The sequence below is a fragment of the Coptis chinensis genome, chromosome 9, assembly GCF_015680905.1.
Source record: "Coptis chinensis isolate HL-2020 chromosome 9, ASM1568090v1, whole genome shotgun sequence".
NCBI classification, from domain to species: Eukaryota; Viridiplantae; Streptophyta; class Magnoliopsida; order Ranunculales; family Ranunculaceae; genus Coptis; species Coptis chinensis.
In genome coordinates this window covers 68690231-68751178 of record NC_141464.1, presented here as the reverse complement: position 1 = coordinate 68751178, position 60948 = coordinate 68690231, and the positions used below count along the sequence as shown (strand labels likewise).

The window sequence follows — 60948 nt, the reverse complement described above, 5'->3', positions numbered from 1 at the left end:
AATTTGAATTCAAAACAACTCTAGAGGACTGGGGTTTTTGATAATGACTCTCAAAAACATTTACATCGTTCGAACCAAATTACGAACCTAGTTTTTTTTTTTATTTTAATAATTTTCAAGGACAAAATAACTTGGCCCAGTATATTTTCTATTTTTTAAATACCACTTTCAACTTTCAATTTGTTTTATAAGTAATCAAAAGTTTTTAAAATTAACCTTCGTCTTCTTTTCTCTAGAGTGAGTGAGAGAGAGGGAATGGGCGACTAATGGAGTAGTAGTTACTCAGATGGAATCATGGTGATGTTGGTAATAGACCAGCATCAACATCTTGCTCTTTGGAATACCATTTTGGCTTTGAAGCTTGTGATCTATCATTTTTTTTTCCTAACATATCTAACATCTACTTTTCTTTTGAGTTGATTGACTGTTCGGAATATGGTGTGATGAACTAGTGCTAGTTGCAGAGATTTCATATTTGAAGAGAGTTTTTTAAGATTTCAGCCGTGAGATGAAGTTGATCATCTTTTCGTAAAGTAAGTTTTCGATCTTTTACTCCTTTTTTTATTAGATCTTACTGCCTCTTTATATGTTGGTGATATGGATATGTTGTGACCAAAATTGAGCTCATTTCTGTAAATGGACCAAATTTTTTATCATATTAATTAGTTATCCAAAGTTGCAAATTGAATGTGAATTAGGAAATTTGTATTTTTTTCATAGTTCTTGATGAACTGAATTTTATCTTGTTGAGTTGATAAATTGTTGATTGCATTATCAATTTCCATCAGTCATTAATTGTCATTTGGTTTACTTTGATAAGAGAGATGTGAGCAGGTCCAAGTTGATTTCTAGTTTGTTGAACCTACTTGTACATGCAGGTCAAGGATGCATGGGTGAATATGGATTGTAGCATCAAGGAAGCTGCATATCACGCTTGGCTTGGATACTATAATTCAATTAAGGAGATAGGACGTGATAAAACTACACTAGTAGAACTGGCGAGTCGTTCCTGTCTCAATTGGCCTGCATAAGCCTCCTGCACTTTTCAGGAAAATGGCAGTCAAGATGGGTTTGAGAGACATCCCTGGCATCCGAATAAGAAAGTAGAATGTGTACAATCAACCATTCAGACCTCACTGACAGGAGTCCGGCACTATTTATATTTTCAAGATGCAGTCCGGCGCTATTTTTTTTTCTCTCTCTTTTCAATACATCTTGTTCTAGAGAAATGTCAAATATGTTGTAATTTAGTTGCTTTTGGAGCTTAAAGCACGTTTCTCATGTCAGTTCACTTCTGTACACATTACATTATATATTAGAAAGTTATACCAGTTTATTTTCTGTTCTTCATTTAATAGTAATCTTCCTTTTGTTCTCTGTGTAACTTGCTTTGTTGAATGTGGATCGAGGATGCCCATACCTGCATCTGGATAGCAAATGGCAGTTCGAATCCGCCAAGATCCTTTGATAAGATAGACTTGAAGCAACACATTGTAAATTCTTTACGTTCTAACAAAAGTACAAAAACACATACCCCATTTCGAATTACTGGGTATGAACAATGATTGTTCATATTCTAATAGTGTTCTCACTGATCATTCCTCATGTTGTTGAGGTATGAACAATGATTGTTCATACTCAATATGGGTATTGTTCCGGCCTCCACAAATGTGGCCCAATAAAAGCTCAATTCAATACAAACCCATGCTCAAAGCTAATCTATAAAAAAGTCTACGCTCAGAGCTTATCTATAAAAAAGCCCATGCTCAGAGCCCACGCTCAGAGTTTATCTATAAAAAAGCCCACGCTCAGAGCCCATGCTAAGAGCTTAGCTATAAAAAAGCTCACGCTCAGAGCCCATGCTCAGAGCTTATCTACAAAAAAAGCCCATGCTCAGAGCCCAGGCTCAGAGCTTATCTACAAAAAAGCCTACGCTCAGAGCCCATGCTCAGAGCTTATCTACTATAAAGCTCACGCTCAGATCCCATGCTTAAAGCCTACATACCTACACGTAAAATCAATATCAATTGCGCACATATTTTGCAAGTCAAACAACTTCCACCAACTTCATCCCACGACAGTTCTCCCGCCAGTTCTCCAACTTCATCCCACGATTTGACAGATCTCCCGCCAGTCCTCCAACTTCATCCCACGAGCTGATAGCTCTCCCGCCAGTTCTCCAACTTCATCCCACGAGCTGACAGTTGTCGCGTCAGTTCTCCAACTTCATCCCACGAGCTAACAGTTGTCCCGCCAGTTCTCTAACTTCATCCCAAAGAGCCGGTTGTCCCATGACTCTCCAACTTCATCCCATGATTGGGCAGGTTTCTCCCCAGTTCTCAACTTCATCCCATGATTGGAATATTGGAGAACAAGGAAGTAACTATCACCAATCCTACCTATAAAATCCAACCTTCGTCATTTTTCCGAACTACGCTGACGAGACTTGATCCCAAGCAATACATTTGGGTACGTAGGCAACTTCAAAACCGAAGTCCAGTCTCATCTTTTCCCAACCACCATCTCCTTCACCATCTCCAAAAAAAACATTACTTCCGACCCTCAACTAGTGTGTTTTAGCAAATCTTGCTGAAACATATTTGACGCCGTCTGTGGGGATACCCTCAACCACAAAAAAAGTTGTGTCAATAGCTTCACAAAGAACAAACAACGGTGAAGGCTCTCCTCTTGCCGCTCAAGTTCAACACTTAACTTCTGCGAATGAGAATTTCATTTCCAAGTCCGATGGTTCTCAGTCATCTGCGATTGAGAGAGTGAGTATTCATATTGCAGATCCAACAACTCAAGTCGACCGTCGTCTCCGAAAATTGAAGAAACATATACATATATAGTTGTCGAGCAAAGTAACTACAGAATCAAAGCACTTCCTTACGAACTAAAAAAAATCGTGCGATTAAGGGAAGCAAACAAAACTACAATATGAAGACACATAGTTTCAAGTGTGATCGTGAGTGAGTTCAAAAACTCTTCTGCTAACTTTACTGTCGACCACTCATGGAGGGGTAGACAACTCATTAAAGATATGAAGAAAAATAATATTGGTGTAGTCGGCTCTTTCCTAGAAGAAATTATCTGGACTCATCGAAGATATGAAGAAAAATAATGTTGGTGTAGCCGATCATATCCAAAAGGCTATAAGAGGTCGGCTCTCTCTTAGAAGAAATTTTCTGGACTCATCGAAGATATGAAGAAAAGTAATGTTGGTGTAGCCGATCATAGCCGAAAGGCTATAAGAGGTCGGCTCTCTCCTATAAAAAATTATCTGGACTCATCGAAGATATGAAGAAAAATAATGTTGGTGTAGCCGATCATATCCGAAAGGCTATAAGAGGTCGGCTCTCTCCTAGAAGAAATTTTTTGGACTCATCGAAGATATGAAGAAAAGTAATGTTGGTGTAGCCGATCATAGCCGAAAGGCTATAAGAGGTCGGCTCTCTCCTAGAAAAAATTATCTGGACTCATCGAAGATATGAAGAAAAATAATGTTGGTGTAGCCGATCATAGCCGAAAGGCTATAAGAGGTCGGCTCTCTTCTAGAAAAAATTATTTGGACTTATCGAAGATATGAAGAAAAATAATGTTAGTGTAGCCGATCATAGCCGAAAGGCTATAAGAGGTCGGCTCTCTTCTAGAAAAAATTATCTGGACTTCCGGACCACTATAGCATGTAGGCATGATAGACCACAAATGGAGGGTCGACATGCAGTCTATTGCCAGGATGCCGATTTCAGTTACCACACATTAGTAGTTCAACGTCTCTGGAGGGTCTCTTTGCAAATAGTAGTTCCAACCTTTAAGCTCTCTAGTTGACTAAGGCATGCTCCACATAACATGTCAATTGACGGTAGTAGCTTTGTATAAGGTGACTCAGTTACATAGGACCATGAAAAGAGTGATGGGATTCTAACCTTCCGTCTATATTCTCTAGATGTTCGCCCTATATACGGAAGAACAGATCTCTATAGTTGGCTCTCCTATTCATTGACAATTTGTAGTATCTGATTTTGCCTACCTTGACACAAAAAAAAAAAAAAAATGCCGATCTAAAATTGGTTTTCACTTTGCCCGATCCAAATAGTCGGCAAGAAGATTTTTGTCTTAATTTATTTTTCAATTTTGACACTCCAACCAATTTTACTTCGAAAAAGTTTATTCAACTTAATTGGCCGGCAAGCAAAAAGAATATTGATTAGATCTCATTTTTATTCTGATTATCTTATATTGAGTAGATCAGAATCTAATATTGATCATATCAATCATTTTGAGTAGCTTGATGATAGAGATGAAACTTCAGTAACTACGAGAAATTGGCATATAACAAGGAGTGTTTGACCTCATAATGGAACTCGCACAGTCGATAGTAGCCCAAACCTTAGGGCTCATCGACATGCTGATATGTCCATATGATGATGTCGATAACTCTCTATTTGTTGCCTCACTAAAGAAGGGATCGACATATAACAAGGAGTGTTTGACCTCATAATGGAACTCGCACAGCCGATAGTAGCCCAAACCTTAGGGCTGATCGACATGCTGATATGTCCATATGATGATGTCGATAACTTTCTATTTATTGCCTCATTAAAGAAGGGATCGACATATAACAAGGAGTGTTTGACCTCATAATGGACCTCACAAAGTCGATAGTAGCCCAAACCTTAGGACTCATCGACATGCTGATATGTCCATATGATGATGTCGATAACTTTCTATTTGTTGCCTTACTGAAGAATGGATCAGCCATACGACAAGAAGCGCTTTACCAACTGCTGATACTTACAATCATTCTGCCTCAAAGTCATATTGATTCACTACAAAAAAAAAAAAAAAAAAAAAAAAAAATCTTGCAATCGACTATCACTTTGTCATCAAATAAAAGACATTCCATTCATACATGGGGCGTCTCAAATATCTTTTACATTAATAATTCATTTGTTATTCATACATACATGCATACATTTAAATTAGCATTCATAACATTTCATTATATTCATACATATTAATCATTAAATCATTATGTTATCATTACACTTTGGGGGCAGCGACATCCCAAATTTCATTACGTTATCATTACACTATGGGAGCGGCGACACCCCAAATTTCATTACGTTATCACTACGCTATGGGGGCAGCAACACCCCAAATTTCATTACGTTATCACTACGCTATGGGGGCGGAGATACCCCAAATTTCATTACGTTATCATTACACTATGGGGGCGGCGACACCCCAAATTTTATTACGTTATCATTACACTTTGGGGGCGGCAACACCCCAAATTTCATTACGTTATCATTACACTGTGGGAGCAGTGACACCCCAAATTTCATTACGTTATCATTACATTATGGGGCAGCGACACCCCAAATTTCATTACGTTATCATTGTATTATGGGGGCGGCGACACCCTAGATTTAATTACATTATCAATACATCAATACATCATACTAGCCGGCCTATCAATACAATTACATGCCCAATCAAATTACTTGCCGATCAAATAATTTGCCAACTATTCACTATTGACCGATGAATTCAATTTTGGTAACTCAACTTCCTATTCCAATTGATAGCCATAAAATTTTAGCCGATCAATAATACACAACTGATCAATTTGATTACTTGCCAATCAAATTCAAATCCAACAAATCAAATTCATCTTGCCTATCAAATCAAATAACTTATCAAGTTACCGATCTGTGCGAAGTTCGAACTTATAATTGAACTTGACGATCAATTTGAATAATTCTGCTCACCCAAACCGATCAGCTATATCGATCAAACCAATTTTTTTTTTCAAGTAGTCAATCAATGCACCCAAAACCGTTTTTAGAAAATAATTGTCTATCAAACAATCAAATTGTCGATATAAAACCCAAGTTATGTTTTTTTTTATAACTGATCTCCACCGAATGTGAACAGTCTAGCCTTTTGCCGATCCTATTTGCCTAGTTTGCCAATCCTCCATTCAACTTACCGATCAATACAAATTCTTGATCAATCGCCAATATGCTTATCTACTTTAAATAACCGATCAATGAATACAATTCAAAACCAATCAGTTTTTCTAAATTGAACTAAAACAAAAATTTAATCATTTCGATTTACCGACCCGACCGAAATTAGTAGGCCGATCTAAATTGAAACAATTTCCAAAGTAAATCAAGCCTATCAAGTTTGTCCCAAAAGACTCGTCTTCGAATATCCATTTCTTAGAAGGCTAATCTTCATGTATAACTATCTTAAGCCAATACCCATGCTGGGAATTCTCAAACCGACCTATTGAAATCTTTAGAATGGTAGCTCAATTAATATTTGGATGGCCGCCATCTCCTGTTCTTTCCTTTTTCGCTCCATTACCAAATCCCAAATACAAATACCAACTTCAAATGCCGACCCATCCCATCTTTTAAAACCTTTCACTTTAGTTACCATTTCACTTTAGTCACCAACCCTTTCTGATATATTATTTATCATGCTGCCAATTTGCCACACGCTAAAACTAATTGCTAAAGCTGCTGATCCTTTTGTTTTAAATTACATTATCCACAAATTACGAAACTGCTGACCTATTTAAGCTGGTTTGAATTGCAAAAAGCTATTTTTTTGAATCTGCCTCTGTTTTTGAATCTGCTATTTTTTCGAACTCCGGTTTGAATTATGGGATCGAATTGTCATTGGTACTACCGATCCTTTCGAATTAAATTGTCGCTATTACGGCTGATTAGTTTAAGGATCGAATTGCCGCTGGTACTGCCGATCCTTTTGAATTTAATTGTCGCTGTTACGGTTGATTAGTTTAAATTGCCGCTACCGATCCCTTCGAATTGAATTGCCACTGGTACTGCCAATCCTTTCGAATTGAATTGTCGTTGGTACTGCCGATCACTTTAAATTGCCGCTGCCGATCCCTTCGATTGAATTTCCGCTGTTACGGCCGATTCCTTCGAATTGAATTGAAATGCCGCTGGATGTGTGATTTCTGGAATGCCCCTGATCCAAAGGATATTTAGGAAGAATTGAATTGCCGCTGATCAATATTTAGGAAGAAAGTTTGAATTCGAATCGAATTAAAATGCCGATGATCAATATTTAGGAAGAAAATTTGCTGCTGGCTGTAGTAAAATTGAATTGCCGCTACTTGATTTGTCGCTGGCTGATAAATGCTCAAAAAGTGCTATTTAACTCTCGATTATGCCTCTTGTTTAGCCATCTTAGTGGACTAATAGTGTTTATAAGTTGTGTTTTAAGATTCTACAGGTAAAAAAGAGAGTTTTGTAGAATATTAAAGAAAATGGGGTAAAACGGAGCAATTCGGAGCATTAAGGATCACATGGGAAGCCCGTGGACAATCATGGAGAAGGTCAATGAATTAGAGCTATTAAATATGTGACTTGGACCTATTTTAAAGCCTATTTGGAAGCCCAAGGCCAAAAGGATTCGTTGCTTGGACCAAAGCCCGCAAAAGAGGATAGAAGGATGGAGCAAAAGAGGGAAAATAGACTTCTGAGTCTGAGACTCATGGATCGTGAGTCTGGACTCAATGCTTGCGTCTGGGACGCATAGATCGTGAGTCTAGACGCATTTCTTGAGTCTGAGACGCATGGATAATGAGTCAGACGTATGAATCGACACTGTAGCCAATTCCTTCTCGGTTTGGAGGCGAAGTTGGACTCTGAAGAAGTCTATTTGTATTAGGAAACAAATGACGGTTTGGAATGCTTCTAGAGCTCATTGTAACCCCTATAAATAGAGGACCTAAGTGCCTCATGTAATGGGCCAATTCACTTATATTCTTGTCTCCAGAACTTGAGGCAGAGAGTTAATAAATTAGTCTTTCTAGTCTTATGTTATTCAATTCTTCTTCTTCTCGTTCTTCGTGTTCTTCCTTCTATATGGAAGGCTAATCTTCTCCTTCAAGGGAGGAGATGAAGCCAGTGCTTAAGGTTTAATGATTCTTCTGGTTTATGGTGTTCTTCAATCGGGTTAGTTCTTTATGCTTTTAGTTATTAGTTACATTGCCCACGAGGGGGATGGAAGTATAAATTAAGATTTTTATTTATTACAATTGAATATCATGCTAGTTTAGGGTTTTATTTATTGCAATTGAATATTTGCTAGTAGTAATATGCTTTTATTTATTGCAATTGAATATAATGCTAGAATAGAGTTTTATTTATCAGAATTGAATATTATCTATTATTATTCTACTTTTCTCATAGTTGTGTAGTGTTTTAGAGTAAGGAAAGTATTCCTTGTGTTTGCCTTAGATGGTGATTCATTGAATAGGCTGCCAAGAAGCTCACATAAAAGGAAAGAAGATACTAGTAACATGAACATAAGAACAACCTTAAGTAGAGTTAATTGTTTAACGATGTTTCACCCAAAAAGGCATCGGTACTCGCTCGATTGCCCGATTGTAGTCTACTTGGAGAACAACATGAAGCAAAAGGTCATTGAATCAAAAGTGTTTCGGCAGTAAACTGCTTCAACACAACGAGAGCAATGGTAAAGAACGCACTAAGAAACAGAGGAATTTGATGTTGGGGAGATGGCCCGAACCAAATAATGGCTGCGCCCACGCATTACCCAAGATCTATTCTCTAGGGATCAAGTTTCAACGTAGTTCCTTATGAAAAATAGTTTGATATTTATAGAGATAGAGTAGAGAGTCTTTGTAGCTCAAGTAATCTTGTATCTTGAGTAATTGTGATAGAGTATAACTGTCAACTGATAACTATCTCTTTGATAAGAAATGAATCTGGACATAAATCAACGTATATTAGTGGCAAGCCATGTGGCTAAGGTTCAGCCTTAAACACATGAGTTAATGGGCCTGTACATTGATCCATAATATTGCGAATTGAGCTTTAGCCCTGTTGATTAAATGAATAAAATAGAGACCCCTACTAATGGACGTTTGCCACGTAGATGGGGGTCGAAACAGTATTATCAAAACAATTGTTCTCAACATGTCTATAAGTTGTTGGAAAGTGAGAAGAAATAATTCTTTAGTTGATTGTGTCGTTCATTCTCTTCTTGGCACTATGATTTTCCTTTTGTAATTTGTTAGTTGATTTTGTCTCTTGATTTTGTAATATGTTTGTTAAATACATAGCGTCTTCCCACTGTCCAATGTCCAATTGCCTTTTCTTTCCGTTTTTTCAGTCTTTTGAAAAGCTCTGTATGCATAATTATTCAACACACATATTCTGCAAGGAATTCAATAATTCACCACAAAGGCAAGAAGTCTGATAATCAAGTTGGGCACTGTGACACTGTGTTGACTGTTGAATGTGTACACTAAAATCAAGTTGGGCAGTTTGTGATGTTAATATCTACACCATCGTTTACTTGATGCATTTGTTTGATAGTAAACTATAATTTCCTCAAAACTTTTGGAATTTTCGCTCAGCTTAATGTTTTCAGCCTACTGGATATTCGGCTCAGTTGGCATCTTGAACATTTTGACTATAAAAAATGAGATGAAGTACCACTCTTTGGATTTCCCATTCTCGATTTTGGCTCTTCCTCCCTATGAAGTGTAAACGAATTCAGGTACGCAAGTGAAGCTAAGTAATGTCTTTTTTATTATTATCTCCCACCTATGCTCTGCTTTAAAATCAGTCAGATTAAAATTCACGTGCACTTACATGTTTGCTAGGCAATGGAAATGACGAAAAGAATTAGTTCGAATAGTTCGGGTAGTTGGAGCCAACTTCCTGATGAACTCTTAAGTCTAATAAATGAACGTCTTTCTCTTCTTGATTTGATCCGGTTTAGTTGCGTTTGCCCTACATGGAGATCCGTTTCAGCATCTGAAATCTCCCACAGAAGATATCAATTACCATGGCTGATACTTCCCAATGAAGTTGAAAACATTTCCAACGAAGAAGGCAGCTCTTCTCATGATCGTTTCCGTGGTATGTACACACGAATTTCTTGTAGCAAAGAGGACTCCATTTATCGCGACGGACTCCTAAGTTTTTACAGTATTTTGGAGAGAAAAATATACAAAGTAGAGATACCAAATAAACATCGAATCTGCGGTACTTATTATGGATGGCTACTTACCATTGGCGAGAACTCTGATATGAGATTATTTCATCCCTTTACTGGGAAAGTCTTGGACCTCCCTCCACTCAAGTTCCGCCAGTGTCTTCGCTACAAATATAGATTGGAAACAGGTTTCCTCTATAATGCCACCATAAATACCAATACCAAGGAATGCGGCATTTGTAATATTCAAGTGGATGAGGTGATCCCCTCTAATGATCCTGATTGCAAAAGTTCTGTTTCTCATCCTTGTGTTGTCCTCAGTGTCCCTTCGCGTCGTGGGAGGATGCTTCACAAGCAATTGTTCTTTACTAGGCCTGGAACGGATGACTCCTGGATTGCGTTAGGAATTGAACGTGAGCACCACTACAATGGTCTTTTATATTACAAAGGAGAATACTATGCTCTCCGGTTTGGTGGAGATCTTGTTTTAGTGAAGGGCCTTGATGGCGCTCCCCTGCCTACTGCCTCGTTAGTTACATCATCTCGCAATTTTAATTTCTCGAGGGATGGCATTTATCTGGTGGCAACTTCTTCAGATCTATTGAAGGTCACAAGGTTTTGTGATAATTCTCGGGCTACTCAACGTTTCCTGGTGCATAAACTTGATTTTGCTGAAACTAAGTGGCTGGAAGTCGAAAGTCTCAGTAATTGTGCATTGTTTGTGGGCGTCAATGACTCATTCTCAGTTGTGGCGTCTGACTTTCCAGGATGTCATGAGAATTGCATTTACTTCTTCACAGGTGACGATAAAGGAATCTTCAATCTGCAAGACGGTACAATTCAGACTATTTGTCCAAGTGATTCCAAATTTATTTCTCTGCAGCCTATTCGATTTTCAGCAAATCCGATATAGGCTGTTACAGTTTAAATCTAAATGTAAACAACCTTATAAACTCAGAGTTTGACTCCCATGAAGTTATCTTTTTTAAATTAATGGCACTACCTTTTGAGCTCAGGCTACCCACTGGTTCTTATATGTTCCTAACAATGTCTTGTTTCTATTGTTATTATGTTTAGTTGCTAACTTGGTACAGACTTCGACATTTGAATCCAAAGGACAACTTGGAAAATTTCAAAATTGTTGCATCTCACAGTCAGGTAGGTTTAATATTGGTACAATGTAACCTCTAATTGTAAACAACCTTACAAAGTACAAACTGAAAGAGTTCGACTCGTCTCAAGTTATTTATTAGTTTCTTTTTTCATGGCATGGCACGGCGGCACGCTACTAACTGGTTCGGTGGTTCCTATATTTTCTTCCAAGTGTTTTGTTTCCATTCTCATTACGTTTAGTTTGCTACAGACTTTGATATATTGAATCCACAGGACAACTTGGGAAAAAGTGATTCAGGGTTCTCAAACTAGATTTTTGGTGGCTTAAGAATCGGAAAATATTGCAAATTTATGGGGGAACTAAGAGCATCTCTAGGTGGTGGTAGCATACTCTTCAAATTTGAAGAATGTGACCACAGAATCTGGTAGCAAATTTCGACCAACTCTAGGTGGTCGCAAATTCGTGGTCGCAAAATTCATTGTAGGCCCACCATGCGCGACATTAATCTTGGCGCCCAACTAATAATGTCGTGCTATGTTTTTTATATAATGTTGCGCGACGGTACCGGACTTTGTCATCTTACAAATTTTTTTCAACTCGGTCACTCTAGTTAATAGGAAAAAATGAGTTCGATGACGAATCCGTCTATAATAACCAAACACGATGGAGTGGTGGTGGTGAGGAAGAAGAAAACAGTGCATACGTTTGGGATAATCCCAGGTGATCTAGATGATGAACCAACCACTTCCGGAGCTGGAAATCAAGAAGTTGAGGCTGACGATCCATTGCTACTTCAATATCAGCAAGTCGATTTTGAATTTCCTGCGGTGGCTATTGATTTCAGCCATCTTAGGCCGGTGTCTAAGAGATTTCATGATAGACATGTCTCAAGAGTTGTTCTTGAACAACAGGTATGTATTTTAATTTCATAAATTAGTAGTAGTAGTAGTTAATTTTAGTAGTTCAATACGTATATTTTTATTTTTATTTTTTTAATTTTAGTTTCATTTTGCGTACATCAGAGATGTGTTATGTATCGGGTTCAGTGCACTCCACGTTCGCTTAAGACGTGGTGGGATGATATTAAGAAAGTCGGTGCACTTGACCATGTTAGAGATGCAATTTTAGCGACTCCCTTTGCTCATCTAGTTGACATCCTTTACAATAAGACTGACATTCAGGGAGTTATTAATGGTTTAGTTGAGAGATGGTGGGATAGTACACATACTTTTCACTTCCCTCAAGGAGAGTTGGGCTTCACTCCATTAGATTTTTACATGATATCTGGTTTGAGTATAGGATTAGGTAATCCGTTGAGATGTAGCACTGAATTCCAGAGTTGTGCCCAAATGATGACTTTCTTCCCTTGTCTGACCGAGGAGTCATATGGCTTGATCTTTGGTGTTAGGATTTCTGGTATCAAGGCTGCATACATTACACCGTTGACTACTGATTCAGGATTGCAGTTTTTGATAGATTATTTGTCACTTGATTCCGATGATGGTCAAGCACATGTTGATGAGTATGTAAGAGCTTTCTGTATGTATTTGATGGGTGTCTTCTTTTTTCCTTCTGGCCATTCCACGATTAACTTGGGATATCTAGCTAACTTTGAGCACTTGCATGAGTTGGGCAGTATTGATTTTGGTGGAGCCATATACTATCATTTGTTGCGTTGTTTAGATAGGGCTTCTCGACAGACTGGTGTTGTCAGTAGTCCCCAGATGGGAGGGTTTGTCATTCTCTTAGAGGTATGGTTTTATGAGTATTTCCGTGCTGCAAATCCTATCCTCACAGAGTATACCGATGAGAGGCCTAGGCTTAGGGCTTGGCACGGACCTTGTCGAGCTCGTCTGACCAGTGAGATCAGTCATAACATAACTTCTGTCCTAACCCACATCGAGCTTAGCACACATGCTTCTATTGTTTGGAGGCCTTGGAGGACATCTGTGCACATCGGCGCGAATGACTGTAGATATGCATTGTTCATTTCTCATAGGAGGATGGTATTCACTTGTGGGAGTGATATGGAATGGTATTTAGGGGATAGATGTTACAGACAGCTCACACCATGCTTTGGTATCCCTCCTGATCTGCCTGCCCATGTATCAGAGGCTAAGGACATGACCTTAGAGCAAGTCATCGAGAGTAACGTGCATTGGACTTGGCTACAGGCTTCTGACCTAGTTACATTGCAGACTTATGAGCAGTACTACCGTTACTGGTTTAGGGTGTCTATTGGTCATTTGCTCCCAGCTGTAGGTCGTACAGGCAACATTCATACGGTTAGCAATTTGGGTGTCAGACGTGAATTCCAGATTGGCCACCGTCCACGCCTAACGTTCAGCCGGACACGGCACATATTTGTTCCAAGCGAGATCCCCTCGGTCGAGTGGCCTTGGGTTTTCAATTTGAGCGATCCGAAAGTGGCGGGCGATTTACCGCCCATTTCTTCTATTGATGCCACTTTCGCATAGTTAGAGCCCGACCTTGGACATCTATCTCACGGTAATTATTTTTATTGGTTTTGTTTTATTATTTTGGTTTATTATGAAAATGTCATAAATTATTAATGAATAATTATTTCGGGATGACCTACGCATGAGATATGAGACAAGCATTCGTGTAAATGATGGCTTTGCGGCTCCTCGGTATTCGCTACAAAGGTGTTGAGAGAGAGAGACTTCTTTCCGTGCTCATGTGGATTATGATGATTTGCAACGCCAGATTGATGAGTTCTGTGCCTCGGATTGATCGCGACAAGGGTGAGTTCATCAAAGATGGAATGGACGGAGAGTTCAGACAAGGACAGTCGAGGAGGAGTTCACGGCAGAGGAGGCGTATGTAGGATAGTCTAGGAGGTTGTTGTATGACAATTATTATTATGTTGTGTGATTTAGAATTGTTCATTTGATCATTTTGATATGTTGTGTGATTATTATTATGTTGTGTGATTTAGAATTTACTTCTTTTGATTTAGCAAATGAATTACAATTTTTATTAATAGAATGACAACTAATACATGATTGCAAAAACATAAAATAAAAATAAATAAATAAAAGATAACTATTACATATCACCCTTATTACATACTACTAGAGTTACTCTAATTATCAAGCCAGTCATCATTTTCTTCATCATTGGCTTCTTCGTTGTTGGAAGCTTCATTTGTACTACTTGCTCCAGCATTTTTTTTCATATTTAGCTACAATTGCATCTTGTTTTAGCTCTAAAACTCTTCGCAAACGAGGATTGACATTGTCGAGTGACATTGCCAACAACCTAGTCTCATTTTCCTCCTCTCTAACACGGAGTTTTTTCTTGCTTCAAAAATAACTTTTTTGTCTTCTCTTCCTTCAATTTCATCATACTTTGAAATTGCTCATTTTGAATCTCTTCTTTATTTCTTCGACTTTCTTTAAAAGCTTCAAGAAAATCATCCATATTTTTAGCAGTGGATGCAACATTACCCTCAACAGTAGAAGCAACTTTCTTGTTCTTCTCAATTTCTTTGCTCTGCTTTCTACCGACTGGCCTCTCCAAAACCTTCGGTATCGCTAGGGATCGTACTCGAAAGTCTGATGAAGGTGAAGGGGTAGAGTAAGGCGTTGAAGGGGTTGGGGTTGAGGGTGAAGAATCGAAACCTTCAACATCTCCGGATCTTGCTTTCTTCTTTGGTCTTGGAGCAAGCGTTTCGTTGCGTAACTGAGTTCTTTGCCACTTTGGCGTATTTTTTACTAGATTATAACAATCTTGCCATATCCATGGTTTTCCAGTAGTAGCCACATAAGTTGTTGCTGCGTCTGAAAGCTACGTTTATTAAAAAAAAATCAATATCAAGTAGTATATAAAAACGAAGTATAAATGAATCTTACAATGTCTTCACGTCCCCACCCGCTTGGAGGTTGGAGGTTGTTCTTCAAGCTTTCTTAGTATAACATGATATTTGTTGAAGAACGGTAAAATAATTGACCAACATTGTGAGACTCCCTTCCACTTACGGTTGCAGTCAAAACCTTGAATTTGATTCATTCTAGCCATAATTCGTTCCCAATAAACTTGACCCGATTGATCATTCCCTACTATAGGATCTTCTTCAATCTCAATCCACGCTCTAGTAAGAGCAATATTTTCTTCATTTGTCCAACTTGGATCCCTTCCTTGTTTTGGTTGTGACATTGAGAGTGTTATGTGTGAAATGGTTGAGAGTGTTGTGTGTGAAAATGAAGAAAGAGATGAGTGAGATATAGGAGGTAGAAATCCGGCCGTTTTTTGCCCGTTGGAGCACGCGACAGTAGGAGTGGCGCGCGACAGTGGTAATGGTGCGGCTTTGTTGTGGTCAAAGTCAAAAAAGTGGCGCGACATTAGTACTGGTGCGCGACATTACTATTGTCGCTCCGCATCCGCATCCAAATTGCCAAATTTGCGAACAAGAATGCGAACAAGCAGGTGATGCGACCACCTAGAGTTGGAATTCCGGGAAATTCCGACGCATTTCTTCAAATTTGAAGAATGCGACCACGAATGCGTCCACCTAGAGATGCTCTAAAACTTTGAAATTTTTCCAAAAATGTCGGCTTAAAAATTCAGATTTTCGGCATCTCGGAATTTCGGTTAGATATATAATCTTGGACAGTTGAACGTTGATAACCACAACTTGGCATTTACCACTTTCTTTCTCGGCTCTTCAGGTAATCTCTTTTTCACTGCAAAATTATATGTGTCTGTGTGCTGATCAAGTTAATAGAGAATAGAAGAGACATACAGAAAGCATAAAACTAAGATGATCAAATTTTTGTACATATTTTGAAGTGGTTTTGATATGTTGACAGTGGCAGGTTTCCTGAATTTTGATGTTTTTATTGTTGTTGTAAAAAGAATCACTGTTGAAATCCAATTAATTTAAACAAAAAATGTTTCGTGAAGCTGCAACATATTGGATGTGGTATGCCAAAGAGTTCAATATGTTGTAGAATCTGTGGTGGATTGCTACTGTAATTTGACTTACAATAGGCAAAGGTCTTTTGGTTGCCTTCCATCTGTGATTAGAAACTTAGAACAGTAATTTTATATTATTACATCCTATATACGTCTTATCGGATTATTTGATCTGCTCTTAGTTAAGTCAGATTAACGATCACGCTAGGAAATGGAGAAGACGAAAGAAGTTAGTTTGGATAGTTCTCGTAGTTGGAGCTAACTTCCTGGAGAACTCTTAAGTCTAATAAATGAACGTCTTTCTCTTCTTGATTTGATCCGATTCAGTTGTGTTTGTCCTACATGGAGATCTGTTTCCGCATCTAAAATCTCCCACAGAAGATATCAATTACCATGGTTGATACTTCCAAATGAAGTTGAGCTCAACTCCCACAAAGAAGACGGCTCTTCTGATGATCTTTTCCTTCCATTTGGTGGTATTTATGCACTAATGTCTCGTAGGCATCACAAACAAGATGCATATTATCATGATGGATTGCTGAGTTTTTGCAGTATATTCGAGAGAAAAGTTTACAAAGTTGAGGTACCGGATAGACATCGAATCTGCGGTACTTCTTTTGGATGGCTACTTACCACTGGCGAAAACTCTGATATGAAATTATTTCATCCCTTCACTGGGAAAGTCTTGGACCTCCCTCCACTCCAGGTCAGCAACAACTCACTTCGCTACAAATATAGTTTGGAAACAGGTATACTCTATAATGCTACCATAAATGCCGAGGAATGCTTTGCAGACTACATTCGTAATATTTACACGGATGAGGCGGTTGCATCTTGTGGATCTGATTCTTCAAATTCTATATCTCACCCTCCTATAGTCCTCAATATCCCTTTGCTTTTTGGGAAGATAGTTCACAAACAATTGTACTTTACTAGGCCTGGAAAGGATGACTCTTGGATTGCGATAGAAAGTGAACATGGAAATAACTACGATGATCTTACATATTTCAATGGAGAATATTATGCTCTCAAGTTTAGTGGAGATGTTCTTGTTGTCAAGGGCCTTGATGGCTATTCGATGCCTACAACCTCTTTAGTTGCATCATCTAACAAATTTGTTTCTTCAAGGGATAGCTTTTATCTGGTGGCAACTTCTTCAGATCTATTGAAAGTCACAAGGACTTTATTAGATGATTTTCATGCTACTCAACATTTCCTGGTGCAAAAACTTGATTTTGCTGGAGCTAAGTGGCTGGAAGTTGAAAGTCTCAGTAATTGTGCATTGTTTGTGGGCGTGAATGTCTCATTCTCAGTTGTGGCATCTGACTTTCCAGGATGTAAAGAGAACTGCATTTACTTCTTCACAGGTGAGGATAAAGGTGTCTTCAATCTGCAAGACGGTACTATTCAGACTATTTGTCCAAGTGATTCCTAATATGTTTCTCTAGCTGCAACCCATACAGTTTTTAGTAGATTTCTAATAAATTGTTCCATTGTAAGTTTAAATTTTAAATTCGCTCCATTAACTCAAAGATTGCAAGTATACACTTCTGGTAAGCTAGTTGTGAGTTTTCCATTTCATTATATAAAATCTTTTGGAAACTTATGCTATGCAAAATAAGCTATTGGAGGTTGGACTGTATTAGTTTTTTTTTTTTTATGCAAATCATACTATATTATATATATTTAGCAAAAAGTTACACAATGAGGGGTAAGCAGCCAGATTCTAAAATATACCCTGGGAGATCAGATTGTCCTAACTGTTGATATGACCACGCGGCTAGTGAGTCTGCATCACCATTCGAGCTCCTACTGATCCATCTAAAAGCAAAAGAGCTGAGCTCAGATCCTAAACTGAAAATATGGTTTTTTATACATTCCCATTGCCATCTACATGAGCTGCCTTGTAAAGCTCCAATCACTTCAGCATTATCCCCTTGTACAACATAATGGTGTCCTCCAAGATGTCTTACAACAATATCGCAGAACTTCAAGTGACTTCGGCTCCGCCTGCTTCTGCCGCCTCGAGGCCTTGAATCTCCTAACAAAGAAAGCCCCAACAATAGCACCCTCACTGTTAACTGCAATAGCCCCAGCTCCAGCCCACCCATTTTGCCTGTGGAAGGATGCATCAAATCTAATGAGTATACTATCATTAGGTATGTAGGGAAAGGCAGTATCCAAATTTATTCATCATAAACTGAAACAGGGTTAGAGTGAGGATATTCTTCACTATATGCCAGATAACACTTCTCTGCCAGCATGCAACTTTCTCTGACCAGCCTTTCACAGTTAGCCTTTCTATTTTCAAATTTCAAGTAATTCCTGGCTTGCCAAATCTTTTGAATCAGGATAACACTGTGGGTTCCAGCCAGCCTAAGCTCTTCATCAGGACTACAACACCAAGCCAAGAAAAGGTCTAGCCTCTCTCTTATGGAAGTCTGTTGCTCCTTGTGCACTCTCAACCCAATCTGAGATCCAAACCATACTGTCCTTATCCATTCACAGGTGAAGAACAAATGTTCTGCAGATTCCATCTCTTTGAAGCAGAAGGGGCAGGAGAAATCCCCCTTTATTTTTCTCACTGCTAGGACATCACCTGTAGGTAGGATCTGCATATAAAGCTTCCAGAGGAACATTTGTATGTAGTGGGAGAGGAGCCTTCCATATATGTTTAAGAGTGAGGTGGTTACAGCTAGAACTTTGTCCCATCTCTTGTTTAGGCTTAAGAAAATTATAGAGGCGGACTTAAGCGTGATGTTACCACCTCCGTCCCCGTCCCCATTTCATCTTTATGCGTACTATTGCCTTCAGGTCTTATTTTAATATCCAGAACCTTTCTGCAGATGAAGTGATTAAGATGAAGACTAAGTTTAGTCTCATCCCATCCACTTTTATCTGGCAGAAACAGGTCTGAGACCACACCAGAATCCAAGGTGGGTGCTACCACCCCCAATTCCTCCAAAGATGTTGGGTTTGCCATTCATAGTGATGACCAAAGGGTCCTTTTAATTTTGAGATAGAGTTCCCATTGCCAATAGCCCAAATCGGACCCCACTTATTTCATTAAAAGTTCTATGGATCCCTTTCCGTAGTAGGATGCTTTGTCCGGGGTTTTTAACATCACCAATCCAGTGTTTACCATATATCTTTTGAGCGAGTCCTAGTCCATAGGGATTTGTAGGTCTCAGAGTGACTTTCCATGGCAATTTAGCCAACATGGCTACATTCATGTCCCTAGCCTTTCTCGGGGCCTAAACCCCCAACATCTTTGGGTGATATATGTGTTCCCACCTAATGGTGTGGACACTTTGAGATTGTTCCTTTCCTACCCACTGAGGAAGTCTCTACATGCCTTGTCAATCTTAGTGCAAGTAGAGGTGTAGCACATAGGTTGACATGGCATATAGGGGGTAGATTGAACCACGGCTTGGATGAGAGTAGTCCTTTTGCTTGGGGACGGGACCTTTGCTCTCCATCCCTTGATCTTATTTTGGATCTTGTCTACCAAGTAATCAAAGTCCTCCGACTTCTTTCTTGATAGCATGATTGGCACACCAAGATACAGTTCCTTAGGGGCAAAGTTCCTAACTTTCCGGAATCTTTTAAGTCCGAACTTTTGCCTATAAGTTACATTCCCTCTTGAAGAAAATCTTTGGATTTTTCAAAGTTAACTTTTTGGCCGAAGCCTCTCACAATACCCATCAAGAATTCTCTTGAGGTTTCCTGACTCTACCACATTTGCCTTAGTAAAGAGGATGAGGTCATCTGCATATAGCAGGTGAGATAAGGCAGGGGAGTTCCTTTTGATCTTAATGCCATGCAGCTCCTCTTCCTGTTCAGCCTTTGCAATCATTCTAGACAGAGCCTCAGAGGCAATGATGAACAAATATGGAGATAAAGGGTCTCCTTGCCTCACTCCTCTTTCAGGAACAAACCTCTCCAGAGGGGACCCATTTAGCATAACTTGGAAAAAGCGGTGGAGACACATCTTTGAATCATGTGTCTCCATTTCATGTTAAACCCCAGCTTCTCAAAAATGCTATCAATGAAGGTCCACTCAACCCTATCATAGGCCTTTGCCATATCCACCTTAAGGGCAATCCAACCCTCATTTTTTGATTTCATGTTCTTCATATTGTGGAAAACCTCACAAGCTAGCCCCACATTATCCCCAATACTTCTGCCTTTAATGAAAGCCCCTTGGAATGGGGAGACAATTTTATTAATCAAACCTTTAAGTCTGTTGGCAAGAATCTTGGAGATAATCTTGTATCCAAAGTTACACAAGCTAATGGGTCTAAACTTGGAAGCATGGTCAGGATTAGCAATTTTAGGAATCAGGGCTATGTGAGTCTCATTCAACCTAGGATTCAGACTCCCTTGGTGGAAAAAGTCCTTTACAAGGCCAATCACAGCAGGCCCTATGATGTCCCAGCATTTTTGGTAAAAGATGCCTTGAAAACCATCGGGCCACGGGATTTATACCCCATCTTTTTAACCACTGCCCATATCTCCTCACTAGTTGGGATGGCAATAATGATCTCATTTTCTCTGGCAGCGATGCAAGGATGAAATAAGTTCAAAATCTCATCATTTCTGTGAGGGTGGTCAGAGGTGAAGATCCCCTGGAAATATTTATTCAGGGAAGCCCCCACCTCAGTCCTACCCTCCTGCCAATCCCTTTCATTGTTTCTAATATTCTCTATAGTGTTTTTTCTCCTCCTGAAAATGGTGGAGAGGTGGAAGAACTTAGTGTTTCTAGCCCCATCCTTAAGCCATGATTGAGATGACTTCTGTTTCCAGAAGTCCTCTTCTTTGTCATACCATTCCAGCAACTCATCCTTAAGCCCTTTGGCCTTGTTGTAGTTACTAATGCTAAAGGGTTTACTTAACACAGCATCAAGTTTAGCTTGTGTGGCCTTGATATTTGTAAAAATATTGCCAAAAACATGCTTATTCCACAGAGCCAGATCCTTTGTTGTTTTCTCCATCTTTTTTATGAAGTTACTATCAGGTAACTCATGAGAGATCGAGTTCCAGGCCTTTTCAATGGTTTCCATACAAGTTTCATGTTTCAACCACATATCAAAGAATTTAAAAGGTCTGGGAAGTTTCTCCTCTTTTTTTTCCAGGTTGATGAACAAAGAGACATGGTCAGAGGTGGCATTAGCCCATGTTCTAATCTGAGCATTAGGAAAGGAGGCCAGCCACTCCGGTGTAGCCAGAGCTCTGTCCAGCCTTTCCAGAATATGATCATTTGGTTTTCTATTGTTGCTCCAGGTGTATTTGGGGCCTTTAAACCCCAAATCCACAAGACCAAGCTCATTTATGAAACTATTAAACTCCTGCATACTCTTAGTAAGTCTACTTCTCCCACCTATCTTTTCATCTAAACTTGATATGGCATTGAAATCCCCAAAAAGGCACCAAGGGCCAGGAATTAAGGGAGCAACATCCTTCAGCTCAGACCACACTTTATTTCTATTATGGGCTATAGGATCCCCATACACAAAAGTGAAAAACCAAGGATCATTGTGAAAATAATTTGAGAGCTTACGTCACTTGTCATTTGAGAGGACCCTAGAATTTCCAGTTCCACATCTTCCTTCCACAAAATGGCGAGCCCACCACTAAGTCCTTGAGCTATAACCGCAAAAAAATTACTAAACTTGAGTTTCTTACTTAACTTACCTATCCCTTCCTGACTTGCCTTTGTTTCAGCCAAACAAACAATATCCACACTAAACTTCCCAATTAGGTCCTTTATTTGTTGAACTGCCGTGGTGGTACCAATACCTCGGCAATTCCAGGCGTGGATCGTCATGGATACCAAAGGCATTTGTGAGGGGACGACTACCCTTGAACCTGGAGGAGTTGGTGTGCACCCCACTGTTGTCTTCCCCATTTTTGACCTCATCTTTCTGGACTTGTTCAGAGCTCTCTTCCTGACCATTTTCCTTACTTGTTTCCCCTGGATCTTTCCCATTGCTTCCTTCATACTTGATTAATTTAACAACTGTGGAATCATCCATAGCAAAAGGGACTGGCTGGCCATCAGAGACTTCACTTTCATATTCAAGATCCACCATGTCCTGAGCTGCAGTATTGATGACATCTTGTTCTGGATGTTCATCATCTATCTCAATGTCTGCCTCCCAATCCTCAGATTCTTCTGTTTCCTCATCCTCCTCCGATACATTTTCCGAACTTTCTGAGTCATTTGAGGATGGTTCTGATGATGTAGCCATACTATCACCCCCTTCTCCTCCTCCCATACCTTGCGATTCGTCAGACCCACTTGAAACAGGAATGATGTTTGCCTCAGTTGGGATCAGTAGATGTCCTTCTCCCCTTCTTCTTATCTCATCAGCATCCCTTTTAGCCTTCTTTGAATGTTAAGCCACCCCTCTTATACTTCTTCTTAGCCACCCCCTTTCGCTTTCATCTGCCATGTTCCCACTACCAAATTTGAATCAAAGCGCTCTTCCTTTTATCACTGGTAGTGACCCTCTCCGCTATGTGTCCCTCACCAGCCTCAGTTCCTGATCCCTTTATGTTATCATGATATGAACCTTTTTCCTTCTTTTTAGGACCTCGAGATACCATAGTTTTAAACCTTCTGCCATGCATGGCCTTGCTTTGAAACTGAAACCCAGTTGATTGATTCGGTATATTTGGCAGCGCCGCATTATCTGTCTGGATTTTCTCGAGGCTAGAGACATTTGCCTTGGAACCAACTAAGATTAGGTTTGTGGAGCCTATAATCCTATTTTCTTCACTCCTCGTGATAAGACCCTTACATGGATCTTCTCTGTTCATCTGCGCCCCAGCCAAATCCTTTTCTTGTCGGTCCGTCCAAGATGCCAACCAGGTGTTTTGTGGGCTCCCTATTTCCTCTCTCTGGCCCATATATTGATCCCTATCTTGGTCCAGTTCGGTTGGGCTTACCTCTACTACTGGATCTCGAGTTTTTCTTAAAAGTTTCTCAGAGTCCAAGTTACAACCCGACTCTCTGTCCAGCCCATCTCTGGCTTTATACCCTTGCTTGGGTCCGTACCCATAGTTCCTTGCTGGGTCTCCATAATCAGTTTCCACATAGGTTTGAAATCTTGCCACTCTGTTTATAGCCGTTGGAGTAGCCGTTACCTGATGCTCAGACCTGTTGTCTTCCTCTGACTCACGACCCTTGCTCCTGCTGCCATCTGACTCTCTGACCAAATTTTGTCGCCACCTCTCCTGCCTCGCTCGGATATGGTACCCCTTTCCTCCTTGAGCTGGTGGAACCGGCGTCTCCTCGTATCGGAGTTTGTTGGGGACTCCTGCTATGGTGATGGTCTGCTTGCCGGTGTATGCAATGCCATTGAAGAACTTGTTTGCTTTTATTTGACTTGAGAAGAAAGGCTTGTTGTCTTTTGGCGAACCCCCAAGTCTAGATAGCTCATATCTATGCTGGGCTCTAATCCGGCAGCTATATTGATCATGGCCTATGACCCCACAAAAATAGCAGAAAATCTCCAGCTTTTCATATTTGAACCTTATCTCCATCGTCTCACCTGTTTCCAGCTTTATCGTTAAATCCTTTAGGAGTCTTTCCCTTATATCCATTTCCACCACGACGACCCTCTAGCGGGTTGGCTAAACTTGAGGGGCATGATATAATACGCTTCCCCATTGTTCCAATATTTTCCCCTATCTTCCCTACATTTGCTTTATTGATTCTCATCTTTGGTAGATCCCAGATTTGGACCTAGAATTTTACATAATCGAAGTTATATTCCTCCAATTTCTGTGTTCCTGCCCATTCCTTTATAGAGAGTATGTGCCCATGAACAAACCATGGACCCTGTTCCATCACATGTGCCCTTTCCTTTGCTTCCTCAAAGGTAAATCGGACATGTTCTCGCCCATCGACTCGGACCTGCTTTGCTTTCTCCGTTTGCCACATCCGGTGTACTTCCTCACTTAGCTCCTCCAAGTCAATCGTCTGACCTCCATATAATTTCCCAATCAGAGTTAGATTCCCATTTATTTGTTCCTCTAAGTTTAGACACTCCAGTTCTACCACCCTCTGTTTCTTGCTAAAGAACAAGTTATACATTTCTTTCTGGAGCTCGTCTATAGATCCTTGTGTGCCTGTTATCGCTTCCATATCTAAACCGACCACCTCCTTCCGGAGCTACCTCAAGAAAACCACCCTGCGTTCTAGAGAAAAAGGCTATGCACAGGCCCTAGATTCTAGGTTAAGGTTTATGTAGCATATTAGAGATTTGAAAAGATAGTTTGATAGGAAATTTGTTTGGAGAGAGAGAGTTTTGTTTGGAGAGAGAGAGTTTTAATGGAGTCTCTGTTTTCGCCCACAGGATAGGCTTCTTTTTTATCCATAACTTGTTTTTTATCCCCACTACTGTTGACAACACCCAGATTGTATTAGTTCAGTTCTGAATGTGGTGTTCTAGCTCTCTGCCAGCTGTCGCTCACCGTGATCAATTGTCAGTCTAGGCACAACAATTACTGTCGATTTGAACATCCATTAACTATTTGTTATGGATCGAAATAGAAGATTGTTCTACGAATGAGAATTTATGCTGTCAGGTGTGATGGAAAGTGAAACGTAGTAAGGTTTCCCCTGTTGAAACTTCTTCTGAATTAGTGAAGGTCATAAGAATCTCTAGCTGTGTTGGTGAACATTATAGGGGGTGGAAGTTGGAAATCTCTGTAATCTTGCCTTGTTTATGGGCATTTACTTCTTTACAAGCCAGAAAAAAGGTGTCTTCAATTTGGAAGATGGCACTAGCAAGACGATTCGTCAAAGTGATCTCCATTCATTCTTATTACTTAGAATGTAGGAACAGATTTTTTTTTTTGCAGACCAAAGTCTTTCAAGTTTTTCGAGGTTGGGCTTGGTGACGTGAACTATAAGAGTTCAATATTTACCAATCAAATGATAAGAGTTCTGACCGGAAACTCACAATCATTTGTCGTGAATCCCCCAGATAGAGTTGCTTTCTGTTCATTTTTGACCTCAACTATCAAATTCAATAATTCACAAAGAAACCTTGTAATCAGTTGGAAACACCTCAGAAGTTGTAGCTTCAACGTAGAATTCAACACCATCGTTTCCTTGATGCATTTGTTTGACAGTAAACTAAATTTTCCTCATAACTTTTGGAATTTTCCTAATATCTCTTAGGGGGTGTTTGGATCCTATTTATTTATTGCCAAAAAGTGTTTATTAGTGAAAAAATATTTTTTGAAAAAATAAATGTGTTTGGTTTCTATTTAAAAAAAAAATAGTTTTTCATCCAAAAAACACTTTTTGATCCCAAAAACTTGTTTTATGATAATTAGATAAAACTTGTTTTTCAAGTTAAAAAACTATTTTTCTTTGAATGAAACACTTTGGGTCTTAAAAGGCAAATGAACTCCCTGGGATGTTTTAGACTTTTAGTGATTTATCTTGCGATATATGCCAAAAAATATATCGAGAAACTTAGTACGGAATCTGTTTTGATAAAATAGCTTTTAAAAAAAATCACAACCAAACATGTTTATTGAAAAACTGTTTTTAGAATAAATACTTTTCCATAGAAATGTTTTTTTAAGAAAAAATGATTTTTTGAAAAAATGAGAACCAAACACCCACTTAGCCTAATGTTTCCAGTCCGGGATTCCGCCCTGTTGGCATCTTGAACATTTTGACTATAAAAGAGATAGAGAATTATAGAAATACCAAACTTTGGATTTCCCAAACTATATTTTGGCTCTTTCTCCGAGCCCTCTGCAGTGGAAACGAATTCAGGTGCGCAAGTGAAGCCATGTTATTGTGTTTTTTCGTTTCTTCATTTTCATGCCCAAGTTTGTATTGTTGCTTGTCTTTAGTCAAGTTGAATTCATGTTTTTTTTCTTGGTTGATACTTGTTCCTGTTATTTGTGTTTTTATTAAGCTGATCAAGTTAACAGTCAAAAGACGACTATGACTGAAAACATAAAGCTAAGTTGATCAAATATTACAGAATCGAGTATCACCACAAAAAAACCAAACAAAATCTACTAACTAAAATCAAAGAGCATATATGGAATTAAGAAATCTACAACCATTCACTTTACTTGTACAAATGAAGTTACTAGAGTTCAGATTTTACAATCAACTTTCCAAACATTAAATATTCTAACATAGCATAATTTCATCTCTCAAAACTCAGAACAGACAACGAGTTCAACATATAGTATAATCTGTGGTTGATACTGTTGTGTTTTGACTTATAACATAGGTATTAGTGTTGTCTTCCATTGGTTGGAACAAGTAATGTCTTATTAATAACTCCTACCTCTGATCTGATTCTATGTTCTGCTTTAAAATCCGTCAGATTAAAATTTACGTGCACTTACATCTTTGCCAGGCAATGGAGATGACGAAAGGAGTTAGTCCGGGTAGTTGGAGCCAACTTCCTGATGAACTCTTAAGCCTAATCAATGAACGTCTTTCTCTTCTTGATTTGATCCGGTTTAGTTGCGTTTGCCCTACATGGAGATCAGTTTCCGCATCTGAAATCTCCCACAGAAGATATCAATTACCATGGCTGATACTTCCCAATGAAGTTGAGCCCAACGAAGAAGACAGCTCTTCTCATGATCCTTTCATTCGTTCTGGTGGTATTTACACACTAATTTCTCGTATGCATCGCAAGCAAGACACCATTTATCGGGATGGACTCCTTAGTTTTTAGTATTTTGGAGAGTAAAATATACAAAGTAGAGATGCCAGATAAACATCGAATCTGCGGTACTTCTTATGGATGGCTAATTACCATTGGCGAGAACTCTGATATGAGATTATTTCATCCCTTTACTGGAAAAGTCTTGGACCTCCCTCCACTCAAGTTCCGCCAGTGTCTTCGCTACAAATATAGATTGGGAACCGGTTTCCTCTATAATGCCACCATAAATACCAATACCAAGGAATGCGACACAGACTACATTTGTAATATTCGTGTGGATGAGGTGATCCCCTCTAGTGATCCTGATTGCAATAGTTCTGTTTCTCATCCTCGTGTTGTCCTCAGTGTCCCTTCACTTCATGGGAAGATACTTTGCAAGCGATTGTTGTTTACTAGGCCTGGAAAGGATGACCCTGGATTGCAGTAGGAATTGAATGTGAGAACCACTACAATGATCTTTTATATTACAAAGGAGAATACTACGGTCTCCTGTTTGATGGAGAAGTTGTTGTAGTGAAGGGGCTTGCTGCTGGCGCTCCCCTGCGTACTACCTCAAGGGTTACATCATCCGACAATTTTGATTTTTCAAGCGTTTATCTGGTGGCAACTTCTTCAGATCTTTTGAAGGTCACAAGGTTTTGTGATAATTCTGAGGGTACTCTGCGGTTTGTGGTTCAAAAACTAGATATTGGTAAATCTGAGTGGATAGAAGTCGAAAGTCTATGTAATTGTGCATTGTTTGTGGGCGTGAATGACTCATTCTCCGTAGTGGCATCTGACTTTCCTGGATGTGAAGAGAATTGCATATACTTCTTCACGAGTGAGGACAAAGGTATCTTCAATCTGGAAGATGGTACAATTCAGATTATTTGTCCAAGTGATTCCTAATTTATTTCTCTGCAGCCCATACGGTTTTTAGTAGATTTCTAATAAATTGTTCCAACCCCGTAAGTTTAAATTTTAAAAACCCTCGATAAACTCAAAGATTGCAAGTATAGATTTATGTTAAGCTAATTGTGAGTTTCCCGGCCTTTTCATTATGTAGAATCTTTTGGAAACTTATGCTATGCAAATTTCAAAGTAAGTTGGACAGTATTAGCTCTTTACTGAATGTGGTGTTCTTGCTCTCTGCTGGCTGTCGCTGACAATTTATATTGCAAAAATTAACTGAGTATTGACGGGTGATCAATTGTCAGTCTAGGCACAACAATTAATGTCGATCAAAATAGAGATAGTTCGGGTGTGAAGGAAAGTGTGATGTAGTAACGGGTATTGACACAATAATAGCAACGGTAAGGTTTCCCTTGTTGAAACATCTTCTGACATACTGAAGCACCGCAGAAGAATAGCTTCAACATAGAATTTTATCTTGGGTTAACTAGTATTACCCCCTAGATGGGAAATTAGGGTCTCCCCCCTAAATACACACAAAAAAAAGTCAAAGTGGGTTGACCGAAATTTTTTTGTGTGTATTTAGGGAGGAGACCCTAATTTTCCATCAAGTTGGGGGGGGGGGGGTAATACTAGTTCACCCTTATATCTTTAGTAGGAAACTCCTTGGCAACCATCGTTGTTGTGTTACGTTTCTCATCAAAGACCATGAATACTAAGTAGTTGAGAATGCTCCCAGTGAAACACGTCAGCCCCTTTTTTACTCTAATAGAGACATGTCACCCTCCGCAAAAAAGAAGAAGCAAATCCACGCCCTTTTGAATTGTTCAGAAAAAACCAAAAAAACAGAAAGTCTATAAGAAAAACCTCTCTCTTCCTCTTATCTCCATTCTTAAACAAAAAGAAACCTTAAAATTGAGAGCTCTCTAAAGTAGTAACTCAGGAAACCTAACTTACTGCAAGGATAGAATATGCAAAGTTTTTACAGTATACGGTCAAAGAAATGGCAAAAGAAGTTCAAAATTCGCGTTCCATAAACCAATCTCTCTCTCTAAAAAAAATCTGAATGTCGTCATTTTTGTTTTGGGTAATATTAAAGATGTTATTAATGAGGAGGGTGTTACAAAAGAAGATGTCTGAGAAAGCAACCATGGCGTTTTCTATGGCGAAGCTAGACTTCAATTAGCGGTAGAGTCTTTAGAATCTGCGGAAAGAAAACAGGTATCTCTGTTGATGATTCAAGAGAGGGTGATCTGAGAGAATGGTGAAAAAAAATGGGGCCGGTTTTGATGGAAGAAGAGGTACTTTTGGTTGCTTAGGATGAGATAGTCAAACTGTAGAAATAATTTGGAAAAATGTCACCGGAGTTAAGTCGGTTACAAAGTAAAAAAAGAGGAGATCTGTAGGAAGTAGACAGACTTAGTGAGGTCGCAGAGCTCACAAATGAATGCTTTGAAAGCAGAGGAGGATGTGGCAAATATAATGCACCTAGCGAGTAAGTGCAATCACATTTGAAGTTGAGGCTACTAAACATGTCAATGACGCAAAGATTGCTTTGGAGAGCAGAGAAACTTCACGAGTTGGAAGGATTTATGTGTTTATGATTTAAAGGGGAAATTGCTCGTTCAACCAAAAAAAACGGAAAGAGTTGAATCCTCTTTCCTCTTCTATTATTACTACGGTCGGTGGACTCTTTTTCTCTCTCACATCAAGCCCTCAAAACCAACCAAGTATACTTCTCTCTCCCACTATAAGATCTATTTCATCATTTCATCACTTCAATTTCTAATAAAATTATTGTTTTTTGTAGTGAGTAGAATAATTGGTGGTGATGGGGGCTTCAAATTTTGTTGAGAAAGAGAATGGTTAGTTTAAAATCATGCCTGAACTGATACATTTTTGGCCTTTTACTCTTTATTGCCGTTGATTATCTAAGAAAAAAACCTTTATTGGTGTAACAGACCGAATATAATGAAAGGTTCTTTTCAGAGATCCGTTAGAATCTTAGATAATGTTTTTTGTAGAGGAATTCTAGATAATTATGGCTGCAGTTTGCAACAATTTTTTTCACACTATGCAACAGGTTTGTAATAAAACAAGCGAAGCGTGAAATGCTTGTTCAAATAATTTTTTAATAGCTATCTAACTAATTATAAGCTATGAATCCTATGATCCCGAAGAAAAAAACTTAATTTAAGTGATATAGAGTGTATGTGATAGTTATCTAACGAATTAAAAGTGGTATGAAGTGAGCATCAGGACTTCAGTTCAACACATAAGGCAAAATTTGCTTGCACGATAGAAACATTTCCAACTAAATGATTTAGTTAGTGCAATCCGAAAAATTAGATATATACTCTAATGTCCCTGTGTCCACATCGGTGGGAACAATTGTCCCTAACTCCATATTGTTAGGATTTAGGAGCAAGGATTTAGGAGCAGTGAGTGTAAATGGGTGATAGCTTTTGGAAAAGAGTCTACATCTTCATTATTGGCGTACTTTTATTTTACAACCTAAGAGGCTACGAGAAGTGCGTTAGTTGGTCTGTGTTCTTTTTACTGTGTTTGCATTGGACAAGGATTATGTATGAACCAATTGCTGTCGCTTGAATATTTGAGAATGTCGACCAGTCAATTCGTTGTGCGGGTACTTTTTAACTTTTGTAAGTGAACCCTATATAATGTTCTTTTCACATAGGTGATATGGGGTGGCCTTTTGTTAAAGCTTTCAAGTCTAATGATCTTGAATCCTTCATCAATGGCGTTGTCAAGAGGTTAGTCTGTTTCTCTCTCCTTCTATTTCTGTCTGGAATTCATGAAAATACAGGTTAATGATTTCAAATGTTGTTGGCGTTTGATTGAAGATAAATGGCAACTAAAAGTGATGCTGGTATGCACTCACAGCTTTGCTTTAGCATTGCCCTGTACAAATAATAGAAATAGTTTATATAATTATTCAAAGCTGAATTTTTATCCTATTGAACATTGCTGTTAGTAGAAAAAAGGTGAGTCATATATTGCCAACATTTTCTTTAGTCTAATAGGAAGCTACATGAAGGTTCTTTTGATTTCGATTAAGTAAAAGAGTAGATTAGTTATGTTTAGGAAATATGAAAATAGAGTAAGACTTGGTTTGGCACTCATTTGCAAATTTGAGCCGCTAGAATCTCATTTGAGATTGTCTTTTCCTGCAAAGAGTAATATCTTTAGCCTGATTACTTCTCAAATTTCTGCCACAAAAGCGGAGTGGAAGACATCATTATGGCGACATTGACCACTGTGATTTTGGTGACCCCTACCGACATTGAAGATTTTGGTGAAACTCAAGCAGGTGGATCGTTTGAAAGATTTGAAGTATGGAGAAACAGGTACGTCCGAAACAACACATATGTGCGCATATTTTACATATTTTTCATTTTTGGTTTGTATCCCAGAAGTATTACTAATTTAAGTTTTGAAATGTAGAGTATACAAATGCTTATAGTGTTTTTTTTACACACATGATAAACATTCTAACAAAATAATATATTGAATGGTATAAACTTATGCGTCATAGAAGAATTATGATGTCTGCAAGTACAAACAACAGCCACAGAGAAGAAGTGCTAAAAGAGTATAGAAGAAGACATCCACAGCTAATGGAATATCAAAGTCCCAGTGGTATGTTCCTAATCAAAATACACAATTTTTTATTCTCATTTGATTTTAAGATACCACATCAATTGACAAAATACTAGTTCACCCTTATATCTTTAGTAGGAAACTCCTTGGCAACCATCGTTGTTGTGTTACGTTTCTCATCAAAGACCATGAATACTAAGTAGTTGAGAATGCTCCCAGTGAAACACGTCAGCCCCTTTTTTACTCTAATAGAGACATGTCACCCTCCGCAAAAAAGAAGAAGCAAATCCACGCCCTTTTGAATTGTTCAGAAAAAACCAAAAAAACAGAAAGTCTATAAGAAAAACCTCTCTCTTCCTCTTATCTCCATTCTTAAACAAAAAGAAACCTTAAAATTGAGAGCTCTCTAAAGTAGTAACTCAGGAAACCTAACTTACTGCAAGGATAGAATATGCAAAGTTTTTACAGTATACGGTCAAAGAAATGGCAAAAGAAGTTCAAAATTCGCGTTCCATAAACCAAATCTCTCTCTCTAAAAAAATCTGAATGTCGTCATTTTTTGTTTTGGGTAATATTAAAGATGTTATTAATGAGGAGGGTGTTACAAAAGAAGATGTGCAGAAAGCAACCATGGCGTTTTCTATGGCAGAAGCTAGACTTCAATTCGCGGTAGAGTCTTTAGAATCTGTGAAAGAAACAGGTATCTCTGTTGATGATTCAGTAGAGGGTGATACAGAGAATGGTGAAAAAAATGGGGCGTCGGTTTCAGTGGAAGAAGAGGTACTTTTGGTTGCTTAGGATGAGATAGTCAACTGTAGAAATAATTTGGAAAAATGTCACTCGGAGTTAAGTCGGTTACAAAGTAAAAAAGAGGAGATGCAGAAGGAAGTAGACAGACTTAGTGAGGTCGCAGAGAGCTCACAAATGAATGCTTTGAAAGCAGAGGAGGATGTGGCAAATATAATGCACCTAGCAGAACAGGCAGTCACATTTGAAGTTGAGGCTACTAAACATGTCAATGACGCAAAGATTGCTTTGGAGAGAGCAGAGAAACTTCACGAGTTGGAAGGATTTATGTGTTTATGATTTAAAGGGGGGAAATTGCTCTGTTCAACCAAAAAAAAAACGGAAAGAGTTGAATCCTCTTTCCTCTTCTATTATTACTACAGTCGGTGGACTCTTTTCTCTCTCACACATCAAGCCCTCAAAACCAACCAAGTATACTTCTCTCTCCCACTATAAGATCTATTTCATCATTTCATCACTTCAATTTCTAATAAAATTATTGTTTTTTGTAGTGAGTAGAATAATTGGTGGTGATGGGGGCTTCAAATTTTGTTGAGAAAGAGAATGGTTAGTTTAAAATCATGCCTGAACTGATACATTTTTGGCCTTTTACTCTTTATTGCCGTTGATTATCTAAGAAAAAAACCTTTATTGGTGTAACAGGACCGAATATAATGAAAGGTTCTTTTCAGAGATCCGTTAGAATCTTAGATAATGTTTTTTTGTAGAGGAATTCTAGATAATTATGGCTGCAGTTTGCAACAATTTTTTCACACTATGCAACAGTTTGTAATAAAACAAGCAGTAACGTAGTACTGTTCAAATAATTTTTTTTAATAGCTATCTAACTAATTATAAGCGCTATGAATCCTATGATCCCGAAGAAAAAAACTTAATTTAAGTGATATAGAGTGTATGTGATAGTTATCTAACGAATTAAAAGTGGTATGAAGTGAGCATCAGTACTTCAGTTCAACACATAAGGCAAAATTTGCTTGCACGATAGAAACATTTCCAACTAAATGATTTAGTTAGTGCAATCCGAAAATTAGATATATACTCTAATGTCCTGTGTCCACATCGGTGGGAACAATTGTCCCTAACTCCATATTGTTAGGATTTAGGAGCAAGGATTTAGGAGCAGTGAGTGTAAATGGGTGATAGCTTTTGGAAAAGAGTCTACATCTTCATTATTGGCGTACTTTTATTTTACAACCTAAGAGGCTACGAGAAGTGCGTTAGTTGGTCTGTGTTCTTTTTACTGTGTTTGCATTGGACAAGGATTATGTATGAACCAATTGCTGTCGCTTGAATATTTGAGAATGTCGACCAGTCAATTCGTTGTGCGGGTACTTTTTAACTTTTGTAAGTGAACCCTATATAATGTTCTTTTCACATAGGTGATATGGGGTGGCCTTTTGTTAAAGCTTTCAAGTCTAATGATCTTGAATCCTTCATCAATGGCGTTGTCAAGAGGTTAGTCTGTTTCTCTCTCCTTCTATTTCTGTCTGGAATTCATGAAAATCTGGGTTAATGATTTCAAATGTTGTTGGCGTTTGATTGAAGATAAATGGCAACTAAAAGTGATGCTGGTATGCACTCACAGCTTTGCTTTAGCATTGCCCTGTACAAATAATAGAAATAGTTTATATAATTATTCAAAGCTGAATTTTTATCCTATTGAACATTGCTGTTAGTAGAAAAAAGGTGAGTCATATATTGCCAACATTTTCTTTAGTCTAATAGGAAGCTACATGAAGGTTCTTTTGATTTCCGGTCGTAAAAGAGTAGATTAGTTATGTTTAGGAAATATGAAAATAGAGTAAGACTTGGTTTGGCACTCATTTGCAAATTTGAGCCGCTAGAATCTCATTTGAGATTGTCTTTTCCTGCAAAGAGTAATATCTTTAGCTTTGATTACTTCTCAAATTTCTGCCACAAAACGGGAGTGGAAGACATCATTATCACTGACATTGACCCTGTGATTTTGGTGACCCTCTGACATTGAAGATTTTGGTGAAACTCAAGGTGTGGATCGTTTGAAAGATTTGAAGTATGGAGAAACAGTGCGTCGAAACAACACATAAAGCATATTTTACATATTTTTCATTTTTGGTTTGTATCCCAGAAGTATTACTAATTTAAGTTTTGAAATGTAGAGTATACAAATGCTTATAGTGTTTTTTTTACACACATGATAAACATTCTAACAAAATAATATATTGAATGGTATAAACTTATGCGTCATAGAAGAATTATGATGTCTGCAAGTACAAACAACAGCCACAGAGAAGAAGTGCTAAAAGAGTATAGAAGAAGACATCCACAGCTAATGGAATATCAAAGTCCCAAAGTGGTATGTTCCTAATCAAAATACACAATTTTTTATTCTCATTTGATTTTAAGATACCACATCAATTGACAAAATACTAGTTCACCCTTATATCTTTAGTAGGAAACTCCTTGGCAACCATCGTTGTTGTGTTACGTTTCTCATCAAAGACCATGAATACTAAGTAGTTGAGAATGCTCCCAGTGAAACACGTCAGCCCCTTTTTTACTCTAATAGAGACATGTCACCCTCCAAAAAAAGAAGCAAATCAAATCCCCCTTTTGAATTGTTGAGGAAAAACCAAAAACAGAAAGTCTATAAGAAAAACCTCTCTCTTCCTCTTATCTCCATTCTTAAACAAAAGAAACCTTAAAATTGAGAGCTCTCTAAAGTAGTAACTCGGGAAACCTAACTACTGCAAAAGGATAGAATATGCAAAGTTTTTACGAAGATAATGGTCAAAGAAATGGCAAAAGAAGTTCAAAATTAAGCGTTCCATAAACCAAATCTCTCTCTCTAAAAAATCTGAATGTCGTCATTTTTGTTTTGGGTAATATTAAAGATGTTATTAATGAGGAGGGTGTTACAAAAGAAGATGTGCGAAAGCAACCATGGCGTTTTCTATGGCGAAGCTAGACTTCAATTCAGCGGTAGAGTCTTTAGAATCTGTGAAAGAAAAGTATCTGTTGATGATTCAAAGAGAGGGTGATACAGAGAATGGTGAAAAAAATGGGGCGTCGGTTTCAGTGGAAGAAGAGGTACTTTTGGTTGCTTAGGATGAGATAGTCAACTGTAGAAATAATTTGGAAAAATGTCACTCGGAGTTAAGTCGGTTACAAAGTAAAAAAGAGGAGATGCAGAAGGAAGTAGACAGACTTAGTGAGGTCGCAGAGAGCTCACAAATGAATGCTTTGAAAGCAGAGGAGGATGTGGCAAATATAATGCACCTAGCAGAACAGGCAGTCACATTTGAAGTTGAGGCTACTAAACATGTCAATGACGCAAAGATTGCTTTGGAGAGAGCAGAGAAACTTCACGAGTTGGAAGGATTTATGTGTTTATGATTTAAAGGGGGGAAATTGCTCTGTTCAACCAAAAAAAAAACGGAAAGAGTTGAATCCTCTTTCCTCTTCTATTATTACTACAGTCGGTGGACTCTTTTCTCTCTCACACATCAAGCCCTCAAAACCAACCAAGTATACTTCTCTCTCCCACTATAAGATCTATTTCATCATTTCATCACTTCAATTTCTAATAAAATTATTGTTTTTTGTAGTGAGTAGAATAATTGGTGGTGATGGGGGCTTCAAATTTTGTTGAGAAAGAGAATGGTTAGTTTAAAATCATGCCTGAACTGATACATTTTTGGCCTTTTACTCTTTATTGCCGTTGATTATCTAAGAAAAAAACCTTTATTGGTGTAACAGACCGAATATAATGAAAGGTTCTTTTCAGAGATCCGTTAGAATCTTAGATAATGTTTTTTTGTAGAGGAATTCTAGATAATTATGGCTGCAGTTTGCAACAATTTTTTCACACTATGCAACAGTTTGTAATAAAACAAGCAGTAACGTAGTACTGTTCAAATAATTTTTTTTAATAGCTATCTAACTAATTATAAGCGCTATGAATCCTATGATCCCGAAGAAAAAAACTTAATTTAAGTGATATAGAGTGTATGTGATAGTTATCTAACGAATTAAAAGTGGTATGAAGTGAGCATCAGTACTTCAGTTCAACACATAAGGCAAAATTTGCTTGCACGATAGAAACATTTCCAACTAAATGATTTAGTTAGTGCAATCCGAAAATTAGATATATACTCTAATGTCCTGTGTCCACATCGGTGGGAACAATTGTCCCTAACTCCATATTGTTAGGATTTAGGAGCAAGGATTTAGGAGCAGTGAGTGTAAATGGGTGATAGCTTTTGGAAAAGAGTCTACATCTTCATTATTGGCGTACTTTTTATTTTTACAACCTAAGAGGCTACGAGAAGCGCGTTAGTTGGTGCGTGTTCTTTTCTTGTGTTTGCATTGGACAAGGATTATGTATGAACCAATTCTTTGCCGCTTGAATATTTGAGAATGTCGACCCGGTCAATTCGTTGCGGGTACTTTTAACTTTTGTAAGTGAACCCTATATAATGTTCTTTTCACATAGGTGATATGGGGTGGCCTTTTGTTAAAGCTTTCAAGTCTAATGATCTTGAATCCTTCATCAATGGCGTTGTCAAGAGGTTAGTCTGTTTCTCTCTCCTTCTATTTCTGTCTGGAATTCATGAAAATACAGGTTAATGATTTCAAATGTTGTTGGCGTTTGATTGAAGATAAATGGCAACTAAAAGTGATGCTGGTATGCACTCACAGCTTTGCTTTAGCATTGCCCTGTACAAATAATAGAAATAGTTTATATAATTATTCAAAGCTGAATTTTTATCCTATTGAACATTGCTGTTAGTAGAAAAAAGGTGAGTCATATATTGCCAACATTTTCTTTAGTCTAATAGGAAGCTACATGAAGGTTCTTTTGATTTCCGGTCGTAAAAGAGTAGATTAGTTATGTTTAGGAAATATGAAAATAGAGTAAGACTTGGTTTGGCACTCATTTGCAAATTTGAGCCGCTAGAATCTCATTTGAGATTGTCTTTTCCTGCAAAGAGTAATATCTTTAGCCTGATTACTTCTCAAATTTCTGCCACAAAAACGGGAGTGGAAGACATCATTACTGCTGACATTGACCTTGTGATTTTGGTGACCCTACTGACATTGAAGATTTTGGTGAAACTCAAGCAGGTGGATCGTTTGAAAGATTTGAAGTATGGAGAAACAGGTACGTCCGAAACAACACATATGTGCGCATATTTTACATATTTTTCATTTTTGGTTTGTATCCCAGAAGTATTACTAATTTAAGTTTTGAAATGTAGAGTATACAAATGCTTATAGTGTTTTTTTTACACACATGATAAACATTCTAACAAAATAATATATTGAATGGTATAAACTTATGCGTCATAGAAGAATTATGATGTCTGCAAGTACAAACAACAGCCACAGAGAAGAAGTGCTAAAAGAGTATAGAAGAAGACATCCACAGCTAATGGAATATCAAAGTCCCAGTGGTATGTTCCTAATCAAAATACACAATTTTTTATTCTCATTTGATTTTAAGATACCACATCAATTGACAAGGCATAAGAAATTTGTGGTTTGAGATAAATCAAGACCTGAGTCTGAAAATTGAAACGCACAAGCGCCAGATTGGGTCATCATTAACACACTGAGTCTCCTATCTAGAGTGCAAGACCCATATGCTAACATTGTTCTACATGGAACTAATCAAAGTTGCAATGTTAAGACTTTTAGTTCTATTAATGACCCTTCTAGATATACCGTAGTGAATAAAAGGCCCAATTTTTCTAAATGAAGTCACACATTCTGTCATTACTAGACGGAAACCATGTGATCAATTCTAAGAAGTTAGGTTATTGACAGAGAAGTCTTTCTAGGCTTACGAGCTGCAATGATTCCGGCAGTTTCGAGCTTTAGATTGAACCTGTCATAAAAGTATTGTGCAATTATGTTGTCCACCGTCAATTCCACTCCAAAACAATACCCATAAGTCAAGGCCAAAATCCACCCTCTGTAATTGGTGACCCCGTGGTAGAACATCTGCGACAATTTATCTTTTGCTCTCTCTCCTGACTTCTGGAGCGGCTTGAAGTTACTTTCTGGTAGGTCTTGGACAAAGATCAAGATGGCAAATGCTGTCAAAGTTTGGAACAGGGCAGGAATGAAGAATGTTATGTGCCAGGCGGTGAAAGTGGTTTCTCCAAGGTGATTGATGAGCGAGTAAACTAGTGGCATGAGGAGCTGGGTGGCGCCACCACCAAGGTTGCCCCAGCCACCCGCAACACCGTTGGCAAACCCTACAACGGGAGCAGAGAACATGCTGCTCATCCAGAACTGAGTGGAGACAAAGGTCGAGAGTGAGAATCCTGTGAAGAAACGAACAAGGAGGAAAAAGATTGGAGAGTTGGTAGTGCAGTGAAGTACACTGCAGGTGAAGTAAGGAGGATGACTGAGGGGTGGCATTGAGATCGAGGTCGTCACGAATGATGGGAAGAATAGGTGGGGCTGCAAAAGTGGAGACGAAGCAGGCCAAAAACGATATCCACGACAAGTGAAAAGCTCACATATGGGGTGGAGCAGCTGAGAACAGTCGGAATTCAGTTGCCTTATTCTCAGAATCCATTGGAATGGCAAATTTGAGACGTTCAGATTCTGCTTTAGGACCTGATGTTTTCTAAGAATTTGATTTCACTTTGACAAGTCTGTGAAGATTGAGCTTTGGTCACATAACATGTATAATTGGTTGAACGTGCTCTTTTGATTTTACACAGGACGTGAGTTATTCTACCACCTATATGCTATTTTTGTTCATTGGTTGTACTGTTTTCTTTTGTAAGTCTTTTTCCTTGAATACTTTGACTTCAAATTCAACCAATGTCTGCATGACTAAATGCATAATATGACACTATCATGTGATATGAATGAAGACTTATAGCTTAAACCATTATCATGCATGTATTCATGCTGATCTTATTTTGGTTGTAGAAATTCATTTCTTTGGATTTTACCTGGAAGTCCGTTATTCAGAGTCATTCTTTTTTGCCATTGTTTGGGTTGTATTGTTGGAGTGGAGCTCGCTATTTCTGAAATTTATTTGACTTGAAATGAAAGGATATTATGATGAATACTTTCAAGCATTTATAGTGTGTGTGGTTTGTGTCATAGTTCGTTTCAGTAGCTCCTTGTTGGCAATATGATCCTTAATTAACTGCCCTGTAGAATCCTTGAGTAGGTACCAGCTGGCCGAATTCGAGGTAATGTTTAGTATGTATTGTTTGATTAAAAGAAAAGCTTATTTGAGGATATTGATTTTAGTATTAGAACCTACCTAAGAACAAATTTCGATAATTACTTGAGATACTCTTCATGGCCTTAACACAACGCAAACATCTTTTTCTGCATCAAGAAGACTTCAGAAGACAAAAGCTAGCTTAGGTAAATTGGATAGTCAATAAAGTGACATATTACCCATTGTTATCCAGCTCAGCAGTTATTAGTTATAAAAAAACTCCTAACATACTTAAACAACTTAACCTTTAATTAGCAATGACTAAAGCATTAAAGCAACAACAAGATATTTTCTTCCATCGTAAATGAGTAAGAGTATTTGAACAGTAATAAGACAAATAGATTAATAAGAAAATCCATTAGAAAATTTTAAACTTAAGTACACTGACGTAGATTCTATCCTGCTAATAGACGATAGTCGGCCCAACCCCTAAGTTGCCTGACAACCGATCCCTGAGTTGCCTAATAGATGACCTGCAATACTTTCTATTTTGGGTGGTTGCAGTGCAGACCCTTCAGTTTGTCTTTAGTTTTTGCAGTCCTACTCTGGATATATATAGAACTTCCAAGTCTCAAACTACATAAGATCTGTTACAAGAAATATTCTCTGTTTGTTTCAAAATTCACTCCACATCTTCATAGATGAAGACATGCAGTCTCTTTCTCTTACAAGTCTTCCTTTCATTGTCCATAGATATGAAACTGATAGACTTTCAATCACCTTTCTTTGATTATTTTTTTAAAAGAAGTTAATACCATTTTCATCTAACAGGTTAAAATTTGAAATATCATGAAGCAGCTGAATGGAAGAGCTTTTAAAAATAACTCCAGAAATGTACGTGTTGTCATTGGATTTACTCTGTATTAAGTTGTTTCAATTATTGTTCAATCCATCATATGCTTATAAGTGAACTTTTTGTGGTAGCAAATTTATCCACACACTATAACGACTTTGTTTCTTTATAACACTTAATTGTTTTTACTCCATATTCCTTCCCTACTGCTCTTGGTATTATTAAGGTCGTTGTACTTTCTGTGGTATTGAAAACACCATTATTAACAATATTGGCCATGTCCATGATAATACCATGTAAAGAGGTCCTATTGGGTGACTACATATAGTAAGGAGACTGATTATTCAATAGTTCTTTGGGAAATGTTTGTTGAGTTTGAATCTTTTCTCTCGAAGTGATTCACTCTGTGTTACTGTTGACACTTTCGTTTATGAATTATATGTTTGCTATTTTTTGGACCCTTTTAGAGTGTATGTGCCATTATTGAGAGCATAGATTTTGTATCACGCTGAAAAACATTGTAGCTGTAGATTGATGATATGCTTGAACAACATTACCAATTGTGGGGGTTGATCTGTTCTCTATACGAAGTTTTGAACACTCTCATGCACTAATCTCTTATACTATTTTTGTGTATGTGCATGAGGGAGAGGGAAACAGAGATCTGTTTTCATGAATGTGATCGAGATATGCTTTGATGAAATGTGAACATGGTCATGTAATCATGTTGAAAAGCTTCCGGGTACGTTTCCTTTTCACCATTGGCTGTAGGCATTAGCTCACAAACACATGGATGTTTGCTTTTGTACCGAGAAGAAAGGGACTGAGAAGCAGTATGATTGTAATCGATTTAAAATCAGTTGAACTTTAATCATTTCTATTACTGATACATAAATTATATACTTGGATTCAGTGCTTGCAACTCAAACAAATTGAACAACAACAGATTGTCCAATTCATAAGTTGTTAGTCCGATTATCCATGAGATCATCGTTAACATCTATTACCATGTTGCGTTCCAATGCAACAACTCTTGCCTTAGCATATTATGGACCCGTATATTATTGACATACCATAACAACCCCCCAAGATAGTTTATTAAGCAATCGTTTACAAAAACCTTGAATATTTAATATTGGTGCATAATATCTGGAGTGTTTGCATTGGCTACAAGGACCTGTTAACTGTAAGTTTATTGCTTTGAGGGTATTAGGGTGGAATTCCTCGATAATGAAGTACATTGTAGACAATATCATAGACTAATGGATACATAAGATTTCCATGTCATGGTAGGCTCAATGGATGACGCATACCATTTATGATTGTTAAGTGCTTGACTAAGTTGCAAGCAGTGGAACTGTTAGACAGTCAAGTGGGATGAGCTCGGCATCGAATCCACACAAGACTTGCTGAATCTGACCGTGGAAGCTTTGCATTGGTTTTCTTCTCTTCTTCTCCTTTCTAAGGTATGTTTCCCTCTTATCACAAATTAGATATTATTACAGCAATTAGTGACATAATCCAGGCTTTCCAGGGAGGCGTGTATGCTGCCATGTTAGTAAATTTATTCCCCAGACAAACAAAAGAAAGAAGACTTGCACCATAGGAACTGTGAAATGATTGTTGCATTTACTGATGACCGGGTGACATTTGATCCAAGATTAATAAGTATTGACATTATGTTATATGTCAAAACCCGCTTCACATGTAGAATATGTATTCTAAGTGAGCATTTGTTTTAAGATGTCTTATAGCTTTTAGTCTTCATGAACTACTTCAATAGAAATACGACAATATTGAAGTAGTTTGAATCACTTATTCTTTTTCTCAATCTCATTTGAATCTGTAATTTCGTTTTATTTCAATCTCTTTACTAATGGCTTCCATGTCAAAGACAAAATTCACATCAGTAAAAGTTCAATCCCTGTTTCTTATAGATTCTCAGTATTTAAATTGGCAATGGATATGCCCCACATTTCATGTCATCGATCTACTAAGATTCATTTTCAGGTCAAGCTGTAAACACCCATCCTGTCCAACTCTTCAATTGATTTGCTATGCAATGTAGATCATTCCCTGAACAAACATTTTAAAAAGTTTTGTGATTATTTTCGTAATGATTTTGGTTTTCCAGGAACGATCTCTCATGAGTAAAATCTCTTTTCATGTTCACGGTGTTTGTTGGAATCCATTTTGTGCATTGATTTCACTTTTTGAATTTCATTGTGTTTATAACTAAAATTAGGGAAAAACCATAAAGACAAAAATGTGACGATGGAGTATATAACTATATATGGTGACTAAATGTGTGAATGCTTTGGAGATGAGCTACTTAACCTGTTGTGAGTTTGTGACTTTATAATTGGTACACATGAATAGTCCCACCTTTGAACAAAATTACCATTGCTTCTTGATGTGGTCATTTCCTTGAGAAAGGAGGAACAGGAATATGATAGCATAGTCAGGGTTATTCATTAAGCTCTTACATTGTTTTCATTGCAAGAGTTGCGTGACTGCACAAGTGGGAATAAATAGATTTAGAGTAAACTTAGATGGTTGTGGAGGCAACCATTGGATAGGGGAAGTTTGTGTTCCAATATTTGGTTTGAATAATCCTGCTTATGATCTACCAATATTTAGATTGAAAGAGAAGGTGCGTGTAAGATCATTGTGAGGACTGTTGGATCCCAACTTGAAAACACAACCGACAGAACAGACGTAGAGATGACAATTTACAAAAGCTAATAAAAAATATTCATAGTGGAGGTGAGATCAAGATTTAAAATTTTGTGCTTTTTTCTAATCTATTGATCAATTTGTTTATACTTATAACTCCTTGAAAGAATCATTATATTTACTCTTCAAAAGAATCTATCAATATACATATATTATTTATTCAAGTGGACTTTAGGCTTTTGAGTCATTAGCTATCTATGTAGCATGTCTGGCCATAGGGCGGGCCAAATGGCTAGTAAAAAGTAACTTCTCAGTATTAATCCTTCAACTAAATTTTGGACTCGGGCATACGCCAAGATCTATTAAATATTTTGTGTGCTGAAAATACTTTACAAAATATCTCACACAAATTTTCGAATCAGAATATATTTTATTGAAAATAAACTGAAATACGTTAATGAGCAGCGATTATGGTGCATAAGTATTTGGAAACTAAGGGATTAAATTGAGATAGTCTCTTCACTTTGTGGTTTAGGATATTAATCAGTAATTTTCAAATGGAATTATCTTAAACTCGATCTAGCTTGTATAATAGTTTTCTTAGATTTATGGTGATTTAGCGGCAAATTTTCGAATCAGAATATATTTTTATTTAAAAATAAACTTGAATACGTTAATGAGCAGCGATTATGGTGCATAAGTACTTGACAATTAATGAGCAGCAATTATGGTGCATAAGTACACTATTCCCACTTGAAAAGATTTATCACATGAACGTGTTCTACGATGAATTGATGAACACAAAAAAAATTCTCTTTCAAGAAAATGCGTTCACCTACTTAGAATACTCCCCCAAGTATTTTCTCTTTTTATTGGTGATTGTTTATATACATGCAAAATATACTTATTCAATTCCAACATGAATAACAGAGAAGATCATGTCGTTCTATGTCTTTCGTCAATGTGAACATGTCAAAGTGTTAACGTAAGATTGGGTGGGAAAAATGAGTAATGACCATTAATTTTCAGATTTGAACAATCTAATAATCAAATGGATGAAAGAAGAGTGTGTCTTTCAAATAATATTCCCTTTCCAAACTTGAAGCTTCAAACACACCTTGAACTTACAATAAAATGTTCAAATATTTCATCTTATTCCACATTTTTCCTTATTTTTTATAGTAGATTGAGCTATTCTCAATGTTTTTGCAAGCACATAATATTACAAAACAAAGTTCGGATGAAGAAATAGTACCACAAAGTTCTTCCAATATTGCACTAATGTTGAAAGGGTTAAGTTTGATGGTATCAATAAAGTGCCACAAAAATAAGTATAACAATAATTCACAAACACTCTTCACTCTTTTGGACCAAAGAATTATCATCCATCAATTATCAGTAGAACACTCGTAAGAATTTTTAAGCTTTGCTATATTTTACTCCAAAATTATTAAAATTCCTACAACCAAAAAATGTTTTAAGTGACTCTCTTTGCAACCAAAGTTTGTTGTGTATCGAATAAAGGTTGTTGAGCTATTACAAGTTTAACTGTAGTTCCATCGCTTTGAAATGCTCATCACAATGCAAATTCAATAATAGCTTTCTTATGCAATACCAAGAGTAGCTCATATAGGACATCATATTATTATGCAACTTGGCAAGATCCTACTCCATGATGATATGGACATTCTATAAGTATCCACACCCATTTATGAAGTTAGAGAGGTGAAACATACTTGGCAGGATCCTACTCCATGATATGAACATTCTATAATCATCCTGACCCATATCTTTTAGTACTATCACATCTTCCTGCACTCATAATTAGCACAAATTTTGAAAATTTATTTTTATCACTATCCCATCTTCCTGTACTCAGGAAAAAAAAGAACAAAACTTAGGAAACTAAAGATAGCCGTCTCGATCAGTTAATTTAATCCTCACTCCTAAATGAAGTGATTTTACTCACTGTATCTTGTATTTGTTCTAAGAGTCAATTCCAATTTCTGTTCCAGGAGCTGAAATAAAATGTAAGAAGGTTGTATATATTCAGTTAAAAAAAATCCAGTGTATTGTTTATAAATGAAATTAGTTAAGTACATATACTTAAGGTTTTGCTTACCATTTGGGCCCTAAAAGAAACCGTCCCAAGTGCCAAATACAATTTTGCTTTTGAGTTCATTTGTGTTTCTCGATAATATTTGAATATAAAATCTAGATTGTTATAGTTAGCTCTTATTGTAATGGAAAAAGCTCTATGGATTCACATATAAACGTACTCTATTGCTCTATATACATTGAATAGAAAAACATCACATGCATAACCGTGCATTACATCTACCTATTTTTCAAATATGACTATCGGTGATCGTCCGATCCTTTCATAGTGTTCTTAAATTGATAGAAGCACAATTCTCTACATTAATGAGAAAGAACTTGGGAGAGTTTGCACCTTGGCATTGATCTCGTGTTAATTTTGGCATTTTCTGAATCGAGTGTTTGAGTGTATGTATGTGAGAGGTTGTGTTTGGATGATTATTAGATATATCATTAGATTGTCTAAAGAAACAATGTCATACAAAGAAGCATAAATCAAATGTGCGAATAAAAGCACCCCTTCATAATAAGCCGATGTTCCTTTTACATATTTAGACTTTCAATATGTATTATCATATTGTAGTTTGCATGTGTTTGAAAATCAGAATGAGATCCAAGAAAGAAAAACAAAAATGAAGAAAAGTGCATATGTTAAAAATGTGAGAGTGCGGGGGATGGGTATTCGGGCACTTACTCGGGAAGTAGATTGGTCTACTTCTTAAGAAATTAATAACCAACAACAAATGCAAATTCCAGGTATATGAAAGGGTTATGCAAATAACATTTTGAGTGTTCTAATTCGGTATATCTCACATAATCCTTAGAGAATGTGGGGAACCATCGAAAGTTGATTTTACACTCTATAATAAGTTATTAAATAAAGAATATGTAGTGTTTTTGAGGCTGCGTTAAGGATATATTCGAAATAAGTCAGTGCTTTATCATAGACACTAAAAGTGTATGATTTGTAATAGGGAATTACCTTCTACAAATTACCTATTTTTTAACAATTTTTTTTATTTGATCAAATATATAAGAATTGGAAATACGCTCAAACTCTCCAAATATAAGAATTAGAAATACACTCAAATTCTCCAAAGAGGTTCCATGTACGTGGGATTGTAGGCTATTAAAAAATACTATCTTTCATATTATAGTGCCACATAGGAGAGAAAAAAAGGTAAACTCACATATTAGAGTGCCACCTAGGAGAGAGAAATTAAAATCCTCAATTGGAGGTCTCTGCTTTAGTATATAGATAATAAATTTTCTTGTTCTTTTAACTCAAACCACAATCTTAGCAATGGAAACATTGAAGTCGATGAGAAGTGATCATTCAGGTGAATGGAGCCAACTTCTCAATGAACTTTTACATCAAATAAGTGAACGTCTCTCTCTTCTTGATTTGATCCGATTCAATTGTGTCTACTCTAATTGGAGATATGTTTCAGTAGCAAATATCCGCCACATAAAACATCACTTACCATGTTTAATAGGTCCATCTAGTGGTCGACAATCCCAACCTTGGCAAAGCAGGAGGTTATTCTAACTGTCTCCTTGGATTTTTAAGTATTTTTGATAGAATGATTCCTAAAGTTGAATTAGATGAGTTGAATGAACAACGAGTATGTGGTTCGTTCTTTGGATGGCTGATTACTACTGAGAAGAATTACAAGCAAGTGCAATTACTATTGGAAAGCTAATACTTTGTTACCTGATGTCCAGCAGCAGTAAGAATAAAAAACCAATAAATTATAGCAGTAGCAACAAACAATCGAGGATTGTGAAATCACAATGTCCTGAAGGCGAAATTTTCGCTAGTATATGCTGACAGCCTCTGACGCACACCTCCCAGGATTCAACGACAAATGATCCCACAAGACAGCACTCCAGTGAGCTCTCGGAACTCTCACAATGTGTGGTTCAACTGATGGTCTTATAGAAAAAGATCAATACGAACGTTGCTAGATCCGCTTATCAAGCAGTGTGATCGAGGAGATCGTGTGTGGAGTCTAATGCAAGAAAGAAAGAAAAAAAAACCCAAAACCAGTTTAAACAAGCCCATTCCCATGTGATGTGATGCCCAATTGTGTGGATTTGCAAACCCCCCAGCACGGGCACACGCACTAAGGTTTTCGGGGCTCCTTCGGGTTTGGGGGGCTCTAAACCCGGCCAGGTGGCCTTGTGGGTACATGAGCACCCTTATATCTCTCTACACAACTACACCTAAGCAAAGACATAAGCCTTATAAACACTAGTAAATGGACAAGTGTGTTGCATGTGTCACGAAAATAGAAAATATTCTTTTGGGAAGAATGATGCAAATATGGTGATAGTAAACACAATTGGGTATAGGTCCACCGCTCCGAAAACATTAATGTTGTAAATATATAATAGCATCTAATAACTACCAGTTTTAAATTTTAGTCTATACAATCCAATAGCTGTTAGATGCTGTGACTGTAGATGGAACTAAAAGTGATTTGACACATACTCATTCTATGTGCATGAAGAAAAATTGACAATTATAGCAAACAAAATCCGGAAAAATGTGCCAAAGAATAACAACTCATTTTGTTAAACATACTATAATGTACTTTAAAGAAAGAAATGTAAATTTTCAGACGCATAGAAATGTCACTAACAAAATTGACTTGGAACAGCAGTGTCATAATATTGATAACTAAAATAAAAAAGAAATAACATCATTGATACAACGTCGAATATATATGCAAATGTCATTGCACAATTAGGCTAAACGTATATTTGTACACTTGTGAAAGCACTTGGGAGATAGTCTGTTGAGAGATGCAACATGAGCTCTGTAGGTGGCCTCTTCTAGTGCTGATTCTAGTTATCTGTAAAAGGCACATTATTTTGACCTAGATATTGGACTTTTTTTTATAGTAAAATCGCCTATATTGGGTCTGAAATCAACTAACTGCATATTGAAGTGGATTTGATTTGACTTTGGTAAAGTATTGACATCAGCATTGAAAGGAAACAATGACTTAACCTGGAAAAAAAATTGGCTTTGACCTTGGACCCAAGCCCGACATTATTGGGGGCTTTGTAAATGTTCTTCAAGGCTGGCACTGAGACTTCAAAGTAGTTACCATTGTAAGTCTGATTGAATGCTTCATTGGTGACATCAACACACCTGTACATTTCATTCTTTCCAATAAGTTTTTCTCTTTTTCCAAAGTGAGTGAGGCTTTTCCATATGACAACGAATTTCATGGATATATAACTCTGAAATGCATCAAATAGAACTACAAATAAATCATACCACCTATATGCATGATTGCATTCTTTCAACGCTTCAAAAAAGGTTTGTCCATAACTAATCCTATCATATGTGAATTCCGGTTCTACAATGGAAACACAAATCAGTCTCAAAAGAATTGAAGAGAGGCGAAAAAAAAGAAAAATAAAAAGAAAATAAAAGAAAGGCAGAGTCACAATGAACTTAAGAAACAAATGTGAGCAGGTAACTAAAGTCCATTACAAACCAAAATAACCATAAGAAATTTAAAAAATAAAATAAATAAAAAAGATTCCATGAGAGAAAATGAAAACTAATAATTTCATAACCAAAAAAGAAGGAAACATTTAAAAAAAAAATTATCATATAACATAGCTAAATCACTTTGAAGAAATATTGAAAGAGTAATCAAAGAAGTCAAACAGTATAAAGGATCAAGAACTATCACTTAACTCGATATTGTCTGCACCATATTAAGTATATTGAGTAACATTCTCTTTAACCTATTTGGTTCAAGACCTATTTATAAGCAACTTTTAGTCAAGCATCATTGTCAATGATGTTATCATTATTTGTAGAGTTACACTAACACTGACGCATGTGACCATATCCAGCAAGGATACGAAGTGTTTAACACAACAAAATATCAAAACTTGAGGTATATCACATATAATATGTGTCCAAGTTGTGTTTGACGTGGATACATAGACGACACAAACTATATTCAAAATATGGCGTCTCCATACATAAGTTAATTGTAAACAGGAAAAGTCAATAAGGACAAATCAACGCCTACTGGAATACTTTATCCTGACAAAAGAAAAGTCATTAATGACTGTAACATCTCATAGGTTTTCCAAAGATAAATCGATGGATAACTATAACACACGTTTGGAAATCATAGCCTGAAGCAATTATTAAGAAGGAAGGTCTACACACAAATACAAATATTCTAAGTGTAAGGTTATGTATGTCTACATAAATAGAAAATGGAAGTACTTGTTATTTGGCATAACTTGAACATTGGTATTCCTTGGAACAAATTTGATTCATATCTTCTTCCTGTATGCTCTAATATAAAAAAAGGAAAATTTTCACACATGAATAAGAGTGAAACTAATGTTTACAAAAGTCGCGCTACGATTCATATATTCTTTTTAAAACTATTCATAACAATGGAAAGAAAGAGCAAGCAGTAATCATAGTTGAGCCTAGCAGTATTATACGGAGAAGGCAACAGTAAACCATGAAAGTGGTAAATTCACTAAATTGACATGGTAAAATAGATAGCTTCATATCCCTTCTCAATGCACCAAACCACCTTATTCAATATTCACTAAGTAAGATGAATATAAAAAATTTGGAAAGTTTGAAGACAGAACAAAATTAAAAATTTGGTACAATAGATAATGCTTAACACACATCTTCATTGACCTAATTAAAAGAGTCGCTTACCAATTTTAACGTGCTACATCTTCAAATATGCATACAATTCTAAGAAAAACTTAAATGACACACGTCTCCCTCAAAACAAGCACAATTCAAACTACCTTAGTCAATGTCTACATATAAAAGTTTAGTCTCATAAGAATCACTAATGCTTTCACGCATGTAATAAGGTGCCAATTTTTCATTTACCAACAACTAACTTAAAACAACATTTGAAACTAAAAAACTACAAAAGTTTCCCTTCAAACCTATTTTAGATATTTAATTACGCCGTCACGGATGTCATCGAATACGAATATGAAATTCAAAGTATGATACTCAAAATGCAAACCTACATTCAGGAATGATCATCGAAACAAAGACATAAAAAGTTGCAAATTGCGTGAATGGTACTTCTAGTACTCTTTGCTTTGGCATGAATTAAAATTAGGAAAATTGTGCTTGTTATTAACTTATTATTGATAGAAAATGTGTGAATGGGTGTATTATGTTATGTTATCAATTCTACGTGACTCATTCGTATGCTTTTACCTTTTCTTAAACTTGTCTTTAAGTTGAAGTGTATATGGGAAATTGGGGATGGTGAGTACACAAAACAGTGAAATGAGGACTCACAAGAACAACAAAAAGGATAATAGTTCATTCCTCTGGGTGAATCACATGAGCACTCACCTCCTATTAGTTGCAACCCTCAACGAAGTGTTTCAACTGTCCATTTAAACGAAGTGTTTCAACTGTCCATTAGATGACCAACTCTGTCGTATCTTCTTTGTTTAGAGCTTGCTAACCAATGCCAAAAAGTGGCTTAATTTCAATCTGGCATTTCTCATTTGATGGAGTAACACCTCTAGATGCAAATTCTCTTGATTCTCTATATAATCCATATTACCAAATTTCTCTCTAGACCTAGTGATGGAATCAAAGAAGAACTGCATTGTACCAAAAAAGGAGATTACTTATAGGTTGAAAACCAAACTTCAATGTACCTAAATACTCCAGCATTATCAGACAGGTCTTGGTGATTGATACACAAATATTACCCCAGTAATATTCGAACATTCTCACAAAATAATTGAAAAAAAAAAAAAAAAAAAAGATACCAAAGTTGCAGGCAATAGATAAGATTAATTTAAATTCGAAAATAAGATTAATTGAAGACAATATCAGAAAGAAAAATTATATATATATATATATATATATATATATATATATATATATATATATATATATATATATATAAAGGTAGACAGTAGTAATATATGGACATGAACATACCAAAAATGATAGATGTTTTGTGAAAATATTGCCTCTTCGATGCCTGCAAATGAAGTGACACCAATTCAGGCGAGCAATTATAGTACTATATCAGATAAAAAGGGGACAGCGCGAAAAAAAATCCCTAAACAATTTACAATTTTATTTTTTAAAATATAAAAAATAACAAAATAACAAAATAGTGGTTGTTAAGAAAGCTAGTCTAGAGCAACGCCAGAATTTTTTTTTTTTTCGTTTCCTTTTTCGTTCGACTCTAAAGTTGTCACTCTGAGAATGTCTAGAAGCAACAAATTGCAGAAAGTTATTGTAATTGTAAGTTAGTTATTGTAAATTAGTTGTATATAAACAACAAAGCAACATGTAACACATAATGAATGACACCAACTATAAAACGAAGAATATAAGATAAGAATAAGAATTGTTAAATACAAAAAAAAAAAGTCTACCTTTGCTTGCAAGTCTTCAATTCATGGTGGAGCAAGTCTTCAATTCAGTGTAGAAAAAATAGAAAGTGAAAAACCATTTATGGCCGGAAGTGAGCGCCATTTCGAAAGGGAGGAGAATGAAAGAAATAGATAAAGTAAGTTGTGTTTGAAACTTTGAAAGAGAGAGAGGTGAGACATACTGTTTTGAGGAACTAGACCGTAATGTAACCGTTTTTTGTCAAATATCCAACATACCCTTTGACTTAAAGTTCTCCGAAAATTTAGGGGGTGAAACTTTTGGGTATCCCTGGGATTAAAAAGTTTGGATTAAAACTGTTAATACGAGGCCTAATCGAGAAAATCAGGTTTCCTTAAGTTCTTTCTCCAATGTAAAGTCCCACACTTAAGTGTAGTAAAAGAGAAAAGGTCATGGGTTCAAACCCAACCAAAGACATGTTTCATACATATTAAAAAACTAAGTAATGTTTTGATAACAATTATTTCATCCTTTCACTACGAAAATTGTAGACCTTCCCCGAATCGAAGTGTGCATGGTAAATGATAGAGCGAGATAGAATGCAACCTAGTTTATTTTATACCGTCTGTGATAATTCTACTGATCGGAACTCTAGTAGTATGGTTTCTCACCCTCTAGCAGTACTGATACTCCCGACTGGGCACATGAAGATGATTATCTATAAATTGGTCTTTATTACTAGGCCCGGAAAGGATGATGCATGGACTGAAATAGAATATAGTTGCAAAGATCTTAAGCTCTACAATGGAGTGATTTATGCTCTTGGGTGTTATGGAAAGGTTTGTGTATTGAAGGGCCTTGACGGTTCTTCTCTACCTACCATGTAATCCGTTATATCAGCAGACAACTATGAAGAGGGTAGTGTTTCGCTGATTGAAACGTCTTCTGACTTATTGAAAGTCGTCCAAATCTCCAATTATGTTGGTAGAGTTAAGACTCAATGTTTTAAGGTTTTCAAACTAGATTTAGGTGAATCCAAGTGGGTGGAAGTTGAATATCTCGGTAACATAGCGTTGTTTGTTTGCTTGAGTTACTCATTCTCCCTTATGGCTTCTGATTTTCCTGGATGTAAAGGGAATTACATTTACTTCTTCTCGCACGACGATAAAGGTATTTTCAATCTGGAAGATGGTACTGTCGAGACAATTTATCAAAGTGATGCCCATTGTGGTTATCAATTTCATTAGCTCCTAAGTATTTTGCTCAACCGCAATTACACAAGAATCAACAATTAATTAAGTCTCATGTTCATCTATCTCATGTAACTATTATGGTAACAAGTTCAACCAAAGCACAAAATAAAACAAAAACTAACATATTAGACTAATGTAAATGTATTTCCAATTTGCAGTGTTGATTTCAATGCAACACTCATGTTGCATTCGACCCAACACTCTCTATCACTATCTCATTGTTGTAATGTTGCTTTAATTGAAACCGTAGAGTGTGAAATTAGTAGAGTGTGAAATTAGTAGTGGGTTGAATGTTAGCTAAAGGCAATGAAATTAAACATATACATGAAAATGAAAATTTAGTTTCAATTCTCAATTCTTTTAGAAGTTGGTTGTTGTTTGTTTCGAATAGATCTCAATTTTTGTTGTACAAAATCGACCAAATCGTTATTAATTTATTTCATTTTGGATTTTCATGTTGCACTTTCGGTTCAATTTGGGGGAAATATGGTTTGTTTTTGAGTTTTTGAATTTTGATATATTTAGATTTTTGTTTAGGAAAGATTGAGTGAGAGACAAATGTGTAATATTACCAACAAATAGAATGGGTTTTTGACATAATTACAAAAATATGTCTTTAATCCTTAATTAAATTGGAACTATGGGTTTGAGGCCCAATCTCTGTTTTTAACTTCTTCTTCTCTGTCTTTAAACCTAAAATTGTGGGCAGCAGGGCAGGTTTGTAGTACTAGTCCACCAAATTTGAGGTGATAACTGAACGTGTCATAGTTTGTCATTGTTTACATTAAATCTAGTCCTTCTCATGGAACCGTGTTGGCGGATGGTTCTTCAAATTCCATCGACAGTCTTACAAAGCCATCTTACAATCATATTAAATTAAGCGCTCACTCAGTAATAGAACATTCCTTCCTCCGTGGAGTCCCTGCCTACGCGCCTTCTACTGTTCTATGGCAAAGTAACTTGATTTTGGGCACCTTGTCTGCTTTAGTGATGTTGAGATATTTCTTTATTGTATTTTTGCATATGACTCCGTCGAACTTTCCATCCAACCCTGATAAAGCAGTCATACAGCTTGGAGCTTATTGGCTTGATCCGGTGGGATTTGAGGTATTGCTTTTAACCACTTTTGCTGATGGGAGTATGAGAGTATCTTGGCGCCAAAATGAATAGATGTGTGAGGTTGTACACTATAAGTTAACTACCTTGACTGACTATCCAAAAGAGAAAATCCCCACAACGGCACAACCAACATCACCTAACTCATAAAATAAAAAAACTCTTTTGATCACTATTAAACTTTTGTCAATTTTATAGATCCGGTCTATATTGGAGGTTCTGATGATCTGGTTATAAACCGTAATACATGACATTTTAAAATGGACACCTCTTCTCATTTGTTCGCTAAACGTGCTTTTAAACAATTGGACATACATGACAGTCCTATTCTCTTCAGAAAATAATACTTGCGAGCAAACAGTGTTTCAAAATGTCCACCTTCTCTAGCCAATGGACACTAGAAATGAAGCCGAAATAGACAAGTGCAATTGTATCAAGCTTTCCTTGACTGACTTCCGAAATTCACTTCCAATGCATTTAGCTCATTACACTAGTGGAGGCATGAACCATTGCGTATTGGAATTGGCCCCAAACCGAGGCACATTTGCCCATCTCGCTAAGTGAGCATTCTTAAATAACTTTTGATCCTGGGAGTTGGTGCCCTTTCAACAATTCAGCTAGCTAGGACCTAATTGGTTAAGCCTTGGGAGTCGAAATGCAATCTTTGGGACCATTGAACTCATCTTATCTTACTCATCTCAATAGCGAATCTGCAGATGCCATATATTTTGAGAAATTAATGAGAAAAAAGGCCATAGGTCATTGCTTAATAAGTACTGCGTAGGTCAAAATCATCGCGTTTCCCTCTATTACTGCTTTATTTCTTGAACACTAGAAAACAGAGACCAGATATAATCTGGTCCTGGAACGGAACAGTGCTGATTGCAAGACCAATCCTACAGTATAAAACTTGACAGCAAGATGTATCAAAAGTCAACAATCAAGGAAGTAGGTGATCCCATTCCCATCTCATTGAAGAAATCAAGAGTCAAATCTCATTTAAAAAAAAAAATTCATCAGCTTTGAAGTCACAAGTGACCAGGAAGGTGTCTTTGGTCTAGACTTTAAAACTTCTTTTAAGATCAATACAAAACAATACAATAGCGAAGAACAGAAATGAGGAAAATGTATGTACCTCGTTTCATGTATTTGATCATCATATTTTCATGTTTTCTTCTTTTTCATAACCATGTCCAAGCTCAAGAACCAATACTTGAAATATGCTCCAACACTGCAAACTACACCTCCAATAGCCAATTCCAGACCAATCTCAACATCCTCCTTCCTTCCCTTCTTTCAGATGGTACTCGAGATGGATTCTTTAATACAAGTATTGGAACTAGTCCTGATATAGTATATGGTCTAGTCCAATGCAGAGGTGATATCTCAATGGAAGATTGTCGAAGTTGTTTGAATAATTCAGCTGTAGAGATTATCCGAAGATGTCCAAATCGAAAAGACGCTGCACTGCGATATGATCATTGCATTTTACGCTACTCCAATACGCGGTTCTTCTCCCAAGTTGATAGTACTCGCCGGGGGCTACTCAACCGGGCAAATGTTTCTGATGCTGATGCTAATCGTTACAACAGGCAGTTAGGAAGCCTATTGAATAGTCTGTCTACTACTGCTGCGTCTGTAGTAACAAAATTTGGTGCTGCATCAACTGATTACGCAGACTTCAAAAAAATATATGGTTTGGTCATGTGTACTAGAGATTTACCAGCTACTCAATGTTTTTCTTGTCTACAAAGTATGATCGGATGGATACCAAGTTGTTGTACCAACAGAGAAGGAGCCCAGATTTTCAGTACAACTTGTTATATAAGATATGAGATTTATCCATTTGTTCAAATTTCATCACAATCACCATCTCCTCCTCCCCCAGTCCAAGGTAATATGATTAAAAGAACTGCATAGTAAGATTATGGTATTGGAAATGAATTGTATTTGAGTATTGTTGTTTGTGCAGGCAAATCTGTCAACGTTGTTGCGATTGTTGTTCCAGTAATTGTTGCGGTAATCTTAGCTGCAATTTGCGTATATTTTATAATTAAGAGAACCAGGAAGAACAGGAGGAAAAGAAAGTCAGAATTGATTTGTAAGTTGGATTCTGTATTCTAGGGAATCTGATTTTTAACTTATTGATAACTACAGAAGCCACAAGCATAGCCTAATTGTTATATATTCAGATTTGTGTCTTCGGATTACTATTACTTAACAGCAGTATTAAGATACTAATTATATCAATTTATTTGAATCTTCCCCCCTTTAACCCTCAAGTTAAGTTACTCAGTCAAGTGACTAATCTGATTAGTAAGAGTTGTCCACTAGTGTAACGCCAAGAACAAAAATTAAGGTCTAGGATCCTGCGTTTTTGTCAATATTAGCACATATGTCGTGAACACAAAATCTGTTCATTTGGCCACTTAGGCCCAAGTGGCTGAATTTTTTAAGAAGTTTTTTTCCCTTGATTAGATCCCCATGATCATGACTTTTTCTAATCTCGAGATGTGTAATTTGGTGTCTAATGAGTGATAAAAAGTTGCGGCAAGTCTCATGCTTCTTATAAAAACCTTTTGGGACTGCATTCTACATGCCACAGTCAATTACGAAGTGGAGATTGCTTAGCTTGGTTAAATATATGATACTGAAGACAAAAACAGAGGTCATTGTTTCAGCAATGCGAAATGCGGCCTTATAGTTATGTTCATGAACTAATTTAGAACACCACCAAAGGCTGGATATAAGACTGATGACAGAGTGAAAGTGAATATGTATCTACGATAGCATCTCTAATTTCCAATTAGAACTTTTTATCTGATAACATCAATCCATTAATTATCATTCATTTATGTAGACGAGAATGATATCAGAAGCGAAGACTCCTTGCAATTTGATTTGAATATGATCAGGACGGCTACAAATGATTTTTCTGATGCTAATAAGCTTGGAGAAGGCGGATTTGGCGCAGTATACAAGGTAAATTCAATTATATAGCCTTAGGTCTGTTGCATTTTTATCAAATTTGAGATTTGAGAATTTTTTTGAAAGTTTATTATGTGGCAACTATTGTTCTCTTAATATATAGCACCTGTTTACAGGGTGAGCTTCTTGATGGGCAAGAAATAGCAGTGAAGAGGCTCTCTAAGAATTCTGGGCAAGGCTCACTAGAATTTAAAAATGAAGTTGTTTTGCTGCATAAGCTTCAACATAGGAATCTTGTTAGGCTTTTGGGATTCTGTTTGGCTGGAGAAGAAAAAGTACTTATTTACGAATACGTTCCAAACAGAAGCCTCGACAAATATATATTTGGTTTGTCTCACTGATCCACTGTGCTTTATTTGTGTCTCATAGGATATACTTGTACTAGAGGAGGCCTTCTATAAAGTTGATGTAATGTTTTTGGTTCATTATTTCTCTATTCCTTGAACAGTTCCAGCTAGAAAGGCAGATTTGGATTGGGAAATGCGCTACAAGATCATAGGAGGGATTGCTCGGGGACTACTTTATCTTCATGAGGATTCTCGACTCAGGATCATCCATCGGGACCTTAAAGCCGGAAATATTTTATTAGATGAGGAGATGAATGCCAAAATATCAGATTTCGGGATGGCAAAACTTTTTGGAGTAGATCAAACTCAGGGCAGTACAAGTAGAATCGCGGGGACATTGTAAGTGTTGTTGACTTGGAGTCTTGGACCTCAAACGAGCATATATAGCTGAACTTCAATAATGTCTTCTATTTTTAATAAAATCATTGAAACCTCAATATTAGAAATTGATCAATATCTACGATGAAATGCAGTGGATACATGGCTCCAGAGTATGCTTTGCATGGATTATTCTCGGTCAAATCTGATGTTTTTAGTTTTGGAGTTTTGCTTTTGGAAATTGTTAGTGGTCAGAAGACTAACAATTTCCATCTGTCTGGTCTTTCAAGAGACCTTCTAAGTTATGTAAGTATGATTCTTTAGTTAACTAAGCATTTCTTTTTTTTAACAGTCAGTGACAAAGTTTTCACCTCTGCTATGTAGTTGTGAAGTAGAAGCTCTCTGACATTTATAATACTTGCGTAACCATTACAGGCTTGGAAACTTTGGAGAGAAGGTAATGCTCTACAGTTGATCGATCCAACTTTGACGCATTGTTTTTCGCCAAATGAAGTAATGAGATGCATCCACATTGGATTGTTGTGTGTTCAAGAGAACTTAGAAGATAGACCCACCATGTCGTCAGTTGTTTTGATGCTCAACAGCTACTCCCTTACCCTCGAATCTCCTTCAGCACCTGCTTTTATAATAGAGACTACAACTGGTGCACAAGAATCCGAGAACAATCACTCAACAAGTAGTTCATTACTATATTCAGTTGATGGAGTTTCATTTGTGAAGACAAACCCTAGATAGTTTTCACTTCACCCAAGCTAGTATATAAAAACCTGCAGACATAAATTTAAGGGTTAACTAGTATTACCCCCACACTAGATGAGCCAATTAGGATTTCCCCCCCACTAGATGAGAAATTAGGGTCTCCCCCTAAATCCACACAAAAAAAAAGTCAAAGTGGGTTGACCGAAATTTTTTTGTGTGTATTTAGGGGGGAGACCCTAATTTCCCATCTAGTGGGGGGAAAATCCTAATTGGCTCATCTAGTGGGGGTAATACTAGTTCACCCTAAATTTAATACCACGCATGCATACATATTTAAAGGTTGTATACCCTTCACTGATTCTTAAATTTTGTTAGTGTGATATATTGAATTAAACAGCCTATATCTATTTCTCATTCTTCTTAGTGTTTGTTACTACTTTCCGTTCATTTCAATATAATTAATTATGAGATGGAATTACCAAGATGTAGATGTAGAGATTGAGATCAAATTAGTCAGGTTGGTGAAGGCGAAAGACCAAATTATCCCAAAAGAACACTTTGTTGACACTGAAATAGCAAAATGTAACTAGGGGACATGTAACTGATAAGCCTAAAACTGAATATGTACCATGTTGGCGCAAATAAAATTTATTATTTGTGCCTTGGGTTAGGGATGCCATTTAGATCACTTTCTCGTACCCTTCAATTTTTTTTGGCATAGGTTTTAGGGTTAACGATTATTACCCCCACTAGATTAGCCAATTAGGATTTCTCCCGGCCTACTAGATGGGAAATTAGGGTCTCCCCCCCATACACACAAAAAAAACACAGTCAACCCAAGTTGACTTTTTTTTTTTGTGTATTTAAGGGGGAGACTCTAATTTCCTCATCTAGTAAGGGAGAAATCCTAATTGGCTCATCTAGTGGGGGGTAATACTAGTTAACCCTAGGTTTTATACTCAACTATGAGTCTGCTACTAGAGACATTTGTCAACTAAAAGTTTCGCTGGAGACAAAGTACTACATTTCTGCATCGCAATGTTAACTTAAAACTTACAGTAGCTATAAAATAAAAAAGATTAAGGCTGTGTTTGTTAAAATTTTACTAATGGAAAGGAAAAGAAATAAAGAAAGTGGTCCACTGTGGAAAGGAATGGAATGGAATGGAAAGAGTTTCAAATATGTGTCTGTTTGGTAAACTGTGGAAAGGAAAGTAAAACTGAGGAAAGAAATAATCTTGTTTGTTATGCAAAAGCTGTGGAAAGGAAAAGAAAGCTAGAAATATGAATAATTCATCCATATTACTTATCATTTTTCTCCAAACTACTTATCATTTTTCTCCAAAACTCATTGCTCTTGGAAAAAAAAACAAAAAAACAAAAAAAACAAAAAACAAATGGCATGACCTTTTTTATTTTGCAGATATATACATGAAACTTGTAAATTAAAATGAATTTAGCATATAGAACAAAAAAAAAGATAAAAACTATACTGTTTTAGGAGTATGCACTACTACAAAAAAGTCTATAGATAGCGCTCAGAAAATGCTATGAAAATAATACTATAGCGTTTTCACAAACGCTATCTATGAGCATGCTATGCTTTTAACGATAGCATTTAAGGTTAAAACGCTATTAAAATGATTGCACTTTTTCTATAAACGCTATCCAATTTGATTGCATTTTTCACAAACGCTATAACCCCATTGATAGCATTTTGGAAAAAACGTTATGCTTTTTATTGCATTTAGAGTACACACTATTATCTCTTGATAGCGTTTAAGAAATGTCATCCTTCTCTATTTCATGAATTTCGATTTTTATTTCATTTTGTGAAACACAATTAATTTCGATTTGGATCTAGATGGATTGAACCATCAACCTCTCACTCTCATTGAGTGAGCACTCTTCCTATTTTGAGCTTATAGATCCACAAGAAAAAAAAAACATACAACATACATTTGATTTAAAAGGAAGCAATCACTAGTGGCCTTGTGGTTATACTCATTTTTTTAACATAAAGTAACAACGTATATGTGATCATCTATAAAGATACACAATATACGTTATGTATGGAACTAATACATAGGAATGAAAGATATATACTATATGTAGGAGTGTAAAAAGACAGTTGTAGTCAATATATAGTCAATATAATATATATTCTTTCTCATGAAAATACTACTAAAAAAATATAAGGATCATGCATTTGGAATATAATGTTAAGGAAGTTAATGAAAATGTGGTTAGAAGGATTTGGAGTATGATACTGTTTCAGCAAGATTTGCCAAAACACACCAGTTGAGGGTTGGAAGTAATGTTTTTTTGGAGATGGTGAAGGAGATGGTGATTGGGGAAAGATGAGACTGGACTTCGGTTTTGAAGTTGCCTACGCATTACCAAAGATATTGCTTGGGATCAAGTCTCGATTAAGTGGTTCGGAAAAAATGACGAAGGTTGGATTTTATAGGTAGCATTGGTGATAGTTACTTCCTCGTTCTCCAATATTCCAATCGTGGGATGAAGTTGAGAACTGGCGGGAGAAACCGCTGTCCAATCATGGGATGAAGTTAGAGAATTTGGCGGGGACAACCGTCATTTCGTGGGATGAAGTTGGAGAACTGGGCGGGAAATATGTCATTTCGTGGAATGAAGTTGGAGAAACCGGGGAGAACTCGATTTCGTGGGATGAAGTTGAGAACTGGCGGGAGAACTGTCGATTCGTGGATTGAAGTTGGAGAACTGGAAGGAGAACTGTCAGTTCGTGGAATGAAGTTGGAGAACTGGCGGGAGAACTGTCAGCTCGTGGGATGAAGTTGGAGAACTGGCGGGAGAACTGTCAGCTCGTGGAATGTAGGCTTTGAGCATGGGCTTTTTTCATAGATAAGCTCTGAGCGTGGGCTT

General features: G+C 36.9%; 3 protein-coding genes, 4 long non-coding RNA genes and 1 pseudogene across 10 annotated transcripts; 6 read left to right on the top strand and 2 right to left on the bottom strand.

The window, feature by feature from the left end:
* Nucleotides 1-213: 213 nt before the first annotated feature.
* LOC147477625 (uncharacterized) lies at nucleotides 214-1341 on the top strand. Its single transcript, XR_015207852.1, has 2 exons — nucleotides 214-533; nucleotides 879-1341. It is a non-coding gene; the product is annotated as an uncharacterized LOC147477625 (long non-coding RNA).
* An 8101-nt stretch (nucleotides 1342-9442) lies between these two features.
* On the top strand, nucleotides 9443-11035 carry LOC147477624 (F-box protein At2g26160-like). Its single transcript, XM_086583151.1, has 2 exons — nucleotides 9443-9579; nucleotides 9686-11035. Exons 1-2 carry the CDS (start codon nucleotides 9559-9561, stop codon nucleotides 10931-10933), a joined length of 1269 nt encoding a protein of 422 aa, XP_086439277.1. The 5' UTR covers nucleotides 9443-9558; the 3' UTR covers nucleotides 10934-11035.
* A 4737-nt stretch (nucleotides 11036-15772) lies between these two features.
* Nucleotides 15773-17690, top strand: LOC147477623 (F-box protein At4g35733-like). Its single transcript, XM_086584267.1, has 2 exons — nucleotides 15773-15825; nucleotides 16255-17690. Exon 2 carries the CDS (start codon nucleotides 16563-16565, stop codon nucleotides 17505-17507), a length of 945 nt encoding a protein of 314 aa, XP_086440393.1. The 5' UTR covers nucleotides 15773-15825; nucleotides 16255-16562; the 3' UTR covers nucleotides 17508-17690.
* An 8032-nt stretch (nucleotides 17691-25722) lies between these two features.
* On the top strand, nucleotides 25723-32751 carry LOC147477622 (uncharacterized). Of its 3 annotated transcripts, XR_015209263.1 has the most exons (5): nucleotides 25723-25874; nucleotides 30383-30458; nucleotides 31016-31052; nucleotides 31241-32523; nucleotides 32604-32751. It is a non-coding gene; the product is annotated as an uncharacterized LOC147477622 (long non-coding RNA). The 3 variants fall into 3 exon arrangements; XR_015209262.1 differs by lacking the exons at nucleotides 25723-25874; nucleotides 30383-30458 and having other exon boundaries at nucleotides 30983-31052; XR_015209261.1 differs by lacking the exons at nucleotides 25723-25874; nucleotides 30383-30458; nucleotides 31016-31052 and having other exon boundaries at nucleotides 31097-32523.
* A 2408-nt stretch (nucleotides 32752-35159) lies between these two features.
* LOC147477620 (uncharacterized) lies at nucleotides 35160-42060 on the top strand. Its single transcript, XR_015209227.1, has 7 exons — nucleotides 35160-35619; nucleotides 35700-35754; nucleotides 36587-36662; nucleotides 36753-37255; nucleotides 40118-40881; nucleotides 41470-41605; nucleotides 41674-42060. It is a non-coding gene; the product is annotated as an uncharacterized LOC147477620 (long non-coding RNA).
* Nucleotides 37286-39090, bottom strand: LOC147477621 (high affinity nitrate transporter 2.5 pseudogene; annotated as a pseudogene).
* Nucleotides 42061-47423: 5363 nt separating the features above from the next.
* LOC147477619 (uncharacterized) lies at nucleotides 47424-48665 on the bottom strand. Of its 2 annotated transcripts, XR_015208566.1 has the most exons (4): nucleotides 48631-48665; nucleotides 48202-48283; nucleotides 47929-48072; nucleotides 47424-47770 (listed from the first exon to the last, which is right to left on the bottom strand). It is a non-coding gene; the product is annotated as an uncharacterized LOC147477619 (long non-coding RNA). The 2 variants fall into 2 exon arrangements; XR_015208565.1 differs by lacking the exons at nucleotides 47424-47770; nucleotides 48631-48665 and having other exon boundaries at nucleotides 47941-48072; nucleotides 48202-48598.
* A 6009-nt stretch (nucleotides 48666-54674) lies between these two features.
* Nucleotides 54675-58092, top strand: LOC147477618 (cysteine-rich receptor-like protein kinase 10). The gene is made up of 7 exons (XM_086582663.1): nucleotides 54675-55566; nucleotides 55645-55773; nucleotides 56533-56654; nucleotides 56777-56987; nucleotides 57109-57346; nucleotides 57481-57631; nucleotides 57761-58092. The coding sequence occupies exons 1-7, from the start codon at nucleotides 54789-54791 to the stop codon at nucleotides 58079-58081; spliced, it is 1950 nt and encodes a 649-aa protein (XP_086438789.1). The 5' UTR covers nucleotides 54675-54788; the 3' UTR covers nucleotides 58082-58092.
* The last annotated feature ends 2856 nt before the right edge of the window (nucleotides 58093-60948 follow it).

Excerpts from the sequence above, each read along its gene's own strand:
- LOC147477624 (XM_086583151.1), top strand. The coding sequence starts at position 9,559 with ATGAAGTGTAAACGAATTCAG. Across the intron at positions 9,580-9,685 it reads TGAAGTGTAAACGAATTCAG|GCAATGGAAATGACGAAAAG; the intron begins GTACGCAAGTGA and ends CATGTTTGCTAG.
- LOC147477623 (XM_086584267.1), top strand. The coding sequence starts at position 16,563 with ATGTCTCGTAGGCATCACAAACAAGATGCATATTATCATGATGGATTG.
- LOC147477618 (XM_086582663.1), top strand. The coding sequence starts at position 54,789 with ATGAGGAAAATGTATGTACCTCGTTTCATGTATTTGATCATCATATTT. Across the intron at positions 55,567-55,644 it reads TCCTCCTCCCCCAGTCCAAG|GCAAATCTGTCAACGTTGTT; the intron begins GTAATATGATTA and ends TTGTTTGTGCAG. Across the intron at positions 56,988-57,108 it reads CCTCGACAAATATATATTTG|TTCCAGCTAGAAAGGCAGAT; the intron begins GTTTGTCTCACT and ends TTCCTTGAACAG.